General features: G+C 31.9%; 7 protein-coding genes and 1 pseudogene across 25 annotated transcripts in view; 5 read left to right on the forward strand and 3 right to left on the reverse strand.

The window, feature by feature from the left end:
* Nucleotides 1-1,267: 1,267 nt before the first annotated feature.
* LOC110622369 (probable protein kinase At2g41970) lies at nucleotides 1,268-4,197 on the reverse strand. Its single transcript, XM_021766853.2, has 8 exons — nucleotides 3,823-4,197; nucleotides 3,611-3,739; nucleotides 3,227-3,483; nucleotides 3,022-3,148; nucleotides 2,664-2,937; nucleotides 2,199-2,331; nucleotides 1,725-1,811; nucleotides 1,268-1,644 (listed from the first exon to the last, which is right to left on the reverse strand). The coding sequence occupies exons 2-8, from the start codon at nucleotides 3,702-3,704 to the stop codon at nucleotides 1,531-1,533; spliced, it is 1,086 nt and encodes a 361-aa protein (XP_021622545.1). The 5' UTR covers nucleotides 3,705-3,739; nucleotides 3,823-4,197; the 3' UTR covers nucleotides 1,268-1,530.
* Nucleotides 4,198-6,244: 2,047 nt separating this feature from the next.
* On the reverse strand, nucleotides 6,245-10,936 carry LOC110623040 (E3 ubiquitin-protein ligase SINAT2). 9 transcript variants are annotated; one of them, XM_021767871.2, is made up of 5 exons: nucleotides 10,782-10,935; nucleotides 10,100-10,214; nucleotides 9,270-9,572; nucleotides 8,130-8,516; nucleotides 6,245-7,001 (listed from the first exon to the last, which is right to left on the reverse strand). In XM_021767871.2, exons 2-5 carry the CDS (start codon nucleotides 10,106-10,108, stop codon nucleotides 6,681-6,683), a joined length of 1,020 nt encoding a protein of 339 aa, XP_021623563.1. In that variant the 5' UTR covers nucleotides 10,109-10,214; nucleotides 10,782-10,935; the 3' UTR covers nucleotides 6,245-6,680. The 9 variants fall into 9 exon arrangements, with proteins under 9 accessions (XP_021623563.1, XP_043816147.1, XP_021623562.1 ...); XM_043960212.1 differs by having other exon boundaries at nucleotides 9,270-9,594; XM_021767870.2 differs by having other exon boundaries at nucleotides 10,620-10,934.
* Nucleotides 10,937-22,981: 12,045 nt separating this feature from the next.
* On the forward strand, nucleotides 22,982-27,565 carry LOC110622859 (gamma-tubulin complex component 3). 5 transcript variants are annotated; one of them, XM_043960034.1, is made up of 6 exons: nucleotides 22,982-25,414; nucleotides 25,526-25,965; nucleotides 26,059-26,112; nucleotides 26,203-26,260; nucleotides 26,351-26,415; nucleotides 26,552-27,565. In XM_043960034.1, exons 1-2 carry the CDS (start codon nucleotides 23,130-23,132, stop codon nucleotides 25,818-25,820), a joined length of 2,580 nt encoding a protein of 859 aa, XP_043815969.1. In that variant the 5' UTR covers nucleotides 22,982-23,129; the 3' UTR covers nucleotides 25,821-25,965; nucleotides 26,059-26,112; nucleotides 26,203-26,260; nucleotides 26,351-26,415; nucleotides 26,552-27,565. The 5 variants fall into 5 exon arrangements, with proteins under 5 accessions (XP_043815969.1, XP_043815967.1, XP_043815970.1 ...); XM_043960032.1 differs by having other exon boundaries at nucleotides 26,059-26,260; XM_043960035.1 differs by lacking the exons at nucleotides 26,203-26,260; nucleotides 26,351-26,415.
* A 2,399-nt stretch (nucleotides 27,566-29,964) lies between these two features.
* LOC110623399 (activator of 90 kDa heat shock protein ATPase homolog 1) lies at nucleotides 29,965-32,321 on the forward strand. Its single transcript, XM_021768330.2, has 3 exons — nucleotides 29,965-31,155; nucleotides 31,281-31,360; nucleotides 31,459-32,321. The coding sequence occupies exons 1-3, from the start codon at nucleotides 30,283-30,285 to the stop codon at nucleotides 31,550-31,552; spliced, it is 1,047 nt and encodes a 348-aa protein (XP_021624022.1). The 5' UTR covers nucleotides 29,965-30,282; the 3' UTR covers nucleotides 31,553-32,321.
* A 4,771-nt stretch (nucleotides 32,322-37,092) lies between these two features.
* On the forward strand, nucleotides 37,093-46,652 carry LOC110622088. 4 transcript variants are annotated; one of them, XM_021766468.2, is made up of 9 exons: nucleotides 37,093-37,638; nucleotides 38,443-38,811; nucleotides 38,889-39,148; nucleotides 42,184-42,325; nucleotides 42,505-42,885; nucleotides 42,996-43,127; nucleotides 43,811-43,939; nucleotides 44,053-46,372; nucleotides 46,541-46,652. In XM_021766468.2, the coding sequence occupies exons 1-8, from the start codon at nucleotides 37,516-37,518 to the stop codon at nucleotides 46,351-46,353; spliced, it is 3,837 nt and encodes a 1,278-aa protein (XP_021622160.1). In that variant the 5' UTR covers nucleotides 37,093-37,515; the 3' UTR covers nucleotides 46,354-46,372; nucleotides 46,541-46,652. The 4 variants fall into 4 exon arrangements, with proteins under 4 accessions (XP_021622160.1, XP_021622162.1, XP_021622159.1 ...); XM_021766470.2 differs by having other exon boundaries at nucleotides 37,093-37,455; nucleotides 37,523-37,638; nucleotides 38,381-38,811; nucleotides 44,053-46,652; XM_021766467.2 differs by having other exon boundaries at nucleotides 44,053-46,652.
* A 2,729-nt stretch (nucleotides 46,653-49,381) lies between these two features.
* LOC110622089 lies at nucleotides 49,382-54,936 on the reverse strand (annotated as a pseudogene).
* Nucleotides 54,937-57,923: 2,987 nt separating this feature from the next.
* LOC110623746 (calcium load-activated calcium channel-like) lies at nucleotides 57,924-58,884 on the forward strand. The gene has a single exon (XM_043959980.1). It carries the CDS (start codon nucleotides 58,064-58,066, stop codon nucleotides 58,640-58,642), a length of 579 nt encoding a protein of 192 aa, XP_043815915.1. The 5' UTR covers nucleotides 57,924-58,063; the 3' UTR covers nucleotides 58,643-58,884.
* A 3,490-nt stretch (nucleotides 58,885-62,374) lies between these two features.
* Nucleotides 62,375-69,851, forward strand: part of LOC110622188 (putative DNA (cytosine-5)-methyltransferase CMT1) — an 8,988-nt gene continuing 1,511 nt past the window's right edge. For 2 of the 4 annotated variants that reach the window (XM_021766609.2, XM_043959978.1), the window contains exons 1-17: nucleotides 62,376-62,791; nucleotides 62,915-62,955; nucleotides 63,045-63,147; nucleotides 64,662-64,769; nucleotides 64,850-64,969; nucleotides 65,047-65,146; nucleotides 65,271-65,488; nucleotides 65,615-65,680; nucleotides 65,770-66,036; nucleotides 67,990-68,048; nucleotides 68,136-68,202; nucleotides 68,332-68,661; nucleotides 68,747-68,815; nucleotides 68,884-68,970; nucleotides 69,072-69,159; nucleotides 69,483-69,607; nucleotides 69,705-69,809. In XM_021766609.2, the coding sequence (XP_021622301.1) occupies nucleotides 62,591-62,791; nucleotides 62,915-62,955; nucleotides 63,045-63,147; nucleotides 64,662-64,769; nucleotides 64,850-64,969; nucleotides 65,047-65,146; nucleotides 65,271-65,488; nucleotides 65,615-65,680; nucleotides 65,770-66,036; nucleotides 67,990-68,048; nucleotides 68,136-68,202; nucleotides 68,332-68,661; nucleotides 68,747-68,815; nucleotides 68,884-68,970; nucleotides 69,072-69,159; nucleotides 69,483-69,607; nucleotides 69,705-69,809 (2,154 nt within the window). In that variant the 5' untranslated portion in view covers nucleotides 62,376-62,590. Of the gene's footprint in view, nucleotides 62,792-62,914; nucleotides 62,956-63,044; nucleotides 63,148-64,661; nucleotides 64,770-64,849; nucleotides 64,970-65,046; nucleotides 65,147-65,270; nucleotides 65,489-65,614; nucleotides 65,681-65,769; nucleotides 66,037-67,989; nucleotides 68,049-68,135; nucleotides 68,203-68,331; nucleotides 68,662-68,746; nucleotides 68,816-68,883; nucleotides 68,971-69,071; nucleotides 69,160-69,482; nucleotides 69,608-69,704; nucleotides 69,810-69,851 lie in introns of all 4 variants that reach the window. The other 2 variants (XM_043959979.1, XM_021766610.2) reach the window with 2 other exon arrangements.

The following is a 69,851-nucleotide window of genomic DNA, read 5'->3' on the forward strand; positions in this document are numbered from 1 at the left end:
AGCTCAAAGATCGGGCTCCAGTCGGATTCTTCAATCAGGCCGGCCCAGCTCTTTCGGCCTAATGAACAAATCCTCTCTGGACCTAGTCTAATCTTATCTTCCGGCCCAACTTGGAACCAGGAAGGAATTCAGCCCATTCGCCTTGAGGCTCTATTTCACTTTAATGTGAAAACGTAATAATGAATTTATTGTCTTAATAATATTGACCATCCGCATGCATGCCCGGAGAGAATCAGAGGCCGTTACACATGGGGCAGCGATCTGATTCCTTTACGTCCATATCAACGTGACAGGGACAGGTGGTCCAATGACACACATTCTGTTACACGTCACTAGCGGACAAAAGGAAACATATAAAAGGAGAAATATTCTCCTCTAGGTCTAAACTTTTTTCAGTTTTACAAAACCCATTGTAAAACCCTATTTTCTGGATTTTAGATCATCAGTGCCTAATCAAATAGAAATAGAATTCCAAAAGCAGCAACCTTAATAACAAAGTGCAATATTCACATTAATAGCAACTCAAATCTCACAAGGCAACTCAATCAATCGATTCAAATAATTATACCGTCAATTATTTTTTGTGAGTAATCATAGGATAAAATTATAGGCGAGGATTTTGGAGAGTAATCGAAACAAGCTAAGTTAAACTCTTTGGTTTTATATTGAATAACTCAAAATAAGTCTAATTAATTCGTTGTTTATATAAAATTTTATCATTTTAATTCTTGTAATTTATTTAAATTAACTATTTAGTCTTCTATTTATAAAAACATAATAATTACTCCGCTTCTTTTGAAATTATTAACTATTTAGTCCATATTTTTTCAAATCACTAATTTTTTATTTAAACCGTTAGTAATATATGAAAGGACTATAATGCATCTGTTCCTAATTATTGTATATAATAATGTTAACACATAACTAGTTAGTCCATACAAGCTAAGAATTCAGCTATTCACCAATTTGATTCAGTAATACTTTCTGGAAATTACATGTCCAAAATTTAGTAAAAAGAGGAAACATATTCTATTCTATGTCCCACAGGTACTTCAAATTCAATTGGTGGTGTGGCTTTATATTAATGTGAATTAACAAAGTCCAGTTTCTGATAATGACTCTTGTAGAAAATTTACAATGAAAAGTTCACATTCAAGTGCTACTTCCTGTGTTTTCATCAAGCAGAACAAGGATGAAATAGGAGGAAGAAGAAACTCTGTAAACATTCCTACAACATTTTTCTCACATGGTCAGAGACAATAACAAATTTCTCACTACAGTTCTGTTATTTTTTTGTTTTCCAAACAACTAAAATACAAGCTATGGAGAACGCTAACAATGTAACTCCAGAGCAGCATGTCAGAATCAGACAAAAAATTATACTCCCTCCCCCAGTAATCTGTAAGCTTGACAATGTCATGAGGATAAAAAAAATAACTAAAAATAATTACAAGAGTCTAAAAAAGCCTTCTAATTTCTGAGATCAGTTGGGAATTTTTTTTTTTGTTTTTTTTTGGGTTATGCTTGAGACTATGGTCCTGCTGGTTTTGAGTTGAGAAGTGGCTGCAGAGCCTTCACAACAATTGTCATGTTTGGCCTGAAATCTGCCTCATACTGAACACAGAGTGCTGCAACTGCTGCCAACTGATACACACAAACATTTCATTTCAAGTGCAAGAAAATAGAATCAAGATTTGATTAACAACAAGGATTATATCAAGAACCTTTGCAATTGCCTTTGGTGGGTACTCATAGTTTAGCTTGGGATCCACGCATTGTTTCACTTTATCCTCACTCAATCTTGGAGTTGCCTGTGGGTAGTTATTAGCATTAAGTAATCCATAAAATAAAGGGTTTATTATCTTAATTGCTATTTTTTTGAAAAAAATATTAAAACGTCTTTGATATTTTAAAAAAATTTACTAATTAATTTTTTATTAGTTTTAATCGTTGAGTATTTTACTAGTTAATCTCTGTAATGTGAAAAAATTTATTAGTTAGTCCTCAATTTTATAAAAATATTCACTTACTTAATTCTTTCATGTTCAGAGGATTTTAAATTTTCATAATTAAAATAAATGGAGTCAACTTCTTAGAATCTAAAGATATTTTAATGTATTTTTTAAAAACTAAAAGTCTAACTAATGATTCCTAAAATGAAGGGTTAGTTAAGGACAAAGTTGAAAAAGGACACCTACCCAGGTAACGAGACTCTGTTGTCCCTTAGGCATTGTGTGGTCTACTGGTTTTCTTCCTGTCAAGAGCTCTAGAAGAACAACTCCAAAACTGTATACATCACTTTTCTGAGTTATCTGTCCTGTCATGGCATACCTGCAAAAAAGAAAGCAACGAATCCAAAAGTGACTTCCAGGAGGTTCAAATTTGAAACGGCTCAATACCCACTAAGCTAAAAAAGGTTGAGTAAATATGGAGGATATAAAAAAAATTGTATTTTTCCCTGCTATTATGTGAGATTTCAGAAAACAAACTATATTGAGTTTTTGGGAGCTCCGAGAGATTGTATAACTCCTTTTTGTTGTAGTGTATAACTTAATCTTTGTCTTGGCTGTAAAAGTAGATTATAGGATCCTACACCTTTCTTGTGTCTTTCCTTTTTTGCTGGTATTGAGATTGATAGTGCATTTGTTTCAAAGAAGGCTTACTCTGGAGCGTGGTAACCAAATGTTCCCAAGACTCTAGTTGAATGCAGCCGAGCTGCAGTATCAGAAGCGCCACTTGACAGGTTGAAATCAGCAATTTTAGACATGAAATCATCAAAAAGGAGGACATTGCTTGATCTGACATCGCGATGAACTATAGGAGGCTGAACTTTTTCATGCAGATACTCAAGCCCTTTAGCTGCTCCAAAAGCGATTTTAACTCTTTGGTTCCAGTTAAGTGCAGGACCTGGTTCAGCCCCTTGTACGCCTTTTCTTCCTGCAACACAAAAATCAATCATGTCTGGAATCAAATTCCCATCAAAAACAGCAAAAGAATGAAACTTGTAGAAATTTGATTTACCATGTAACACGTCGTGTAAAGAACCCATTGTAGCAAACTGATAAACCAAGATTCTATTATTTTGCTCCAAACAATATCCCATTAACTCCACAAAGTGATCATTCTTAAGCCTTGAAACTAGTGATAGCTGCAGACAACACAGTAACAATGACAAAAATTCCCAGATTGGATTGGATTTGTGAGAGAAAACATTCAATTGACAAACCTGTGCTGCAAAATCAGAATCTGGTTCCTGGGAAGTGCTGGTATCTAGCTTCTTTATTGCAACATCTACATCATCATTTAACTTGGCGAAGAAAACTCGCCCATAAGAACCTTCTCCAATCAATGCATCGTTCCCAAAATTATCGGTTATTCTGTTTAACTCATCCAATGATACAGATGGAATTTCGATGGGTAAGATCTTTTGTGGAGTTCCACTTTTGGCCGTATTATCCTTCCTTGGCTCTCCTCTCTCGCTGCCTACAATACCCAAATGGAGACTTAATAATATATGATTATTGTAACAAAATCCATGGAAACCGAGATGGGTTTTTGCAGAATTTCAATAAAATTATGACAAGGAAAGAGATGATGGAGTAAAATCTACCACCAGGATATGGGTTCCCTCCTTTTGGTGGTGCTGTGGATTGATTAGCAGGGGGACCGTCTTGTTCCTCTTCTCCACCTCCGCAACACAACATATCACCTCTTCGATTAATGCACTAGGAAAAATCTACTGTAGGAGCAAAGAAATCAACATTTCGTCAAGCAACAACAGTGAAAATTACAGAGAAATTGAATTGGCAGATGGGTATTGACCTAAAGGCTTGAGATCTGACGAACCCAATAGCGGAAATTACAGAAAGAATGAATTTGGCAGATAAAGAGGGGCCTGATGATGATGATGATGATGATAATGGAGAAACAGAGGAAGAAGAGGAGGGTGGTGGTTGATGATAATGGTGATGATTTTTTTGTTTTGTTTTGTTCTTCTCTCTGTTCTCTAATTCCATCTATGGATTCTCTGATTTTAGAAAGTAGGTATCTAAAGCGGGAAATTCGGATTAGTTTGAGTTTTAACGGCTAAAATTGATGAACCTACTTCTACGTGCTTTCACGTTTGCTTCGGACGTCTCATGCACTAATTAATTTTATTATGCTCATCTTCATCACGATCGTCTCCGTGCCGTGAGCTCCTTGGCGAGATCAACGTTTGAAGTAGGACGTAAACGAAGTAAGTCACGCTGGATTCTCAAGAGTTCATACCTGGTTCGTTAAATTTTGTGAGCGTAAATTGAATTTAAATCAGTTTTTCAGTTTAAAATCTATTAATTAATTTATATTGACGTGGATAGAAGGTATTATTTTAACATAAAATTAACCATAATTATTAAAATAAAAAAATTTAATTATATAATAATTTTTTATTTTTTTAAAATATTAAAAAATATTAATTAACAATTATATTTCACAAATTATTATTATTTATTAATCATTATTATTTGTTAGCCATGCGATATCACGTAATATTATTTTAATATAAATTAAATTAAAATTAAAATAAATAACACTATATAATATTTTTTTTAAATTTAATTCATTCGAATTCAAATTGAATATCACTTAACCCTTTAAAAAATAAATTAAAATACTAAATCTTAAATATTTTACAAACCATTAATTCACGATTTTAATAAATTTTATTTTAAAAATAATAAATTTAAAATTAAATAATTTTAATTAAACGAATATATTTATAAACTAACTTAAGTAAACAAGCTTTTTAATTTAAGGAATTGAATATTTATAAATTAAAATTTATCTTATCTATTACATAAAATTAAAATTAGACTCGAATTTTATTTATTTAAAAAATTAATTGAGTTAAAGTTGAGATTTTATTGAATTTAGGTATTTGGTTAATTCATAACCCCCGATGGAGTAAAGGCTTTCTAAATTTATTTATTTTGTAATTATATTCTAATCTATTATCATATAAACAGATTAAGTGGGAGATAATATTTCTTGTAAATTTTATATCATTGATTTTTTTTTCTTTTATTTTATAAAATATATTAAAATTTTTAATTTGAATCTTAATTCTTTATAATAAATAGATATATTCGTAATTTTAAAATAGAATTCAAAAGAACCAAATAAGAAATTATATTATGAATTTATAAAATTATAATGAAATATATATTGGTTCATCATGTTATATTATAGTATTTTTATAAAATATTAATAGCTAAACAGATTAAAACAGATAATGAAATTAAATATTCTGGACTTCTTAATTTAATTTTTTTAATTTAAAAAATTTTTATTTTAAGAAAGTTAAAATCTTTCATGATTTTAAAAAAATTTATCTAAAATGGGGATAAATGATACCTAAAAGATCAACTATCTTGTACTATCTCTAAAATTAATCCATTGAGCATTTAAATTATAATATTTACTTATCAAAATAATAACAATTCAATATAAACTTGGGATCAAGATGAGCGATTCGGTTTAAAATCAAATTAAACTAAATAAATTAAAAATTAAAATTTAAATATTTTTAAAAATTAAATCGAATTAATTTTGATTATAAATCAAATCAGATCAAACCAGTTTGATTCAGTTCAATTCGATTCAATTTGATCTGGTTTTATTTTTAATAAATTTTTTTATTTTTTACACTTTATTTTTAATATTTTAAAATTTAATTAAAATATTTTAATCTTAATATGATCTAATCTTTTTATATTATTAAAAATAATATATTATTATCACTTATCGATTTCGTTTTATTTTTTTAATTTTTTTGAACAAAATTAAATAGAAACCGAATCAAAATAAATAAAAAATCGAACTGAATTTTTAAATTAATTCAATTTCAGTCAGTTTAAAATTTTAAAATTAAAAACCAAACCGAATCAAAATAAATAAAAAATCGAACCGAATTTTCAAATTAATTCAGTTTCAGTCAATTTTGTTTTTTCGATTTCAATCGAATACTGACCGACTCCTATATAAACTAGTCAAAATAATCATCCAAAAATCCATTGATAGAGAGATGTGCCATATAAGGAGGAGAATCTGAAGATAAGAGAAGCAATCGTCAACAACTCTCATACATGCAAGCATTTGCATATTAAAGCAGAATCAAAATGTGAAGAAAACCTTCAAATAGTCTTCAGAAATGAAAATTTGAGGAAAGGAGGAAAAAAGAAATGATGCACAATTGCCAAGTATGTGAATGAAGTGTCAATGATTGATATATTAGTAGAGATGGGTACAAGAAAAGTGACTTGGATCTTTATTTTTTCTCCTCTCAATCAGGGAATATGATACAAAAAACACAAGAAAACAAAATAACTGCAGGTTCACTAAGATGCTTAATGTGCAAAGCGCCCATGCATTTTGCTGCATGGATCTGCTAGACACTGAAATTCCATTTCCTATACTCCATAATTGACTGGTGAGCTTACAGTTGGGAATCTTCTCCATGGAAAGTTGTGCTGATAATAGACTGTAGAATTAATTCCTCAATCATAAAAGACCATGTAAAGTGAATTGAAAACCCAAACAGAATAGCTAAAGCTTCATCCTTTTGCCACATGGAGAAAACCTTGCATCTCATAATTTTTGTGAACTGTACAATTTAACAAAATATTCAGTCTTTCCATTTCTCATTCTTCTTTCCATATGCGGCCAGTAACTCTTAACTTCAGCTCTTGCCTATCCCCACCAGAAAAATAAAGCGCCAAACTCCGCTGAATAATGAGTCCGTCCTGGCTATCTCGAACTTTCCTGTGACTGTCACGGATGCTCCTGGGAATTCCCTGCCATATTAGCTTGCGGCCATTGCCCCCAACTTCTAAGCTATAGCTAAATTTCTTTGCTTCATTATCATCACCCATAAAACGTAAAAAGGCCATGTATACTGGTGCCATACCCAGCTGAAATGCCTCAAAATGCAAGCAGAACTGTCTTCCAAAACAATTGAAGACCTTGACAAAATTCACAAGTCGATTAAAGTTTTGGACAATAAGTATGAAGTAAATAAAATTGTCCACAAGAACAGTAAAAACATAAATTTTGGTTCATTACATTTAGGAAACCACTTTCCAGAAATAATGGCTTTCTTACTGCAATCGAACATTATCATGCAATTATTTGAAATAGTGGTATCAGCAGTTCTTAACGACATGTAATAACTCAAGCAACCATAGCACCAAAATTCTAACAGTATAAACAGAAAGCATAGGACCACAAAGCACTTTGAAAATTTGCATTGAAAATCCAGTTCCAATTATTTTTCCACGCTGTTGAAGCAATTTTTCATAACCCAAGTTGAGTCAACTTCTAACCCCAGTACCCAGGCTAAATAAGCCCTTAGAGGAGGGAATATTAACTAGCATGTCTGATCATAGATTGCAATTAAATTAGTTCAGCATATACATGTGTTTTTACGTATATAAGGGTGCATTTGGTACAAGGTTAATAAAGGGTAATTATTAGGCTTGTAACTTTTTAACCTCTTATTAATGTTGTTTGGATGCTAATAAGAGGATATATTAATTTTTGAACTCCTTAATATTTACCCCTTGTTTAGGGGCAAATGTCTAACAGTGCTATGACAGCTTTTATTTCTTTGAAATTTTAGTGATGTCATCAATTTTATATTGTGAAATTTTCAAATTATACCTTGCATTAAGCTATATTTTGCACATTTATCAATTTTTCTTTTCAAGTTGCTCATATATAAGTTGGAAAGCTTATTATAGAATGTAAAAATGTAACAATCTATAATGAAAATGGAGTTAATATATTTTTTTAAATTACATTATTTGTAGACATAAAATAATTTTAACATTTGGGATTAAAAATACAATAATAATAATGAATGTTTATATATTTTAGCTAAATTTTCTTATTAACCTCGTAGCAGATACCATCAAGTGTTATACCATAATTATCTTTTACTCCTTTAGTAGTTACTCCTTTAAAACTTGTAGAAGTAATGCTTCAAATTTTAAACCTTGTACCAAATGCATCCTATGCGTAATAACACCTGATATGCTAAAATAATTAACCAATTATATTTTTATCATTAATCGTATCACAGGAGAACTTACAGTCAGCATCCATGTGGCATTTTCAACTTCATGTGGATTTGATTTGACATATCGATGATTGAAGGTACAACCATCATGCATGTCAACCTTGTGATCATCCTTGAGATGTGCAACAAGGGATGGTATGTCACCTGTGACAGAGCACTCTGACCCAGCATAAGGACAATTATATGGACGAAATCGACAGTGTTGCTCATGCTTGAGCTTGCTGTAGTATGGAAAAATATCATGACATCCCAAATCCTGGTACTTGCAGGGTAGTTCTAGTGATTCTGCAACTTTCTCCAGAGCTAAACACCTTATATTTCCAAGATCATAGCGACATGTAGGACAACAGTTGTGAACCCTTATCTTGCAGTTCGAGCATAAAGTGTGTCCATTTGGGCACTGTAATACACAGTGTTCAACAAATAAAGAAAGGTCGAGTCAGACCTTTGATCACTATATTCAATAAATTTTAAAAGATGAAAAAAATAAATAAAGAAGGCCTTAGTTTCAAGATTTTAAACAGTAAAACGATTGTTAAATCCAATTAACTAAAGTAAAAAACTTGCAATCTTTTTACTGTCAACTAATTGAGAGGTTGTACTACCCTGATTTCCTATATGACTTCAATAATACAGTGAAACATACTACTCAATCTAACCTCATTCATTAGTCTACAACTAGCATTAAAATAGTTAATCTTATTTCCTTTACAATTCTGGACGCTATCTTATGTGTTTCCAGACTCCTATCATATGCATCACCCTACACTCTTAGTGAAACTCTTGAAGGAATCTATCATCACACTATTATTTTCTCTCTCTCTCTCTCTCTCTCTCTCTCTCTTTCCTTTTATGCGTGTGTGTGTGTGTGTGTGTGTATGATGCATTCACATATGTATTAAATGGTTATAGAGGCATCATAAGCAAAGAATTCCTTTTTATAACTTTTGGGAAGAGGAGAAAAGAAGAGGTTCCAACTCCCGACTACTGTTGTTCAAAGCATTACATAAAACATGACATTTTTTTGAATTTGAAGGGGGCAGAACCAACTCATCCCAAAGCTAAATCATGTTAGAATTTTCCCTCAAAAAATGGAGGGAGTCAAAGGTGGCTTAAGTAAGTGACAGGAAAATAGATGAAATTGAGAATAGACCTGATGAATTGGAGGGTACATCAAATTTGAGCAGACAGGACACTCCAGGAGCTCATGCACACCATTGTTGGAATAAAGTCCATGCTTTCCACCCGCACCAAGAGTGCCTTTAGTTGTTGTACCATTATTCTCTGCTTTTGCTGTTCCAATCTCATAGTCTGCAACCGTTGGGTGAGATTCAAGAACCTCTTTGCAAGTGCTGCCCCCAGGAGCCATTTGTGTTCCAAATTGGGCAGTATTTCTAGTTGGATGACTGAATTTGACACTGTTGTATATTTTCAAAAGATTTGATGATTTATACACCTGTAAATACAACGGGCTTTAACTGTTTGAAAAAAAAAATTAAATAAATTAAACATAATAAGCAGTTAAGAACAACATACACATATTTTCTAAAATGAAAAAAAAAAAAAAAAAAAAGCTGAATGCAAATGCAATTTTCTAAAAGAGAGTAACATTGATCACTTAAAACAAAAGGAAAAGTAGACTAACAGCATGAAGAATATACAAAGCAGCATAGGGAAGATAGAGAAATAGTTTTTGGTGCTTGATCGCTTGCAGTTTCATTTTAATGACAACATATATCTAAACATATAAAGGTCCAAAAATGGCCTGCAAAAATGATCAGGAAGCAATTTGGCCGTTGACAATGAAAAGACCAAAAGGAAAGGAAACACATAGAATAATATATGCAGCAACTAAATAATTCAAAAGTGTGTACGGCAATAATCCAGCTGAGAACATTAGACAGAGTTGAAAGCAGAAATCAAACAAAAATTGGGCCAAACAAAGAGCTTTATGTTAATTCCTCTCCAACACCAGAAAATCACCTTTCTCATAAAGAAGATTTCTAGAGAAAACTCATTTCAAATTTCCAAAGGAGTTGCCACTCTCAATCAAATATAAACCTGAACTATTCCTAGAAAGATCCTTTCCATCTGTATTCTGTACCAACCAACAAAAGAATCAAAATATGAGACAAGAATACCAAAACAAAACAAAACCCTTTGAAAATTTCAACTAAGCAACCATTTATTACACAAAATCCAAACATGGATTGTGTCAAAAAATAAGTTTTAACATTTCTAATGTCCAACAAAGCAACCACAAAATGAGACAAAAGAAACAGTGCAAAAAAAAAAAAAAAAAAACCTTTTCCCGTTTTAATCCAAGTTCTCGCTGCTCAAAGTTATCTTATTCTAAATTTCAACATTTTCCCCAACTGACTCAAATCAACCAAGCAATCCAATCAACCACACGCAACAAAGTAAAATGAAAAAGGAAAACCTACGTCCAAGTCTCCCAAGGATAAAACAAAATTAAAAAAAATAAAGCAAAAACAAAAGATACCCAGTTCGAGATTTTCCACGTTGGGGTTGTGTCTTCACGTGCAATCAATCAATTTACATAAAATCAAATGGGGAAACAACAGTGAACCGGAAAAAAAATTAAACAATCGAAGAACACGGCAGAGAAAATTTATAAAAACAAGAATAGTAAAAAAGCACGAACACCAGCTCCGCATAACCCGGAGAAGGAAACCGAGGACGGAAAATATGGTGTCCGGTTTGCTTCGGTGGAGGAAGCCGTGAACGGTTTTGGTTTGCTGTCTCTATATGCACCCTGCTGGGCTGCTCACGCTCTCTCTCTCTCTCTCTGATTTTTGTTTTTAGTATGTTTTGAATTCCTTTTTTATTTTGTCTTTTCTTAAAAAAAATAAATAATAGCAATAATTGTGGGTTTTGTTTGTCTGCATAGTGGACCACAGCCTCCGCCCACACGCAACGTTTTGAATTTTTGTTGATCATTGGTTGACGTTATCTTTCCACTTAGAGGAACATCATCATAAGACGTTGCTTTTTAAGTTTCAATTTTTAGTAATTTTTATTTTTAAAATAAAATATTCGCTTTCACAAATATAAATTTATTTTTAATTTATCATTCACTTGTATTAAAATTAAATTATTTATACTATTAATTTATTTTTTAAATTAATGAAAGGTGTTTTTTTAATAGACATTAATATTATATAATACTCATTATTTTTTCGTTTTATAATTTCTATTTATTTTTTTATTATTTTTTTATTATTTTTTATTTTTATTTTTTATAATAATATATAAATTTATTATTATAATTTTATTTGATTTTATAAATTTAAAAATTTTGTTTAAAATATTTTTTATATTTAATAAAATTTAATATTTTTAAAATAAATATAATTAAAAAATTAATAAAAATTTATTTTTTTTAATATGTGTGAAAAAATAAAGTAAAAAAATTATAAAATGAAGGAATTAATAAATTAATAATTGATGTAAAATTAAAAATAAGTATTTTTTATAAAAAAATAATAATTCATATTCTTGTTATATTTATGTAATTAGTTATTTTACTAATAACATTTTGAAAAAGTAATTACTTAATTTTTTATATTTAGTGAAAATTAATTAGTACATTATTTAAAAATTTATTAAAATTTCCTTGAAATTTTCTACTAGTAGTTTGTTAACTTTAGATATCAAGTGATCTACTATTTAGTTTTTATAATATTAATAAAATTTATTAGTTGATTTTTTAATTTTATAAAAAATAAAATTAAGTAATATAATATTTTAGATTTTTTTTGATATCAAATAAATTAATTAATAAATTTTTTAATATTTTAAAATATTTTAATATTTTTTGAAAAAAAATAAGAGATTAATCGATGAAATTTTCTATATCACAGTCACTAAATAATAATTTTTCCTAACATTTTAGTAATTTAAGAGGGTAATATTTTTTTGTTTTATCAAATTAAGATATGTTTTTTATTTTTAAAATTTATTATTTAATCATTGTATTTTGATTTTATTAATTAAAAGTCATTACACCATATTTAAAATAATGTATTTTTTCCATTGAATCAAACGCTAAAAGCAGAGTTTACATTAATATCTTCTTCCCAAATTTTTAATAAATTCATAAAGCCAAAATAAAATTATTAAACCATTAATTTTCGAAAGTTTGGGAGACACGTGTACTAATATTAACATAATCTTAAGTTCAAAAGGTATTTGATTAAGTATATGGTTTTGATAATTTTTCGTACAATCGATATAAATTAAATGAAGAATTCTCTAATTTTATGAAATTAAAATACAGATATTGATGTGATTGAAAATAAAATTAAAATGTAATTAATTAATTAATTAAATTTATTTATTTTATATCTATTTATATTTAATTTTTTCTCACTTTTCGATTCAAATGCATTTCGGATTAAGACACATGCAAACTTATTTTGGAAATAATATTATTCTCATAAAAAATTAAATAATAAAAAATATATTGTTGAAAGAAAGAGCCCTAAGACATGAAAGGTTAATTTTCTTTAAACAGTAAAATGGATATAAAAAATATATATGTGAAAATTTTTAATAATATGAGAATGAAATAAATATAATTGTAAGAAATGATGGATATGAAGCAAGAGCATTAAATAAAAGCTACTGTCATGATTAAATAGAGTGAGACGGTTGGTCGAGATGTTGGGACACGGCCACCATGACGACACGGCCACCATGAGGCCACGACCGTGCAGAGGTGCTGGTGGTCCTCTTCTGAAGGTGAAGGGATGCAGCAGTGGTTTTTTCATTTTAATTTGATTAAACTTTATTGATATGATCCAATCTATTTTATTATTTTTTCGTTTTATAATTTTTTATTTTAATAATTATTATATATGAATTTTATCAAATTTAATTTTTTTTTAATATTTTAAGATAAAAAAAATAAAATTTACAGTAGTCGAATCAATTTGGTCCGAGGAGGGTCCTCCTCTCTTTTTATTCACTTTCTCTTGCTTGCTATTGACGCCCAACAGTTTTTCCACTACAATGATGTTCATTTCTATCAGATAGGTCCATACGTGCAGAAGTATCAGTTTTCTTATTTATGTCAAATGGCCATTTAATTTTTTTTCGGTGGACATAAAAAAATGCCGAAAAAAACTGGATCGATTTATTTATTAGTATCTAGACTCAAAGGCGACCCGACCTGCTGAATATTTGATAGTCCACGTCAAGGCTGACGGGCAACCTTATCTAAAGTCATCTTGAGATTTAGATCTGATTTATTTTTGTGGGTCTGACTCGGCTCAGGAAAAGATAAGAGAGCGAACAGTTATTACTTTCTATAATTATTTTAAAAAAAAAAACCTTTCTTCCGATAATAAATGTGAAATTTTAAAATGAGTTTTTTTTTATTATTTAATTTTTAAAGAAAATTATTATTTTGAAATGGCTTAAAATTTTTATTTTAATTAAAAATATTTTTATTAATTAAATTTTTTAAATATCTTAAATATTAAAAAATATAAAAATATATTTTTTCCATAAAAAGGACGGTGCCTAAATCGCACCATTTGTGGATTGTAAAATGGAAGTTCCCCATTGCAAATCAGAGGTGAATGATTTATGGTATTTGATGAAATAAATTAATAAATTTATTTTTTTCAATTTTCATTATATATTATTAATTTGTTTTTTTAAAATCATATATTTTGAATTTGTTAATTTGACCACACTGACATTACCACGTTAGTATAGATCCCCTGAGTTAATGAATTTGTCCCGAAGTGCTAACCAAGTGAATTTCAAAATATCAAAATTTGAATACATATTTCAAATTTACATGATATTTTTTGTTATATGTAGTTTTGAAATTAATTCATTAAATATTTAAAATAAAATTATAATATATTTAATATTTAAAATTTAAAAAAAATTATTATAATTAAATACAAATTAAAATAATCATCGCTTTTATAGTTTAAATTTCATTAATTGCACTTTAAATTTATATAAAATAATAAAATTATTTTCATTTAACTCTATCAAATTTTAAAAATTTAGAGTTGTATGATAATTTTTTAATAAATTATCAATAATATGATTAATTTATAAATAATTATTATAATTTTATAAATTTAATGTTTATATTATAATTTTGGTTTAAGTATTAAATGAATTAATTTTAATTAATATAACATTATAAATATATATCCAGTCTTATACTTTCCTCGTTTTATAATTTTTTTCTATTTTTTATTTTTTAATTGTTTATTTTTTTACATATAATAATATATAAATTGATTCTTATTATTTTATTATTTTAAAAAATCTCTTAAAATATTTTTTATATTTAATAAAATTTAATATATTTAAAAGTTAATAAAAAAGTATATTTTTTAATATATATAAAAAATTAAAATAAAGAAAAATTATGGGATGAGGAATATATTTTATTTTATCTATTTTTGTTGTAAAGAATCCCATAATAAATTTTTTTTACTTTATTAATAATACTTAAATTAGCATAGTATGATGTTTTTCATATGAATTCAAATACCAACTAATTAAGTAGAATTTGAATTTTTTTAATTAAAAATATCAATTTTATGCTTCACATAAAATAAATAATAGGGATTAAATTTATTAATAAAAAAATTACTAAGATTTCTCCATTCCGGTCTGGGTCAGACCAACGACGACAGCCTATTACTTGGAAGCCCTCGAGTCTCTCGCATAAATGAAGTCCAGTCCACTCAGCCTTAAGACTGGGGTCCACTTAGATTTTTCAATCAGACCGATCCAGCCTTTTCAGCCCAATGATCAGATCTTCTATGGGCTCAGTCTTGATCTCCTCTACCAGTCCAGCCCAGAGGAAGGAAGGTGGCCAGCCCGTCCGCCTGGTGGGTCCGTCCGCATGCACACCAACAGAGAATTAAATGGCCGTTATGCATAAAGCAGAGATATGATATTCTTGTACGTCCATATCAACATGGCAGAAACAGGTGGCCCAATGATAAGAAGTTTGTTACACGTCACTAACAGATAAAATAAACGAATAAAAGGGAGAGGGGTATCCTCCTCTAGAACTAAGTTTTTCTAAACTTACAGAACCCTTTGTAAACCATATTTTCTGAATCTTAGATTATCGACTAATATAAAAATTAATTTAAAATAGTGATCGAAAATCAATATCTTACCTATTTAAACTATAGTCATAGTGGACAACAATAATTTAAAATCTGTTATATTTATTTTCATTATTTTTTTAATAACGGCAAGCTGTTTATATTTTTTTCAATATTAAAAAATACTGAAAAAATTATAATTTTAAATATAAAATAAATTATTTATTAATATATTATATATAATAAAAATTAAATTTTATGTATAAATAATTTTAAAATATTATTTTAACTGTGTTAAGATACTAATTTTTTTTTTAAATGAAAATTGTGAATTGGGTGAGTATAACACTTACTTACCTAGCACCAGGCTAAAGTATCAAGTGAAGGTGGATGGTTGAATGCAATTGAACCAACCTTAATGCTTTGGACAAACTTTGAAATAATTAGGTTTAAATCCAATTGCTAAAAAAAATATAATCAATAATTAATTTCATAATCTATTAAATAAAATAAATAATGGTTGTTGTGAATATGGCCAAGTAATAGTAGTTTGTAAGTCACCCAATTGATAATCATAGAATAGAATCAACCAAATTATATATGCTAAACAACTAATCACATTATTCTTAAAATACATATCTTTCATACCTAATGAATCTCAACCCAATTCAAAAAATGACATTAATACTATTGATTTAATTTATTAGATTAATAAATTAATAATTGAGAGACTATTATATAAGTTTAATTAATAATCTATAAAATTATATAAAAAAATATTACATAATTTTATCAATTTTTCAATTGTATATAGTATTTCAAGAATGGGTGCAGCTGCAGTTGGTATCTGAATAATTCCTTCTCAATGCTCATAGGAAGAGTAATATTATATTTAGGGGAGAGCATAAATCAGTCTGAACCGAAAAATTGAATCGAACCGATTAATTTCGGTTTAATGGTTTGGTTAATCGAAAGGTTCGGTTCGGTTCGATTAATATTTTTCAATTTATTCGGTTTTCAGTTCGGTTCGGTTTAAATATATTAAATAACTGAAAAACCGAAAAATTGATTTTATACATAGAAATACTGATTTTATATATATTTTTAAATTTTATATGGATTTTTATGGATTTTTTAAGTATTATTATTATGTATTCAAACAATATTTATTGATAAATTTATGTGAAATATTTATTAAATTATTCTACTGAAATTACAAGTAGAAAATTAAAAAAAATTACAGATTTCAGTTTGAATCGAATCGAACCGAATCTATTTTTATCGGTTCGGTTATATTTTTATAATCGATTTTTTCGATTTTTAATATTTTTATACTTCGGTCTTCTGTTTTTTCGGTTCGGTTCGGTTCGGAACCGAACCGACCGATTGCACAGCCCTAATTATATTTATTTCCTAAATTTGAAATTTCTCATAGTACAAACAGCAACATATTGTCTCATCCTAAAATCTTTAGAGCATGGGATGCAGCTGCAGTTGGTATATTGGAAAAATTAAATTAATTAAATGATAGGCACAACTTACCAAATGGGTAGGGGTTTGGATTTTGATCATGTTATACATTATTTATTTTTTTAATTAAAATGATAATATTAATTACTTAAAAGTTGCATATTCTGCTTAAATGATTAAATACATAGTTTGAGCGTACTCTTTCTCTAATTTCTACTAAAGTATAAAAAAAAAATTCATTTTATCAATTTTTTATCATTTTCATTTTTTTTATAAATCATTCAAATTATAGTGTGTAGTTTAAAATTAAAAATTAAATGGTAACTTTTTCTTTTTTTAAAAGGGCCAACAAACTCGGTAGTAATATATTTTTTTAAAATAATAAAAAAATCTAATGTGATCAAAAATGAAATAAGAATGATTGATCACTAAAAGAAAAAAAGCAAGGTGATTGGCACCTAAAGGTAATTACTCCGACACTAAAGTTAGAAAATTAGAGAGAGTGAGTGTAAATAGATTATTTTAAACTTAAAAAAAAGTGTGTAAAAATACATATTTTGAACTTTGTTTATATTTTGCTTTTGTATATAAAAGATTTTACTTTGAACTTAAAAAAAAGTGTAAAAATGCATATCTTGAACTTTGTATATACTCTGCCGTAAAAAATGAAGTTAGTTGTTGAATTTTCTAAAAATCTGACTGATACTGACTAGTGGATAAAATTTTTTACAATTATAAGCATAATGAATATCTATTAAATACTATCTTTTAACAATTACTTATATATCATGAAAGGTTTGACCAGTTCATGATAGGGCAAATGTTATATTGTTCGGAGTAATCACTATCATGATCACCAAGTCTTTTTTTTTTTTGTGAGACACACGTGACACTTAATCATGGTTTATTAGGATTTTGCCATATAATCCTATTAGATGATAACTCAAAACATTATTTGGATGAATATTTATATCATATTAATAATAATAATATTATTATTAAATTAATTATATAGAAATAACATTATTATGATTTTAACTTATACTTCAATTTTGTCTCTAACTAATGTATTTTTATTATTAAAAAAATTTAAAGATGAATTATAAAAATAAGTTTGAAACAAAGCTTCAACGATGTCACTTTTGAGTGTTGTATGAAAAAGCAATTTTTACCTTTTTTTTATTGTCGATAAACTTTATTTATTACAATGTGTAGATGTTTATTTTTTTTTTTCTTAAGTGAAGTTGATGGTTTAATTTTCATATATAAAGTAAATATTTATCGGAGTACTTTACCTTTTAATGAGCTGACTAGATATGAATATAATTTAATTCCATTCTAATGGATGTAAGGATATTTGTGGTTATAAAAAAATTGTAATTTGTAAATTAAAAAATCGATGGTAATCTTATCATTTAATATATATAATATTTTTATTTTTAAAAATATGAAATATGCTAAAAAAAATTTATATATAATTGGATAAAATAAAATAAAATTTATTATTTAGTCTCAATGATATAGAAAAATTTATTAGTCGATCTCTTGGTTTTGCAAAATATATTAAAATATCCCTAACGTTTTAAAAAATTTGCTAGTTAGTTTCTCTGTTAATTTTAACCGTTAAGTATTGCAAAAAAATTTAGAATACCCCTGATATGGAAAGACCATGGCTAACTCTGATCCTACAAACCTGGAGTTAGGGGAAAGAGATAAGTTATAAGAGTCTAGTGAGTAGAACATAAAAAAAAAAAAAAATTCAACAAAACATATGATCATATGAATGCATCACAACACAAACAATTTACATCAAGATGGACTTGTCATCAATAATCCTCTACAGATTCCAACAATGCCCGGCTCACGATGGGTACTTCTTAGAACTTCCTCTTAATCATAACATAACATATCCAAAGTATCAATAGTATAGAATGGGCAGCTCTAATATTTCCTTACATAATCCCATGGGCATAGAATGGGCAGCCATAGTATTTCCATATCCGTCATAACATATCATAACATACTCGAGAGCTAGTGGGTCTGTTTAAAAACAACCTAATCCAAAACAACAATAATCCACAACAACAATAATTTATGCAATGCATCATATTCGTAAACTCTAATGCAAAACAACCTAATTGTATATAATGATATTCGTGATGTATGGACATGTTTAAAAAGTTTGATTTCTTTAAAATAATAGATCAGTTCAGTTCTAGTCACCTTTGGCTGACGCTCGCCTAATACTGAAGTAGTTACCTCACTGCAAACCTCTACGGTCTTCAAAGTCCGATCCTACACAGATGGACTTAAATGAGGAACCAAACATAACTTTTACAACACTTAAAATAACCCCCAAGAAACCACTATAAACATACAAGGACACACGTAGGAAACGAGCTAGAAAAGGCTGGGTCAAAACCTTCAGGGGCACGTTAAGTTACCAAATGGCTGCCTCCACAGGCAGGTTCGGCGGCCGAACCTGAGTTCTCTAGTAAGGCAGAACCCGATTCTACCCCATGCTCACAGCCAAGAAACAAGTCCAAACTTACATGCAACAGCCTAAAGACTATCATACACACTTAACACGCATAAGGAACCTCAAAAACTTGTTTTAAACTCAACATGCATCAACAAAATCCCAAGAGAAAATCATCCGTCATTAAAACTAACTCAAACTTAAAACTTTAGAATAATCAATCATGCATGCCCTAACTACTTGTAATACTGGTTTAAAACTTTCAGAAAACATAAGAAAAGCAAGAATTGAACTTTCCTCTTGAAGAACATGGAAAATCACAGCAACCAAGACCTGGAGAAGAGGAAAATCGATTTCTGGAGGTCTCCAAAGATTAAAATTTGAAATTCAAACTCAAATATTAAAAAACGAAGTAAAAACTCATGAATTCTTTAAGGGATTTCCGTCATCAAGACTGACTCAAACTTAAAACTTTAGAATAATCAATCTGCATGCCCTAACGACTTGTAATACTAGTTTAAAACTTTCAAAAAACATAAGAAAAGCAAGGATTGAATTTACCTCTTGAAAAACACAGAAAATCGCAGCAACCAAGATCGGAGAAGAGGGAAATCGATTTCCGGAGGTATCCAAAGATTAAAGTTTGGAATCCAAACTCAAATCTTCAAAAACGAAGTAAAAACTCATGAATTCTTTAAGAGATTTGAAGAAATTTTAGCAAAAACATCTGGGAAAAGGCATGGACTTACCTCTGCCCAAAAATAGAGAAAGAGTTCTCATATTTTTGGGCTGAAAGCCTTTTATAGGTGACTAGAGGAGCCACCTTCGGCGGCCGAACCTTAAAATTCTTCTAAAACTTTTTTTTTAACACGATTCAAAAAACTTCAAATTCATTTTATAAAAGTCATATTTTACCCTTCTAAAGATTCCAGCTTCGAGATCTCGGATTCCAACAGAGATTCCATTGGAAATTTGAAATTCTGATGCCGGAGTTTAGCCGGGTATTACACTGAGTGTCTATCAGATACTTCAGCGGTGGGTTAGGGAGAACGATACACTCATTAGGCAGGGGAGCCTAATTTTAAAGATTGAGGTATTAGCAAGACCGCGAGAGAAAAAATGGGAAAAGAAATAAAGAGTAACAAAAGAGACCAGATCGACTAGCTCAGGAATCATAATAGAAGTCATGAGAGGAGCAGAACATACCTCGGATTGGAAAATCGAGATTGTAGAGAAGAAAAATGGTAAGATAGCAGAAGTAACGCAAGAGACAGAGACAGAGACAGAGCAACGAGCAAAAGCAAAAATTTAAAATGGGGAAAGGCAAAGAAAGGACGTTTTCATAGAACTCTCCTAGAGTCGCGTCGTAATAATTGGGATTTCGAAATTTATCCTCTCATAAATCATGTAATAATTAATGAGCGGGTAAAGAGGCACTTGATGACTGCCGGACTCCAGATGCATGGGCCTGAGGCAGCCCAAACTAGAAGAGCCAAGCCTAAACTCAATAAGGACCTAATATGCAGCTCTAAGTCTCATGCTGGTTTAGGGTCTGTCCACAAGCCGAGTTGGATGTGAACCTGATCATGGGACTCTAGCCTCGAATACCCATTAGCTCTTATAGAAAAACAGAATCCATAATGTCTAGAATCGTGTTCAAGTAGCGCCGGATGAAATTAAATTACTGTCTGATGAAAGAAAAAAAAATAGTACATCCGTGCGCATTGTGAGCGTGAATGTAAGCAGAAGATATAAGTTCAAAACGATAGTTATACGTCACAAAAAAGATAAAAAAAGAAATAAAAGAAAATGAGAGTAAAATGAAAACAAAGCTTATAAAAAAACGAATCTCGGTTAATAAACTAATTTATTTTTTCAAATGTCATATTTATTATATCTAAAATATACTAGATATCAATTTTTCAAAATAATTATGCGAAAATATCTATACAGTGTTATAAATGTATTCTGCATGTGTATTTAAAATTTATAGGCCCATTAAATATATACGATTATGTTAAAATATATTCAAAGTTAAGATAATAATTAATTTTTTAATATTGTCTTGAAAAAATTAATAAATTACAAAAGATTTATATATATTTGTACAACACTATGCTCTGATCATGTTTTTTTTAAATCCTCAATCATTCTAATTTTTATAAAACGGAGTTTTATAATATAATAAAATATAAAGAAAAACAGTAATCAAGTAAACTTTCCTTTAATTTTTTTTTTTATTTGGTCGTGGGGTGGACGGTTTTGGGCATGCAACTTTTTCTTCTCCGGCTGTGGCTGTGGAGGATTGGAGGCGACTATTGTGCTTCTGGTGAGAATTTCTAGTTTGAGTGGTGCAGTTGATGTCTAAGTTGTGATTTAGGCTGATTTGTAAACCATTTTCTTCTCCGGCTGTGGCTGTAGAGGATTGGAGGCGATTATTATTCTTCTGGTGAGAATTTCTACTTTGAGCGATGAACTTGATGTCTAAATTGTGATTTAGGCTGATTTGTAGGTTTGGACAGGGTGAGCATTCAATCAGTTCGGTTCAAAATCGAATCGAACTGTATAAATCGAAAATTAAAATTTTAGTATTTATGAAAATCGAATCGAATCGAATCGAATTGAATAAATCAAAAATCAATCCGATTCAGTTTGATTTGGTTCGATTTGATCGATTTCAATTTTTAATAAATTTTTTATTTTTTATTTTTAGTATTTTAAAATTTAATTAAAATATTTTAATTTTAATATGATTTAATTTCTCAATATTATTAAAAATAATATATTATTATCACTAATCGGTGCGGTTTGGTATTTTCAATTTTTTTAATCAAAATCGAATCGAACCGAAATAACTGAAATTTTTAAAATTAAGAATTAAATCAAATCGAACTGAATTGAATAAAAAATCAAATTAAAATTTTAAATTAATTTAATTTAATTAATTTTTTAAATTTAAACCGAATACTGTTAAATGCTAATTGTATTGAATGTGAGAGGTTGACCTTTTCCATACTAGTCTAATGAGGTGTAGTGTAAATAAATATGTTTTATGGGTCCTACTAATATTTTATTATATGGATTAATATAAACTCGATTTGGACAAATTTTTTCTTATTTTATATGCAAACTATATTTTTAATGTAAAATATAACATTTAGATTTTATGAATATAAAATTTAAATGAAAGAAGTGCACATTTAGTTATTTTTAGTTAAATTGAATTTAGATAAAGACAATTTATTAATAACATAAAATTTTTAAAAAAATATTATAAATTGATAGATTCAATTTTTGTAATTTAATTTTTTAAAAATTATCCCTCAATTAAAAAAAATGTTTGTAAAGTCTCAAAAATATATTAATTAATAATTTATATATTAGTTTTATAGTTAAGTATTTTTTAATCGATCGTAAAAAATATTATAAAATTTTAATAAATTTTTAAAAAATTTAATAATTAATTATTTCATATTAAAATTTTTTAAAATTTTATCACATATTTAATATTTAAAATTAATAAAAAAATTAATTAGTAAAATGTATAAAAGCTTATAAATATTTTAATAAATTTTTAAAATTAAGAGATTAATTAATTATTTTTTCTTATTAATAATTAAATATTAATTTTTTAAAAATAATTTATAATTTTTAACATATTTATTTTTTTTAAAAATAACATGTTTTAGAATTTAAAATAACTTTATTCTAAAAAAATAAAATGAATTTATTATTTACCCTTTAAATAATATAAAACTTCCCATTTCCCCGCCCATGTAAAATCAAAAAGTTCCTCTCTCTCTCTCTCTCTTACTCACTCACTCACTCACTCACTCACTAACTCAAACTAATCGAATCCCTCGCTCGCTTTCTTCTTCTCCTTTTCTTTTTCGCCTCTTCGTCTCTTTCTCTGAGAAAAGGGAGAGACAAAAAAAAAAAAAAAAGAGGAATGGAGGAAGAAGACCAGCAGAAGATCTTAGATCTAGTCAAGGAGCTAGTCCATCGCTTACTCTCTCAAAACCCAAATCCTAAAACCCCTAATTCAAACCCTAACCACAACCCTAATTCATCCGATTTCCAGAATGCTCTTCGTTACGCTATCCGTATCCTCTCCAGCAGATTAACTCCCTCCATTGCACCTGATGCCGCTGCTATCGCCGAGTCCATAAAGCGCCGCCTTGCCACTCAAGGTAAGTCCTCGCAGGCTCTTAATTTCGCCGATCTTTTTAACAAATTTTCGTTGAAAACTGGGCCTGGTAGCATTAATAACAAGTGGGCTGTCCTTTATTTGCTCAAAATCATATCCGAGGATAGGAAAACTGCAAAAAATGCACCCAATACGGTGTCTTTATTGCCTAATTTAGCTCTAAACGACCCTGATTTGAACAATGATTCGCGGGTTCTTCATAATTTAAAGAGAGGAGACAGGGATTGGGATAATGGTGTTCTATTGGTAGCGAAAGACCCAGAAAATTTACGTGAGATTGCATTTAGGGAGTATGTGAATTTGGTTAGAGAAGAAAATGAGGTGTCGGAGGAGGTTTTGGTGAGGGATGTATTATATGCTTGTCAAGGTATTGATGGGAAGTATGTGAAATTTGATGTGAATGCTGATGGATATGTCTTGTTAGATACTGTCAAGGTCCCTAGAACTACTAGGCTTATTGTCAGGAAGCTATGTGAGTTGGGGTGGTTGTTCAGGAAAGTTAAAGGGTACATTTCAGAGAGTATGGATCGCTTTCCAGCTGAAGATGTAGGCACAGTAGGGCAGGCATTTTGTGCAGCATTACAAGATGAGCTCTCAGAGTACTATAAGTTGCTGGCTGTGCTTGAAGCACAGGCAATGAATCCTATCCCATTGGTTTCTGAGCCAGCTAGTTCAGGGAATTATTTGTCATTGAGGAGACTCTCAGTTTGGTTTGCTGAACCAACAGTGAAAATGAGGTTAATGGCTGTTTTGGTTGATAAGTGTAGAGTTTTGAGGGGTGGTGCAATGGCTGGGGCTATACATTTGCATGCCCAGCATGGTGATCCACTTGTTCATGAGTTTATGAGGAGTCTTCTTCAGCATGTGTGTTCTCCACTGTTCGAAATGGTTAGGAGTTGGGTTTTGGAAGGTGAATTGGAGGATATTTTTGCTGAATTCTTTGTTGTGGGTCAGCCTGTCAAAGCAGAGTCACTTTGGAGGGAAGGTTACCGGCTCCATGCTGGGATGCTTCCTGCATTTATTTCACAATCTCTTGCTCAGCGGATCTTGAGGACTGGGAAATCAATAAATTTTCTTCGTGTTTGTTGCGATGATCGTGGCTGGGCTGATGCTGCAACTGAGGCAGCTGCCGCTGCTGGGACCACAACTAGAAGAGGAAGTCTTGGGTATGGAGAAACCGATGCACTTGAAACTCTGGTTTTTGAAGCAGCAAAGAGAATAGATAAGCATCTTTTGGATGTTATGCATACAAGGTATAAGTTCAAAGAGCATTGTCTTGCAATCAAACGGTATTTACTATTAGGCCAAGGTGATTTTGTTCAGTATCTAATGGATATTGTTGGGCCAGAGCTTTCCGAGCCTGCTAATACCATTAGCTCATTCAAGCTAGCGGGATTACTGGAAAGTGCAATTCGATCTTCTAATGCTCAGTATGATGACCGTGATATTTTAGATAGACTGAGGGTCAAGATGATGCCACATGGCACCGGTGATAGGGGCTGGGATGTATTTTCATTGGAATATGATGCTAGAGTTCCACTAGATACAGTATTCACAGAGTCTGTAATGGGAAGGTATTTAAGAATTTTTAATTTTTTGTGGAAACTGAGACGAGTAGAGCATGTGCTTATTGGTGCTTGGAAGATGATGAAACCAAATTGTATTACATCTAATTCTTTCACTAAGCTGCAGGGCACAGTTAAGTTGCAGTTACTTTCAACATTGAGGCGATGTCAAGTTCTTTGGAATGAGATGAATCATTTCGTAACAAATTTGCAATATTACATCATGTTTGAAGTATTGGAGGTGTCTTGGTCTAACTTTTCAAATGAGATGGAAGTAGCAAGAGATCTTGATGATCTACTTGCAGCCCATGAGCATTATCTCCATTCCATTGTGGAGAAATCTCTTCTTGGCGAACGTTCTCAGCACCTTTACAAGTCTCTCTTTGTCTTGTTTGACCTCATATTACGTTTCAGAAGTCACGCAGATCGCTTGTATGAAGGCATTCATGAATTGCAAGCGAGGTAAGATTTCATAACTGTTGACAGGGCTGCTATTCTTTTATATGTTGTAAATTGTTTACTTGACTGAGCATATTTTGAATTAAACCTGCTTCACACCCCCCCCCCCTGCAGAACCGTGGCGTGCTCCTTACCTTCACAAGACAAGAAGAAATCACGAAGGCAGACCTCAGATAAATCTTCAGAACCTGGATCATGGGTTAGTGATGGGAGGAAGGCCTTAACACAACGTGCTGGGGAATTCCTTCGTAATATGGCGCAGGAACTGGATGCTGTATCAAAGGAATATACAACATTGCTAGAAGGATTCTTATCTCAGTTGCCTATGCAGCAACATGTTGATTTGAAATTTCTCCTGTTCCGGCTTGACTTCACCAAATTTTATAGTCAACTTCATCCTGTTAAATAGAAGTTAGTAATCAAACTGAATTTTATATTCAAGGCATGAAAAGACTGCTTCAGTTTGACTCATTGCTCATTGCCATGAGAGAAAAATTTGCAGTTCATTGCTGACATCTGGATGTTCCTGTTTGTATTTCATTGCTTGATTTTAGGTACTTGCAGATTCTCAACTTCTCTGTTACATTTCATCCTTTTGCTTTACTTCCTTGATCAAAGGCACTGACATCTGTATTTTACCTTTTCAGATGGTTTGTACTCCTTTCTGATGGCCTACATGAAAGTTTGCAATCATGTTGAAGGTATTTTTGTATCACTAAATGAGGGTGTTTAAAGTAGTGTAGACGGATTGAATATTTTAGCCCAATTCCTTGCTGGCGATTTTCTTGCAGTTGCAAGCTTTACAACTTTGCTTGTACATTTGTATCATAGTTGTGTAATGGCTAAATGGTGAGCATAAGGTATCTTAACGATTTTGCTTTTGCATGTTTCTATTTTCCACTGCTGCCACTTGAAACTATACTAGTGTTGTTGCTGTAGGACTTCTCATAATTTTTTAGCTTGTTGGTAAGCTTGTCTTGCAAAGTTGCAACGGAAAAGAAATTGTAAGGGAAGATAAGTACCTGCAGTGTTCTAATTTTCCTTGTCATATAGATTATGGTAACTTTTTTAAGCTCATAGATAGATTTGGTCTTTTAAATGAATATACTTACGGGGAAGGGCTCTATGCATTTTCTGTAGATGGCTTGTCTTCCTGGAGAAAATGAAAATTAGGTGAAGGCAAGTACCCAATTGAAGAAAAAGCAAGAGGAACTTTCGTCAGCGATGAGAACTGGAGAAATTTTGAGTTTAAACTCAGCAAACTGCAGTGTGCTCTAAGCCAAGTAGGGGATGGGCTTCCAATTTGGAGATGTTTGTTTTGATCCTACGTTATTGATAATAGTTATGGCAATTCCATTTATTCCAATCATAGGCGTTAACCATCATTACCAAACAGTGATATTTGGATTAAAGGTAATGATTTGTTTGGATGATGTCATCTTGGATGGATGTTATGGAAGGTAGGTAACCCAAAGTAATGAATTTGGCAATTGGAGGATCAATTTCTGATGTTTTGCCGGAAGCTCATCACTGACGTGTGCTTGTCATATCATGGGAAATGCACTTAAAATTCTCTGTTCACAATAGGGGTTTAAGAGTGATACTGAGGATTGGATGTATGTAAAACTATAAGAGTTTGAACAACTGGTGAAACTTGCTTGGCAAATGGAATTTAAGGGAGAACCAGTGGCTAAACAAATTGTATGAAAACGAGAAACATGGGTTCTAGTATACTTTCGTGATGAATTCGGTGTTGCCATGAATAACAGGCAATGAAGTGCAAGTATCAATAGAAGTACTTGAGAAGAAATATGAGTCTGTGAACCCTGGTGGCTTGAGTGGATGATAAAAGTGATAATGATCTTGGCTTTTAGCTCACTAGTCCTATTTCAAGATTTGGAATGAACAGTGAACAAGAGGATATACACAGTAGACATCTTTAGTGCTTTTGTTTCATTAATGCCTTGCTGGTTTCTCTACTCATTGTGAAAAGGTTTCATATGTAATTTTATCAAACCTTTTTGGTGTTGAAGAAAGAAAAACAAGCATATGGGATTGTTACTTTCGGTCCTTCTAGTCAACAAGTTCAGTTTAGTTGCCAGTTGTATCATTTATAGAGGAAATGAGAGGCGAGAAAGCACCGTGAGGGATCCACTCATGTTATCATGTATGATTTAGGAGCCATCTATTATTGGACAGCAAACCAAGCCGAAAGGCTAAAAGCTACTGAGATTTGCAAAAACAGGAAAAAAAATATTGGCAGTATTGTTTTTTTTATTATTCCTACTCTATCATAATTTTTATCCACTATTCTTTCACACGTATTAAAAAATATATTTTTTTATTAATTTTTTAATTATACACATTTTAAATATATTAAATTTTATTAAAATATTTTCAGAGATTTTTTAAAAATAAAATTAAATAAAATTATAGTAGTAAATTTATATATTACTATAAACTTAAAAAACAATGATTTTAAAATAATTAATAAATAAAATATAAATAAAAATTATAGTACCAAAAAAAGTAATATTACACAACTTTTTTAATCGCTACTTGCACTGTAAACAAGTTAACGATCTGCTTTAACGTGATTAATATTTTAAGCAAACTGAGCTTAAATTTATTAACATTCAGCTTATTTAAAAAATAATCAATTTATTTATTTATTTTCAAAAATGGAAAGAGTGATTTTCTGGTAGATGAAAGTGCAACTGTGTTTTATTTGTGAAAATAAAATTGACAATTTTTTTTCTTTTTAAAATATAAATATATATAGTTAATTTAACATTTATATGTGTATAAACTATTCAGTAAAAGAAATAAGAAGTTCAAAAGAGATCGTTTGCTTTTTTCTTCCCGAGAGTCAAAATGAACATTGGATATTTGTTTTAAGGATTAAAATACCTTTTTTTTTACCTCATTAAAATTTGTTAATAATTTTAAGTCGAATAATAAAATATCAAACTGACATGGGCCTTGAGAGCCCAACCCAATTGGCTCCTAAAACCGGGAGAACGCAAGAGGAGATAGAGGCAATCTCCCACAACATCAACTAAAACCTTGGCCATTAAGATGCCACTGATGATTGGAGGAAGAATCCACGACCAAAAACCTAAATCTTTCACTCAAGAGGGACCAACACTATGAAGCAGAAAAAGCTACATGCACACCTCAACCGCAACAGATCACCAATGCCTGAATCAAAGGAAATTGCTCTAGAGTCAATGTTTCAGGCAAGAGTCGGTAAAGATGCGTTCTTTGGCAATTCTTTTGCACATTTAAAGATTCAACTTACGAGTTACTGTTTTTTTCTTTTTCCAAGATGCAACCATGGAAAAAGTAGATCTATGGATGGCTTCAATTTGCATAAACAAGCAAAGAAAAATAATAACCACAAATAGCAACCACAAAAGGCACATCCTTATAAAAAAATTCGACAGCTAAAAAAAACAAATTATTTACACTCAAATCATATGGTGGAAAGGGCAAATCCATGATCAGGTTAGGAGGAGTGCTCTCCTTGCTTGGAGTGATGGAGGGGAATCAACATCGCCAATGGAACAAAAACAATGAAAGGATTCTCTTTTAACCTTTTTAAGGAGAGATAAATTCGTTTTTTAATGGAGTATTAGACAAAAGAAATTAAATGTTTGCAATAATTTATATTTATATTTAATATTTTAAATTTTAAATAACAAAATTAAATTTTTTTAATTTACTATAATTATAATAAAAAATATTAAATTGAGTTTAAAAAATTAATGATAAATTATAATATAATTTTTAAAATTTTATATTATCAATAAAACATATAATTTTCTAATTTAAATTTTATATTAATTAAATATATTTTATATTTATTATATATAATATTAAATATATTATAAATATTGACTACAAATAAATTCATATTATATAAACTATCACATATAAATAATATATATTAAAATATTTTATTAAATACTTATATTTAATATTATAAATTATGTGTATATTTTTTATATTTAAAAAATTTTATTTTATTAATAATATTTTAAATAAAATAAAATATTATATATTTTAAATTGTAAAATTTTATTTTTTATATTTTAATTTTTTTAATAATTTATTATATTATATAAAAATAAATATAAAATAAATAATAAAATTAATAAAAAATAATATTATTGGAATAAAAATATACTTTAAGAACCGTTAAATAAAATTTTAATTTTATTACATTGAATTTAAATGTGAATTATTATAAATATTTTAATTTTTTATTAATAATATTTTTAAAATATTATTAAATGGTTAGTATTTTCTATAAACAGATGATTCATTATTCATTAATTAATTTTTTTAAAAAAATCGAGATTATAGAGTAAATGTATTTATTATAAATTAAGTTAATAAATATATTAATTAATTAATTATAAAATTTATTTTTATTCATATATTTGTGATAAATTATTTTTAATACAATATTGGTAATAAATTACTACTGCCATATATAATTTCTCATTTTTGCGGACAAAAAAAGAAAAGAAACAAATGTAGTGGTGGCCTTCATCATGGGTGCCAGGTTATGACTTAACCAGAAAACCCTAATCAAACACACTGTTCTAGATCCTTCCAACGACCTCCTGCCCTTTTCCGCCAATAACTTGAAAGCAAAATATGAAGGAAAGGAAGAAAGAAGAAAAAGCAAATTTCTAGAGCCTTCTGTCTTTGGCAGAACTCTCCAGACTATCTCTCAGCTTCTTCCCCCTACTTATTTCCCTTTCTCCTCTGCTTTCACGCAATCTCTGCTCAACTCTCTCGATCCGAAGCTTCAATCTTTATCTCTTAATCTAACACTTCAAACTTCTAGATTTCGTTCGCCCATGGCCAAGTACGGAGAAGGGGACAAGCGCTGGATCGTTGAGGATAGACCAGATGGTACCAATGTCCACAATTGGCATTGGGCGGAGACCAATTGCTTGGAATGGTCGCGGAACCTCCTCTCCAATCTTCTCACTGATCTTGTTATTCTTGATGGCGATGGAAACCTTTTCATCAAGATCAAGAAAGTCGAAAAGGTCGACGGAGAGGCATACGTCAATGTTCGAAAGGGTAAAATCATTCCTGGGTATGAGCTTAATGTCTCTCTTTCGTGGGAAGGTGAAGCTAAGGATTCAGATGGGAAATCTTTGCTTGAGGTTGATGGATCCGTTGAGATTCCGTATATTTCTGACGAGAATGCTGACGAGGATCCGGAAATTAAGGTGACTATTAAGGATGACGGCCCAATTGGAAAGAGGTTGAAGGAAGCAATGGTGGCTAAAGGAAAACCGGTGATTGAAGAGAAAGTTAGGTTTTATGTTCAAACTATGGCTAAGGGTGGACCTGCTAAGGATGAATTGGAAGCGAAGAAGGTCGCGCCCAAGGGGCAATGGACGGCAGAAAATAAGGCAGCTTCAGCGACGCCTGCAGCCGGGGAGAAGAAGGAGGTGAAGAAGGAATCAAAAAAAGGGTTTAAGACTATAAGTTTGACGGAGAAGTTTAGTTGCAGAGCTAGGGATATGTATGAGATATTGATGGATGAGAATAGATGGAAAGGCTTTACTCAGAGTAATGCTAGAATTAGTAAAGAAGTAGGAGGAGAGTTTAGTATTTTTGATGGTTCGGTGACGGGAACCAATGTGGAGTTGCAGGAAGGAAAACTAATAGTACAAAAGTGGAGGTTCGGGAGCTGGCCTGATGGAATTGTTTCAACGGTAAGATATTCTTGTGTTAACGCATTGCTTATATGAGTTGGGTTTTTTTTAATTGACTTTTATCCATGTTTCATTTGATGCCTTTGCTGATGCTTATCTGAATGGATTTTGAATGATGGTTGCAGGTAAGACTTACTTTGGATGAGCCTGAACCTGGGCTTACTATTATCAAGCTTTTGCATACTGACATTCCTGAGGAAGACAGGTTGGTTTTATTTAAAAAATAGTTAATATTTAGCAACTCTAGTGGTTTTGTTGTTGATTAGACTGAATCTTCCTGTCTTTGTTTTGTTGCCTGTGCAGATATGGGAATGCAACTGTGGCGGAGAACACAGAGAGAGGGTGGCGGGATCTTATTTTCCACAAGATACGGGCAGTTTTTGGTTTTGGCATATGAATTGTTTTGATATTTTCTATTAAGTGTAGAATTTGTTCTTTTACCGGTTGTCTTTCTCTCAACAATGAAATTTGAATTAATGAATGATGGGGTTATATTAACTGGTTTGGACTGTCCATGCAGTTGTTTTCTCTGGTGAAACATATTGTCTTGCCATTCATGTTTTCTAATAACCGAAGTGCGATGTTCAATTTGAAAGTTCAGTACAAATCACAGACAATGTGTGTCCTATCAAACAAGATTAGGAACACTCCACCTTCTCTGGTCCATGCAGAATTGGCCTGCCTTTTATATCTCCATCATTTTATTGCCCTTCCCAATTCCTCTAGTTTTAAGATATATCTGGGTTATAATCAGAATGCCTGCTATATTCATGATTCCATATTACTATCAGCAAAATCTATCATGTATAAATTTTGTTGTCTGACTATGATACTACTGTTATAGATTGGTTGGCTAATATATGATTTGATCACAGAACAATGCTATGAAATTAGGCAGTCATTTTCTCTGAAATGGCCTGTTGGAGTTATTAGGTTGTTAATATTAAGAAGTGTTCTCTACTTCTCTTGTCTTTGTAGGTAGTGGCAGTGCAATTTCTGTAGAGGTTTTCTGGTCTCTCTCTTGCCCTTGTTGACTGGATGTAGTTTCTGGCACGAGTTTTGGTAGGGGAAAATCTCAGGTTATTATGGGATTTGGCTGGTTAAAATGTTGTAGAACGCTGGTTTTGTTGGTCCAATCTTATTTAGTTTTAAAACTTCATTTCATACATTATTTGCCATTTCTTTTCAGCAATTTTTATGATAAACATGTCTGATATATATCAACTAATTATTCTATCCATACTAATAAATTTAGAAATATGCTGATAATATACCAATAAATTTAGAAATTTATTAGTAAACTTAGAATTCAATTTCATTTTTTGAAATTACCAATCAATTTTAAGCTTCGTTGGTAAATTTTATAATTACTTAGTTGGTAAACTCAAGAGTATTTCTATGGCATATAGATATTGTACATGTAATTAATTCACTTCTCTGTATTGGGGGAAAACATTAATTCAAGAAACAGTTACATGTATTCGATTTATTTTATCAAAATGTAGAGCATTTTTATGGCATTATTAATTCACTTTATTCCTCTGTACTAATATATCTAAATTTTAATCTAATATTTAGTTATGTAATCAAATAATCCCAAAGCAAATGTGATGAAAAAAGGTGTGAACAAACTACACAGCCGATAAAAGTAATAAGCAAAGCCAAAATTCTCTAAACAGTTAAAAGGCTCTGCATATACATACATAGCTAAACCTAAAAAAATTGAGCTGAAGCCTAACCAAAGAAGTCCAAAATAAGCCCTTCAAAAGTGCTATTAGGCTTTACAAAAAAGAAAAAAAAAAAAAAAGCAAAATGTATAACATAGTGGAAACTCTAATCCAAATTATCATCAACTAAATTAGAAACGAAAGCCTTGATAAGTTTCAGCTGCATAGTCTTCTTTGCCTTGTTAAATTTACAAGACAGGAAGCAAAGGAACTTTGCAAAGTCTGAACTTGATTCTGGTACTCGGTGTATTTAATTTGTAAGTCTTCTTTGCCTTGTTAAATTTAGAAGACAGGAAGCAAAGGAACTTTGCAATTGTAAGTCCGTAAAAATTTGTCCATAACTATCCTTCAAAGCAATCAAGTCCCAGTAATTGTAATTCAAGATTTCAAAACTATAGACCGCCTTTAAAGCATCTATGGTAGAAACTACAGCAACAAACTTAGCCTCTTCGAAGCTAACTGAACTAAAAACCAGTACTATCAGCAATACACTTGCTCCCATCAGTCATAATAAAAAAAATAACTTTAGCATAAAAATGTCCCTCCTCTGTATTCTCTAACTGGCAGCAAGGAGATAGCAAGCCCAATTATATCAAGATCTTATCCGATTTTAAAAAATTAAGTTATTTGTTCATATTCAAAAATATGTTCCCTGTTTAAGTAATAATTTACTCATAATGTTTGAAAAAAATCAAAATTTATCATGTAATGGATAGAGTTTTAAATGAGAGGCACTTTCAATTCCTTTTATTTTCTTTAAAATCAGCAAATTACTCATTTTAAAGTTTATACTTTATTTATCCACCAAATCGAAAAATAAAAAATAGTAAGATTCAACTTTAAATGGTAAAAAATCCTACATATAATAGGCAAAGCTTCCAAATGGATTAAACAAAAGAAGCAAAGTACGTATGAATAAAAAACAAAAAACCTAGTGTTTTAAAGCTCGGGATGAACTCCTTTTTACAAAAAGAAATTTCGTTAATGAACAAATAATCAATAATAATTAAAACCGTGAGAAAACACAAAGCATAAATAAAATATTACCTTTGCTATAAATGAGGTAAGAAAAGGAATGAGTGAAAACTGAAAACCTAAAGCTGAGAAAGGAAGATAAGTGAATAAACACATTTACTATCAACTTAAATATGGTTAAAAGAAAGATTATGGAGAGATTGTGAAGGATGTTAGAAGATAGTGTCTCCAAAAAGCAAACCACATAAGATTTCACACAGTGAATAAGCAAAAAATGCTGGTTGAAGAAAGAGAATCCTTAGAAATGGAAGAAAAAATAGTATCTCCTTAGAAATGGAAGATTTCATTCTTCATAGATCATGTTGCTAAGCAGAAATGGTAGGAAAATAGTATCTCCTTGTGTGGCAATATAAAATTGGAAACGACGCTGTTTAAATTGAAGAACAAAAAGAGACAAAAAGACTAAGAAGGAACACAGAGAAGAAGCAAAGAAAAAGAAGTTAACAGCAAAGTTTTAAAATGACGCCGTTTTAAAGGAAGGATAAAAGGATGCAAAAAGATTTAAAGAAAAAAAGCATGGAGATGTGGTGAAGGAGGCCAAATAGAGCTCAAATAAGTAAAAGATCATTCTCCAAAATCAATTGAAATTCATATTGATAAGTAAATACTAAAAAACATGAGATAATCAAAATAGTCAATCAATTAAATTAATTCAAAATTTCGGTTTAATTTTCATAGAAAATTTAAGTCAAACCTATATAAAGCAGACATAATAGATTTTTCTTAGGGTTTTTGGAGAAATAATCAAGTGAATCATTAAATGCAATTTCCTATCGGGTTAAAAGATTACCGATTTAAATCAACTTTCGCCCGAGAGTTCCAGGCCGCCCCAATGTGATTGTTTCGCCGTGAGAATTCCATGAGGCGGTATCTAGTTTAATAGATAACTTGTGAAATTATCACATTTCCTTTATTTGAAATACATTTATAATAAAAAAAGAATTAAATCCTATTAATGAAATTTAATTCATTTTATCATAAAAACACTCTTTTATTTGAAATAATTTGAAAGTAACTAAATTCAATTGTATTTTTTATTTTTAAATGAATTAATAATAAATTTAAATTAATTTATTTTTTATATTATTCTTATTATTTATAAATTAAACATAAATATTTATTTTATAAATGAAATAATTTTTATCATTTAAAAAATATTTTTTAAATGCCATTATTAATATTTTCACATATCTAAAATTTAAACTTTATATAATTTTTTACCATTAAAATATATAAATTACGATGGACTCTATTTTTTCAAAAATTAACAAAATAATATAATAAATTTTTTAAAATCAATTGTAAATTATTAAATATCAATATTTAATATTAAATTAAATTTTTAAAAAATTATTAATTAAAAAATACAAATAAATTTAAAATTAAAATAAATAAGAAAACATAAAGGAAAAAAATTGGAGTGCTTAATGGTTAATTAAGTAATTTTAAAACAAATAACATTAGATAAAATTATTTCATGTAAAATCTTGATAATTTTGACATAATTTATTTTTAATTCAAAAATTTTCATTAACGAGTTTGGATTCATATTCCTCTTCGTATAGTTTCTTTGATGGCTTTGAATTAATAATAATTTTCTCAATTTAAAAAAAATAAATTTTTTTTATAAAAATTTTATTTTAAGAATTTAAAATTTTTTAAATAAAAATTTAAATTTTTTTAACTTAAAAAATTTGCATAAGAATTTAAATTTTTTAATTTAAAAAATTTATATAATGTATGAAAATGAAATGATGAATGATTTTACAATAATTCATTTGAATTTCTCTTTTATAAAATCATCAATACCAAACGAGAGAATAAAAATTCAAAAGAATTAAATTCATACATTCATAATTTTACCACACACAAAAATAGAAAATTTTTTTTAATTCATTTAACTTCTTTTAAAATTAAATATTTCAATAAAGGATAAATTTTCAATTTTAACTCACTAAATTAATGTGTTGGGAATATTTTTTTATTGAAAATTTTAAAATACTTTAAAGACAACTTTTTTTTTTTTAAATAAAAAATAAATTTAAAAATCTTATTTTATAAAATTATATTTTAAAAAACTTTATATTTCTCTACATTCTTTAAACATGATTCCATGAAATGCATTTATTGTTGAGTTAAACCCGTGAGACCATGGAGAGCAAATATATAAATATACATGGATTTGCGTCTCTCAAAGTCTATTAAAAAAATTAATCTCTCTCAAAATAGTTCTGTCAAAATGAAATATTAGATTCGATCTGATTCGTGCGAATTCGATTATTTTACTAAAATGAAATACTCAATTTGATCTGATCCGTGCAGATTCGATTTTAAAATGATTTGAGTAAAAAAAAATCCGTTAAAAATGAGCTTTTAATATTTAATTTTAATTTAATTCACATAAAAATACAGACGGTTCTTTTTAAAAAAATAATTAAAATTAAATAAAATTAATTAAATTTATACTATTAACTAACATTACATATTACACTGACCACAATCAATAAATAAAGAAAATATTATAATTAATAAATAAGTTTTAACTCTATATATTTTTTAATATTTAAATAAAATTTATTAAAATTATTTAAATAATAAAATAAACGTATTAAAATTTATATAAAATAAGAAAATACCAATCAATATAATTTTTCTCCAAATCAATAAGATTTAAATCTTATTTTTGATATATATATTCTATATACTATTTTTATTAACATTCAATCTTTATGTATAAAAAAATAAATTGATGAATAAAATAATATTATTTTAATATTTTAAAATAGGTAGTTTACAGAATATGTTCCATCAATCCGTGCAGAATTAATCTCAAAATAAACCGAATTAAAAAAACCGTTTTAAAAATAAATCACAAACCTCACATTTAAATTAAAAAAAAATACATATGATTTTAAATTATTCATAAATTTAAATCCATTTTGATCATACTATTCATTAATTTTAAAAATATTCCATACTAAGACTTCAAGTTCAAGAAATTTGGTCAAGGGAGAATGTATTTGTTTCATTCCACCGACGGTATATAAATTTTTTAATATAACTAAAAAAAATCAAATTATTTTAAAAAGGAAATAATAATCAAGCCAAGCCCAAAGTTTAACCTAAGTAATGCAAGAGTGGTAGTATCCATCTCTTTCTCCCATTTTAACCGTTTGTCAGACTGTCACAAACAGCTCTAGCCCGTTACAACCAGCCTCCTCTGAAAGGCCTCAATCTCTCTCTCTCTCTCTCTCTCTTCCTCCATATATAAAAGTAAAAACGCAGCTCCAAATCTCATCTTCATCAACCAAAAACCCCTCTCACCATTTCTTTCCTCTCTCCCTACGATCTCTTTCTTTCCCTCCAATTCAATTCGTTCTCATGAATACTTATACACCCATAACTCATCGATCCATGTATTGTCTTCCATTTGAATCATCTTTTATTGACTCTGTGATTCGATGGTTTCTGTTTCTTTGAATCGATCGCTGTTTGGATCCGTTTTTAGCTAGAAATGAGGCTGTAGAACTGGAAAAAGGTTAGCTGATGGGTGAATCTATTCTAGTGTGAATTTCTAATTTCTAACATAAAAAATAAGATGCCAGGAATAGCGCAGAGAAATGAGCAATTCAGTAATGCATCATCGGGCGTTTACTCGCTTTCAGCCAATGGATTCTGGTCAAAGCACAGCGGAGATGTTAGCTACAATCAGCTGCAGAAGGTACTAGATTCTTTCTCTCTGTCTATATTTATCTTAGGATTAAATGGGATTACTGTTTCTTTTTATCCAATTTGTATTTTTTATCTTGGACATGGAATCTGTTGAGATTAATAGAAAATTTTATTGCATTACATTACATTGCAGTATACCAAATTGGATCTTTGCTGCCAAATTTATTCAGTGATGTTGGTTTTATTTTTTGTTTGGATTTTGATGTTTGGGTTTTCTCTAGCATTTCTCTGTATGTTTGGATTATCAGTGTTGTTTCCACCAGATTCACTCAAACACCTTGTTTATGTATTTATATTTGCAGTTAAGTGATATTAGAGATTATGATTCTGGGGCAGTTACAATGTGTACACAGTATCAGCTTTTCTGTTTTGGATTTAGTTACTGGATAGTGTCAACTTTTTTTTTTTTTTTTTTGGGGGGGGGGGGGAGCGGGGCGGGGGAGGGGTTGGGGTTGGGGTGTTAATAGAATACACGTTGAGGCAATGGCTTTCCAGTGCTCTGCCTGGTTGAATAGAAGACAAGCATTAGTTTTTTTATTATTATGTTCGGTCATTGTAATGATAACCTGATGGAAATATAGTTGCAAAAGTCTGCCAATGAGAATTATTGGTGTTAATATGGGTACCTTTTTTTTCCTTTGGGTTCCATCATCAAATTAAGTCATTTCTCTCTATTATGCATGAATTTTGGTCCATAAGTATGCATTTACAAGTTAGAGCAATTTTTCCAGGACTGTTAAATGCATTGAGTTGTGATAGGTCAATAACAAAGTTTTATGCATTGGTGGCATAGTTCTGGAGTGAGCTTTCACCACAAGCCCGACAGAAGCTACTGCAGATTGACAAGCAAACCTTGTTTGAGCAAGCTCGTAAGAACATGTACTGTTCTAGATGCAATGGACTATTACTTGAAGGTTTCTTGCAGATTGTTATGTATGGCAAGTCTCTGCAGCAGGAAGGGGTAGGTGGTCACCTTTCTTCCAACAGACCAGGAGCCTCAGAAAATCAGAATGATGGAGAATCAAATATAATGAATGGGTGCCAAGATGAAATTCAAGATCCATCTGTCCATCCCTGGGGGGGTCTGACCACTACACGCGATGGCTCTTTGACACTTTTGACTTGCTATATAAATTTGAAGTCTCTTAAGGGTCTCCAGAATGTGAGTATTAAATAAATTTAATTGTCCAGTTACACCTTTATTTTCTGTGATAGTAGCTCTTATTCTGCTTGAATCAGGTTTTTGACAGTGCACGAGCAAGAGAACGGGAGAGGGAATTGCTCTATCCTGATGCCTGTGGTGGAGGAGGTCGGGGTTGGATAAGCCAAGGAATGGCAAGCTATGGTAGAGGACATGGAATAAGAGAAACATGTGCATTACATACTGCCAGGCTTTCTTGTGACACATTAGTGGATTTCTGGTCAGCACTAGGAGAAGAGACTCGACAGTCTCTTTTAAGGATGAAGGAAGAGGATTTTATTGAAAGGCTCATGTACAGGTGTGTGTGTGTGTGCACACTTAGCCAAATGCTTATTTTTTTATGTACGTCATTCATTTTGAAATTGGTGGAACAGAGAATGAGAACTCAAAGCTTGTCAGCTGATGTGCATTAACTGGAGCTTGAAGCTCATTACTAATACTGGAGATGGTCATCATAGTGACCCTGGAAAATAAGAGAACCTGTTATTGACAGCGTGAAAGACCTAAAATTTTTAGCTTGCTGCAGATATGTGCCATCTTCTTTTGAGAATTATTGATGTCTTCTATTTGATTAGTCTTAGAATGTGAATTAGTTATTGCTTATTTGGTCTTCCAGCCTAGCAATTGCCCTCGTAGATAACATCAATAGAACATAAATATCTGGATGGCATGCTGTTAGGAAGTTTGTGAACAAATGCTTCATATTGAACTGAAAAGATGGAGAGCTACATGCCAGCAGCCCAATAGATACAGTTTCCTTGCTCGGTGGTATCTTAGTTGTTGAATCCCATATCGGTCTGGGATAGGGTAATGTGTCCTCCCCTCGAGTTAGCTTTTGGGCTGAGTTAGGTCTGACGTAAATTTAATATGGTATCAGAGCCTCCCATCGATATTGGGTCTCCTGTATTTCACGTTTAGTATAGTCCTAGTATAGTCCTGAGCGTGAAGGGTGTGTTGAATCACGTATCAATTTGGATTAGAGTAATATGTCTCTTATAAGTGCCTTATAAATGTCTCCCTTGATCTAGCTTTTTTAGGTGAGTTAGATCTAGTCTAAATTTAACATTGGTCTTTGTGCACTTATGCACTGAATGTGGTATTGCAGCATTAAGAAACAGAACTAGAGGTCTGAAATAACTAAGAAAATTTGCAACATTGTAATGGATAGGGACAGTCATCCATCTCTTAAAGGCTATTTTCCAACATGGTTAAAATGGTTGTCGGAGAAGACTGAAGGAACAACCTCCAATAAAGACTGAAGGAGCAGACTCCCAATTTTCTTTATTGTAGGACAGGTGTAAGACAAACATTACTCTTTTATCGCTATGACAACACAGCGTCACTTGATTAATTATGAAGCAGCAGTCTGTTTCCATCTCTTTCAAAAATAAAGAAAAGGAAAGAGCGATGATCCTTCCTATGAATTTTATATCATATAATACAGCTAACTTTGTCATGCTTGTAGTCTATATTATGTCAAATACGTTATGTCTTTGCTTTGGGAAAAGCAACTTCAGAATCCATAAAAAGGCTGTATTCCCTTGACCTGATGAGTATATGTGGCTTGTGGTTGACTTAGACATCCATATATATTAGCCTATAATTCAAATTCAGGCCATTTTGGCATAGCTTAGAAGGAAAAGTTAAAACAGAATTGAAAAGATGGAAAAATCAGAAGTGGTCAGAGTATTAAATGTCATTCCAAGTGTTGAAATTGAAGAAATTCCAAGGATTGCTTGTTTGTACCTGAATGAGAGGACAGCTTGTTGGTTTCATAGCTGGATTAAGGATGGTAAATTCAAATCTTGGAAGAATGTGAAGCTGCCTTGTCTAATAGATTTGGAGACCAAGAAGTTGAGGATATTGTGGAGGAAAATCAAGATAGGTTTGAAGATCATAGGGGAAAGATAGAAGAGGAAACTTCAGAACCTTTTGAGTATTTCAATAGTGAATTAGATGGTAAATTCAATTTGGAATTAAAGATGACATGGGTATCAATAGTGTGGTTAAGTATATGGATGTCTTAGACAATGAATATATCTTCCTTGCTCCTAGACTTCTTAAAATTTCTGGGAACAGTAAGGATGTGCTTCTTGCTAAGACTGATTTGATTGAGGAAGAGGGGATGGAGTTTTATGAAGGAGGATGTAGGAAAAACTATTGGAATTCTGGTGGTAGTATATTTGGATTGACATCATATTTTCATAAGATACTCGAGGAGAATGAGTTTGAAATTAGTAGCAGACAAAGGAAGAAAAGATATTTGAAATTAGTAGCAGACAAAGGAAGAAAAGATATGCCTTTTTTTATGGACGATTTGGATATTGGAAATAATTGTGAAAATGTTGATTGCTTGCTATGCAAGGTCACTGTGACGCTTGATAAGATCTTGCAAACTACTGTATCAGAAATAGTCAGCTAGTGATCCAACATCTCCATGAACATAAGTTCTGTCAAGCCCTTGCTTCAGCTATTTTTTTTATCAAATAAATCTCCAAGATGCCAGGAACATGTGTGATTTCTTTGTCTAGAATTGCTACACCTAATGAACACCGGCAAGTTTCCCAAATGCTCATTCAGTGGCTAATTTGCCACTGGAGGACACTACATGGGAGGATAGAGCTGTTGTGCTGGAACAATTTCCTGCATTCCAACATTCTTGGGGTCAAGAATGTTTTCCACCAAAAAATGCCGTGATGATGTAGCATATATTGGACATACATGAAGGATTAAAGAATTTTAGCGGGTCACATAGATGATAAAACAATGGCTTGGTTCAATATTTAATTTTGATATACTAGTACTACAGATAGTTGTTGCAATTAAGTTGGGGATTTCAAAAGGAAGTAGGTGGGACAAAGGGAAATTCACTCTTGGCCCAATGTTAAGATTCATTTTTCTTAGTTTTTTGCTCCCAAAGATGGGTTTCGTCATTGAATCCTTGTCACATTGTTAGGATTGTTATTGTTATTCATCATATACTTTGTCATTCATGAGGCTATTCTTGTTTCAAGATGTAGAAATCTATAGAAAATTTTTAAGAAAATTGCTACAAAAAATTTCATTTGTGCTTGTTGTTAGTCCTTATTTGTTTTCTTTTTTCTACAATTTTTGCATTGTGGTTGATAATTGTGCACTTTTCTTCATTCCTATTGTATGAAAAATAAAAAGAAAGAAGTTATGAAGGTTTGGAAATCATACAGTGTAACTAGTTACACCTGCATTCTTTACTGCTAATTATGTGTTGATACCTCTTATGCCACATATTTTCCTATCAGTATTTTGTGTTTGATTATTACTTCACTTATTCAATAAAATGTCTTGATGTCACAGGTTTGACAGCAAAAGATTTTGTAGAGATTGTAGAAGGAATGTTATTCGTGAATTCAAGGAGCTAAAGGAGCTCAAGCGCATGCGGCGAGAACCTCGCTGCACCAGTTGGTTTTGTGTTGCAGATACAGCTTTCCAATATGAGGTGCTTCTTTCATTTTCTAAATCTGTGTGGTTTTATGGTTCTAAAGAGTGCAAAGAATTAAAAATCACCAGAAAAGTGGTGCTACTGATTTTATTACTAGTTTCATGTATTAATGAGTTTGATGAAAATTCATACTGATATGACTGGCATGAAATTTTTTTTCTTTTCTCTTTCATCAGGTGTCTGATGACAAAATCCAGGCTGATTGGCACCAAACTTTTGCCGATACTGTTGGATCATATCATCACTTTGAATGGGCAGTTGGAACTGGAGAAGGAAAATCTGACATTCTAGAATTTGAAAATGTAGGCATGAATGGGAGTGTTCAAGTTAATGGCCTAGATCTTGGTGGTTTAACTGCATGTTTTATCACTTTGAGGGCTTGGAAACTAGATGGCCGCTGTACTGAGCTTTCTGTAAAGGCTCATGCATTAAGGGGTCAACAATGCGTCCACTGCAGGCTTGTTGTAGGTGATGGTTTTGTTACTATTACTAGGGGGGAAAGCATCAGAAGTTTTTTTGAACACGCCGAAGAGGCTGAGGAAGAAGAGGTAGTTCAGGTTTAATTATACCTATTTTTCCCTTGTGCTTTACAATCTCATAAAATATTTTCCCAAATTTTTTGTTAAATTGTAGCCAATTATATCTTTCTGTTTTTCTGTACTTCTAGGATGATGACTCCATGGACAAGGATGGGAATGAGCTGGATGGAGAATGCTCCCGTCCCCAAAAGCATGCGAAGAGTCCTGAACTTGCTCGAGAATTTCTTCTAGATGCTGCAACAGTTATTTTCAAGGAGCAGGCATGTTTATATTTGCAATATTCTTCTGTTCTTTCTGTTCATTAGTTAACAAAATGAATGATGAATTTTTCAGAGCTGTCATTTCCACTATGGAGCTTTTGAATCCTAAATGTGCATATGATGACTTATAGTATTAGGAGGTACAAAGTAGGATGCATAAGGGGAAGAGTTACCAGTTAAAAATGTTGATCAGGAGTTTTATGGATGAAATAAAGAGTGTGATTGATAGGCTTTGTATCTGTAATTCCTTTTTAAATTGGGGGAAACTGTTTCTTTCTTAAGTTATTGAAAGGTTAGGCATGTAGTGGGGCCATTCTTTTAATGACAATTATGGGCCATTCTTTGCAGCTGCTCTCTGTATCTGCATTCCCTCTGGCCTTCACTAACTGGTTTCCTATTAAAGAAGTCTGATTTCTGGCAAACTCACATGCACTTGTTCCCATAATCTTCCCCTCCATCCATCCCTTTTCTTTCTGTCCCTCATCATCTTCCTCCTTACTCCTTAGTACACGTAGATCATTTGTGCAACAAATTCTTCACTATTTTGGATTTACTAAATGATTATGTATAGTTGGCACCATAATGTAGATTCTGTTGTCTTGTGTAAAAGAAAAATGCAGTTGTCTCTGAACATTTGAATTTTTAAATTTCTGAAACTTATTCCATTGATACATTTTTTTCAGGTTGAAAAGGCTTTCAGAGAAGGAACTGCACGTCAAAATGCTCATAGTATCTTTGTTTGCCTTGCACTTAAACTGCTGGAGGAGCGAGTTCATGTGGCATGCAAAGAAATTATTACATTGGAAAAGCAGGTATACTGCATGAGATTTGGAATGAGATTTCATTTTTAGTTACAAATCAGAACTTGGAAAGTCTATTCTTTGCTAGGAGAAATATATGAACTGATTGCAATTCTTCCCCACAGATGAAACTTCTTGAAGAAGAGGAAAAGGAAAAGCGTGAAGAAGAAGAACGCAAAGAGAGAAGAAGAACTAAAGAGAGAGAGAAAAAGCTTCGAAGAAAGGAGAGATTAAAAGGGAAGGAAAGGGATAAAGAAAAGAAGTGCTCTGAATCAAATAATTCTCTTGAAGTCTCAAAGGATGAAACATCAGCAAGCATTGATGAGGAAGCTAATAATGATGTCAGCTGTAGGGATTCAGTTAGTGAAACTGGTGACATTTGTCTATCCAGGCCTGAATCTCCTGATGTTCAAGAAAAATGCTCAAATGGGTATGCCAGTTCGGAAATGCAAAACAACTCCTGTGGTAGTCCTGATGGAGGAGTCACTAATGTGAAAGATGGGACTGGCTCTTTTATGATTGAACAATCAAAATTTTCTTATCGAAGATTGAAATTTCGGAAAGAAGTCCCCATTGAGCCCTCTTTGAAGCGGTCTGATAGGCGTCGATTTGCAATTGTTTCAGAAAATGGGGCTACGGTTAATAGATCTGAGTCGAGACACTATGGTGACAATTTTGAGACTCCTCCAAGGGGTGTCACCGGATTGAATAGGCAGTCGAGGATAAACAGACAGAAGTCTAATGGTCGAAATTGTGGCCTTAAGTTTAATGAGAAGTTTCATTGTCTTAACAACAGGATGGATGACAGATATGACTTTCATTCTTGCAGCTGTCATCAAAACAATGAATACAGGGTGAAAGTTGAACCACATGTTTCTGCAGTAAGAATTGGCCGAGATAGCAAATTTGGTAAGTCAGCATCTACAATGGAAGCGTCCAAGAAATTTTATTGTGGGAACAAGTATGGGCAAATAAATTACATGCGTGAAGGTTGTGTAAGAGCCAAAAGCAAAAGCTTCACAGCAAACAATTCTTCTAGCAGAGATTTGCTTCATCCTAAGAAAGTTTGGGAACCTACAGAATCACACAAAAAGTATGCTTGGAGCAACTCAGACAGTGATGTTACCTTGAGGTCAGCTACTTTAAAGGTTGAAGAATTAGAATCTGATAATAGCTTATTCAAAACGCCTGATGATGAGTGTTCTGGTGAAGTTACTGGAAATTTTGGTGAAATTGATGAGGAGGAGCATAATATGGGGGAATCAGGAAGATCTAACCTCAGAATCAATAAAGGCTGCCTGAATGGACACAGCGTGGAAGTAAAGGCGCCTTGCTACTCAACAAAAACTTCTTATGAGGAAATCAGTTCTTGCCGTCCACAGAACTCTGGCTCAAGTGGGACTTCTGATCCTAGCATAGGTAGCATTTCAAATTCAGATAACTGTTCATCATGCCTCAGTGAGGTAGATAGCAATACAGCCTCTTCGAACCAAGGAAATCTGGAATCTTCGTCCACTTCAGATTCAGAAGATACGTGTCAACAATCAGAAGTAAGAGAATCCTCACTATGTCAAAATGGTTTCCCCAATTCTCATAAGGTGGCCATGGAGAAAAAACAAATTATGAATGGAGGGGGGGAATTTGGAAGCAGGGAATTGTTTGGGCTTCCAGCAGATGGTCTGAGAATGAATGCGTTGGGAAATCTGCCCACAAAAACCGTGCAACTGCAAAATACTGATACTAGAATAGGCTTGCAACATCAAGGCATGTTTCCACCTATGCAAAACCATAATTTACAATTTCCAGTCTTTCAATCTCCTTCAATGAATTACTACCATCAAAATCCTGTTGCTTGGCCGGCTGCTCCACCAAATGGATTAATGCCCTTTCCCCACGCTAACCACTACCTATATGCTGGCCCTCTTAGCTATGGTTTAAACAGAAACTCACAGTTACATATGCAGTATAGTCCTGTGCAGCATTTGGCGACACCCATTTTTCATCCTGGGCCAGTGCCAGTTTATCAGCCAGTTGGCAAAACAAATGGCTTGAACTCAGAAGAGCAAACGAAGATGTATGCAGGGCAGGAAACTTTAACTGAAGCCAGGACAGACAAGAAGGAATCAGCCAGATCATGTTCAACAGAAGTTCTGCCAAGTGGAGCAGTTGGAAAAGTTGATAATTCTTCTAAGTTGCATGTCAGTAACACCAGCTTTTCCTTGTTCCATTTTGATGGGCCTGTAGCTCTATCAACAGGATGTAAACCAGATCATGAGCCTTCAAAAGATGAAATTGTTGGAGATCTTTCTTCGAAATTTTCGACAGATCAAGTTGATAATGATCCTGGTTGCAATAAGAAAGACACTACTATGGAAGAATACAATTTGTTTGCAGCAAGCAATGGCATAAGATTTTCGTTCTTCTAGTATAGTAGTGAGATTTGAGGTGAGGTGGCTGTTTGGAAGTCCAGTCCCTGTGTTCTTGTTTGCTCTTGGAAGTTTTGATTACTTTGAAGTCCGTACACAATAATCTTCCTCAGAGAAATTGAAATTTTAGCTATAGTTTTTTCAGTTGATTGATAACTAATTTCTCCCCTTTTTTTGTTCATTGTAGAGAGAGAGGGAGAGATTGGAAGAGTGGTATAATGCCTGAGTTTTTCTGTATGAGGTCAGCCTTTTTTTGGTTTTTCAATTTCTTTTTATTAATGAATCATTTGTTGGTATGAGATTTTTCTTCTCGTGAGCGTGTTGGAGCAGAAAACCATTTAATTTTGGGAATCTTCCATGTCCAAAAGTGATCATCCACATTGAGAAATGCCTTTTGTCATGATCAAAATTGAAAATCCAAATTTTAAGTGGGACTCTCAAATATAAATATAAAAAATATATATACTTGTTATCCTGGTAATTGATGGTTAGAGTCAACAAATATTTCTCTGGTACTCGGACTGAAGTCTTGAACTCTGAGTCCCAATTCTCTTTTCCAACTCATTTGCCAAATCTATTCATTTAAGTCGAACAAGACATTTTCTCTAATTCATGCTTCTCCGTCTACTTAGAGAATGCAGAGCTTTATCAGGCAATTCAGAAATCCTGGTATTGTTTCCTTTGCTGTTTTTATACACCCAATGAGCAGGCTGTAACAAACACCCCAGACTGGTATTTGAACTTTTTTATTGATATTTGAAACAAACAATTCCATGCACCATAATTGATAAAGATTTTTAAACTAGAAAAAAAAAAAATTCTGATTTCAAAATAGAGCAACTTTAATATAGGAATATTAATGTTTTAAACAGAGCTTTGAATCTCTTGGTGTTTGAGGTTCTTCATTTTTTTGTCCTCTGAAGTTCTAGTTAACTGAAACAAGAATGAGCCAAATCAGAAGGCTTTCTCATACCTTTCTCTGAATTTTGATGGGAGCCAATACTGGTCTACAAATTCTTCTGAACCAATTGAGGCCTAAACCTTCCAATCCCTACTGCAGAAATCATCTGGTCAATCTTTTGTTTATGCTGTTCTTTGTTGCAAGTTGTTTGAATCTGATACGTGTCTAATGTTGATTGATGTGGTCGTTAAGAGTAGTTGCAGAGTCGTTAGAGCAGGTATATACATTGTATTCTCTATGTAATAGGCATACCATGATTGAATGATCACTGTTTGTTCTTCTTGAGTTCCTATGATTCTTCTGATCTTCTTCCTACTTATTCTGTTATGCTTTCTGCTGAATTTCTTATTCTGTTAAGGAATGACCATTCTTTACCCATTACAGATGCTGGTCCCTCATTGAAATGTATACATTAAGTTCTATCACTGTAACCAGTACATGTTTTTTTTTCTCAATTGAACTCTGACCAAGTTTGAATTCGAGAACTCAAAGCCTTATAAATGACTCCAATACTATGAAGTTGAAACTAATTGGTCTGGTTCTTTCATTAAGTAGCCAATAAGATCTGCAGCAGGTACTACTAAATATAATGTGCCTCGTCCTCATTTCATTTTCATTTTCTAAGAACTTGTTGATCATCTACCTGGTCTCTAGAGGAATGTCGATTGTCGTGCTTTCATTCTGCTCAAAGTAGAGTAATTTACAGTTCCAAACTTGAAGAAATTGAGGTCTCAGGAGGCAGAAAGAGCAATCAGACTCCAAACAAAACCAACAACGCAACCTTTCTCAATTCTAATCTCTCTTAATTCGAACTATCTTCCTTTGTATTTTCACTCCAACTCACATCCTCTAATACCTACACACGGGCTAGGATCGAACTCTCATGGATTCTTAGTTGCATTAGTTAGGGGTGAGCACTGTTCGGTCAGAACCGAAATAACTGACCGAACCGATTTGATTTAATAATTTGGTTCGGTTTTAAAATAAAATCGGTTCGGTTCGGTTTTAATTTTTGAAAATTTCGGGTTGATCGGTTCGGTTCGGTTTTAGAGACAAAATAATTCGGTCGAACCGAACCGACCGAATCAGCCTTAAACGTTGCGTTTTATGATAGGGTTATATCACTTAACTTCGTCACTTTCCCAAGTTCCCATCCCGCTCCCGCATATAGGCAGCCACCTACCTACCTCCCTCTCTCTCAAACCTCAATCTCAGTTGAAGCACGCTGACGGCAGCGAGAGTCTCCTCACCTTTCTCGTCCCTTCTCCGTTCTCGTCCTTCAGTCCCGCAGCCACGGCCACCCACCCACCCAGTCGCCAGTCCCGCAGCCACCCACCCACGGACTCACCCACTCGCGAAAGCTAGCCAGAGTCTTTCTCTCCATCCTTCGCGTCTTCAGTCCCGCAGCCACGGCCATCCACCCACCCAGTGGGATATTCACTTTCGCACTGCAGATTTTAAGATGAACAAGCCCTTTACATTGTCATTGATTGTCGTTTTATCTTTGGTTCTGTTATTTGGAGAGGCGAAAACTATTGATCCTTACAAGGTAAATTCAATTGATTCCATTCTTTTGTTTTTCTAATGGTTTTAAAGAAAATTTGTTGCTGGTGTGGATTCTCATTGTTCACCATTCTCCTTTTGATGTATGTTTAAATCAATTTCTTCGCCTCCTAAATTTCCTCTACATTTGGGGGAAATTTTGAACTTTATATTTCCTGAGTAAAATTGTTGGCTTTTGATGTTCAGTTAAAGCTGATTGAATCTCATCTCGGCTTTTGCTCTGAAATTTGAACCTTGTATATGAAGCAGATGATCTGTTAGTTTCAAATTTGTGAACAAAAGAATTTGCTTCGAAATTAAGCTAACTGAAAAGATCAAAAACCGATTTCGAACCGAACCGAACCGAACCAATTCGGTTCGGTTCGATTCGGTTTTATATCTTATTTGGTTCGGTTCGGTTTACAATTTAAAAGAATTCGGTTAAATCGGTTTTTGCCGATTCAATTCGGTACCGAACCGAACCGACCGATGCACACCCCTAGCATTAGTTATAGTTTCCTTATTCGTAGACAAAGCAGATGAAAAAAGTATTGTGTTTCACAGATTACAGGAAGATATACTATGCGGAAACTTCAAAATCAGTCAAGGTTATTGGGGAGCCTGTTAAGAACAGAGTGCTCTGGTTTATGATCACACTCAAAATCAAGATGAACAAATGCCCTTTCTACTTCCGGAAGTTCTTCGATCTTTATCTGCAACGACTCGCCAATAGCATGAGCTTCCTTGAGCGGCAAATCCTCCGGCAGTTCTGTATCAACCTGCAGTACAATACAAAAGGAAATGCAAGTTCAAGCACTGAAAGTTTTTACCGCCATTAGTACAGCATTCTGCAAACCAGTAGCTGAGCTTAATCTCAACCAACCTCAACAAAGTAAAGAGCTCCGAAAGTATATGCTCGAACCGTATCGACTCGTTTGATTTGAGGATGGTGCATAAGGACTAGATATGTGAGTTTCTGCAGAACCTCAGGGGGAGCTGACTGTCCAATCAAGGAAACTACAGGGAAAAGCAACGGTTGAATTTCACTTTTCTCGAGCACGAAAAAGAAACAAGCAAAGCTTCAATGAAACGAACCTGCATTTTCAAGTACAGTTCCAGACCAATTTGAAATTGTATAAACTGCAAGGAGGAGAGCACCAACTGGATCAATCCACCAATAAAATTTATCTCCAAGAACAGCAGCTATTAACCCAATTACATTGGTTACCACATCGAAATAATGATCCTGATGAAGAACAAAACACAGCAGCACAAGCATTAGAACCGAACGAATGTGAGATTAAAGATTGCTTTTAGAATCAAACCTTTGCGTACGCTCGAACAATCTCATTCCCAGAACTTCTACAGTAAAACCATAACACGAGTTTAACTCCAGTAGTCGTCAGCATAATTGCATACAACCATATCAATTGCTCTCAACTCATCTTTTCAGAAGGTTCATTTTGCCTGGATTAGCACTTGGAAACCTGCATTGCACATTTGCTTGAAGAATTTTGGGAAGAATTTTTAATTCTATTCCAATGGAATTGATCTTTACAAGGTTTGAGTATTTATATACAAATAATCAACTTAAAATATAAATTTTTACAATAAAAATAAAATCACTATAATCAAGTCTAATTATGATTCCAAAGATCTAAACCCTCTTAATTAGGAACCTTCTATATTAGTCAACACTTCCCCTCAAGTTCGTGTATAGATATTATACATGCCCAACTTGCAAATTAAAGTATGATAAGTCTTATTGCTGAGCCCTTTGCTAAACACATCAGCTAGTTATTCATCGAAAGTCACATGATCTAATCTCAAGACACTATCTATTAACTTCTCTTTAATGAAGTGTCGATCAATCTCTATTTGTTTTGTTCGGTTATGTTGAACTGGATTGTGAGCTATACTGATGGTAACTTTATTGTTATAGTATAAGAAAAGTTTGTTCCTCTCTGACAGTTTCAATTCCTCCAACAATCTCTACAACCATTGGAGTTCACAAACACCTTGTGCCATAACTTTATATTCCACCTCAGCACTTGATCGAATAACAATACTTTGCTTTTTGCTTCTCCAAGTGACAAGATTTTCTCCCACAAGTGTGCAGTAACCATTAGTCGATCTTCTACCATCAAAGGATCCAGTCCAATCTGCATCTGTGAATGTATGTATGCGAAGATGACCGTGTTTAGAGAATATGAGACTTTTTCCAGGAGCAGACTTCAAATATTGCAAAATGCAAAAAACAGTTTGCATGTAAAATTCACGAGGATCATGCATAATATGACTAACTAAGTTGACTGCATATGTTATGTCTGGTCGAGTATGCAAATGATAAATCAGTCTGCCTACCAACCTCTAATATCTACCAAAATCCACTGATTTACCAATCCTTACTTGTAGCTTGTGATTGCTCAATGGGGGTTTCTGTTGGTTTGCAGCCTAACATACTAGTTTCTTCCAAAAGATCTAGAATATATTTTCTCTTGAGACATAAACTCCCAAGTCTCATTTTTAGTTAAAACTTTCATTTCTTCAATCATTACTCCCTTCTAATTAGAATCTTTGAGAGTTTCCTTTTAATCATGTGGGATAGACACAAAGAAAATAGATAAGACAAAAACTCTATAAGAGAGAAAATTAGAAATAGAGTGGTTTATCCTTTTCTTTGAGCAATTGGTTTATTTAAATTCTCAATGGGTTCAAGATTTAGGGATGACTCACCAGACGGAGAAGAAGAATATTCATGACACTGAGTAGGCTGCACAATAGCTTTTTTTTTTTCTTCTATTGTGTCTCTTCTTGAATATCTCCTTAAATCTGGTTTATCTAAACGCCCAATTATCTTTTTCCGATCACCAATAGTCTTCCCCTATATAGTAGTCTCTTCTAGAGTAAAACGCTCTAGAGTTATAGGATTAGGAATCATCTCTTCTCTCTCGTTGTTCTCCCCCTGAAGAGGTGATGGAGTAGTACTGAAGTAAGGTTCAGACTCTCTAAATGTAATATCCATACTGACAAAATATTTTCTAGATGGAGGGTGGTAACACTTGTAATCTTTCTGTATAGGAGAGTACTCAACAAATACACATTTAAGAGCCATCGTCTGTCCTAGTATGAACAAAACATGTGCATCCAAATACCTTTGGTGGAACAGTATGAGCATTTTTCCCTTATAGTACTTCTAAAGGGCTTTTAAAGGCAAGAGTTTTGAGATGCATTCTATTAATGAGATAAACTGCGACTAAGACTGCATCTCCCCAATAGGTTCTTGGAAGGTTCATGGTGAAAAAGGAGAGATCATGCTACTTTCAATAGGTACCTATTTTTTCTTTCAGCAATACTATTTTGGGCACTAGTATAAGGACAATTAGTTTGATGCAGTATCACATTAGACTCCAGATAAGCTGAAAAATGGCCATCCATGTACTCTGTACCATTATCAGTTATTAAAACTTTTATCTTAGCATCAAATTGAGTACAAATCATCTTGTGAAAAGATAGAAAGCAAGAAACCACATTACCCTGTGCCTTTATCAAATAAACCCAAATCATGCGAGTACAGTAATTAATAAAAGTAACAAACCAATGATTACCAGATAGTGAGACCGTTTAAGTAGATTTCAAATATCAGAATTGATGATCACAAAAGGGATCGTACTCCTATTGTTACTAGAGGAATAAGAGGTTCTTATATGCTTAGCATACTCACAAGTATCACAAACTAAAGAATCACATTGAGCCTTGAAAAATAAATTAGGATAATGCTTCTCTAAAATAAAGAAAGATGTGTGTCCTAACCATCAATGCCACTGTATGGTTTTCTAATTGACGTTCTGATTTCTTCGAAAAAGAGCCTGAGGAGAATTCAAATCCAGATTCCCTTCCAACATATATAAGACATCGTGCAATCTACTATAGACAGTTCTCTTCTCAGTTTGAAGGTCTTGAATAACACAATGATTAGGAAAAAACTCAACTTTACAGTTAAAAGTTTTAATAAGAGCACTAACAGATAAAAGATTAACAGAAAAATGAGGAACATAGAGAATAGAGGATAGCTTAATATTAGAAGTACAAATAATCGATTCAAATCCAAAGACAAGAATAAGAGAACCATTGGCTATTCTAACTGTGTCCTTTTATAGACACGAAAGGTAATTAAGGAGACTTTTAGAGGAACTCGTCATATGTCTATTTGTATCAGAATCAATAATCTATGAAGCAGTATAAAAAATACATACATCACCTCCACTAGTGCCTTTCTTATCTAATATTTTAAAGCTAAAAAGGGGCCAATAATACAATGAGGCAGAAACGATCAAGTTAGTGTTAGAACACCTTGAAAACCCAAAGGAGAATCCAGTCACGGAACAGAGCCGGTCAAAGGTGCGATATGCCAGAAAGAGGGCAAAAAAGGAGCATCGATGGAAAAAGACACCGTAGAAAGGCTCACGCTCCGGCGCGTGGAAGAAGACACAAAATACTGTAGTGGCGCGTGAGGACACGCACGTGCTTGGAGCGGAGTCGCGTCATCGGGGATCGGTCGAAAATTTGATGGGCTTTCTTCTAATATAGTTGATGTCGAACAACTCGCCTACAAACTTGATATATTAGTTAACCCTAATTTTTTGTAACAGATTTGAAACTTATACCAATTAAAGTGGCAAGACTACGAGACTATGAAAAATTTTGGGAAGAATTTTTAATTTTATTCCAATTGAATTAATTTTTACAAGGTTTGAATGTTTATACACAAAAAATCAACCTAAAATAGAAATATTTACAGTAAGAATAAAATTTCTATAATTAAGCCCTATAGTCAAGTCTAATTAGGATCCCATATATGTGAACCCTCCAAAAAACTTTATACGTTGATCAACATTGCTAAACCATATTCATATTCCTTTTTTTATCTTATACAAACAGAATTTAGTTTGTTTAATTCTGAATCAAATAATAAATTCAATCCCATGTTGTCTGAGCTAATACAAAGTTAAATCCTGTCAGAAAAATTAGCCATATGCAGAAAATCGGAGATGATTATAAACTGATACGAGTTTAGACAAGTAGAGAGCAGAGAATAACAATATATCATACCAAGAGTAGCCATCACGGCAGCAAAGATGATGATTCCTACTGGCTGCACTCTCAATTTTCCAATGGGATACTTATAGATATTAATGGTTTTCATTGACAAGTGTGTGAACCATAGAATACCACCAGCCATGAGATCCAGCAAAGAATCTAGTGTTGATGCTGCTATAGCTAAAGATCCACTCTTTATAGTTGCATATATCTGCAAAATATTCATTTCCTATGTGCATTTAAATGTTCAAGTTTCACCCTATACGAAGAAAAGAAAAAATTATTATTTAGCTCCTGTATTATAGAAAAATTTATTAATTTGTTTTTTAATTTTATAAAATATATTAAAATGTTTTTCACGTTATATAATACGATATATAAAAATTAATTAGTAAATTTTTATAAAATTAAAAAATCAATTAATAATTTTTTTCAAAATATGAAAATTTAAATATTAAAAAACTTGATGCTTAAAATTAACGGAATTACTCGTTAATAGATTTTTAAAAAATTTTAAGAATGTTTTAATTTATTTTTTAAAACTGTTAAACTAACTAATGAATTTAATTGGAATATGAGATTAAATAGTAAATTTTTCTAAAGAAAAGCATAAAGGTAGAAGAAGAGAAGATGGATGACCTTGAAAGCCAGCAAAAAGATATTTGCCCAATTAGAAATGTTCATTGCTCTCTCTTGTTGGAGTTGTTCTTGATTTTCTTGCTCTTCATTAATGTCATGGAAGTGTAAGCAATCAACTTCCTCAAAAGATTTTAATGTTGCAAATTGTTTTTTATAGTATTCCTTCTCTCCTAATACCCATAAAACAAAAACAAAGGATTAGAACTAGCCATGGCTGATCATTCTTCTCTCTTGAAGCTCAGAATCTTCTCATATTGAAGCAAGCCCTTGGTTTTTGAAAGGTCGAGATTGAAAGGGGTCTCAGGATCAAGACCAGCTCGAACCTTATCAGGCAAATTGGAGATGAAAATTTTAATATTAAATATAAAAAAATTAATATCATTTTAAAAATTCACGTTTTTAGTAGAACCTAAAATCACTTATCACTAGACTAGTATGTAAATGCAAAAATAAAAAAATTCACGTTTTATATTGACTTATTTTGTCAAAGAATAATTTTTATTTGTTGCATCTAATTTTATTTTACTCAGATTATTCTAATTCCAATAACTTATATCTCAATTACTTCAAAGTTTTGATGTTTTATTAAAAATTATTTCAAATTATACTAAAAAAAATATTTCAAAAAATATTTTATTAAAAATTTTCATTTTAAATTAGATGAATATAATTGTTTTAATTAATTGAATTGAAATAATATATAACTTTAGTTTAGTAAAATATAACTTTTAATCTAACTCATGTTATCTGCCATTACCCACTCATCTTTAATAATGAATTTGAATATAACTGGGTTCACATGTAAATTATTTTTCCATCAAGACTAAATAAAAATTTACAATTTTATCATTAAATATAAAATCTTACGAAAAATAATTTTTCATAAAATGAAAATGCAATATAATGCATTTAGAGTTTATAACTGATAAATAATTTAAAAATTTATATTTATCATAATTATATTTTTTGTTAATTTACTATTTAATGTAATCCAATGAAAAATTATTATCAGATTACTGAATTCTTAAAAAATTTATAGTTGATTTATATTTTAAAATTATTCAACTAAAACCTTTATATATTTTATAAAATCGAATTCTTTAATTTTTTATTAAAAATATTTTTAATTAATTTATTTTAATTTTTAATTAAATACTATAAATACCTAAAATTATACAGACCAAATAATATATATAATTTAAATTATACAAAATAAATAATATAAAAATTTAATATAATAACAATTTTTTAATCAAACAACTGGAAATTTGACTTTTACAAATGTAATAAAGTTTTTAATTGACCTACTCAATAAGAGAGAAGAAAGAAGAAAGAAGAGAGAAAAAAGAGCAAAAACGGTAGGGAAAGTGAAAGGTTGTGGAAGTCCAGATTTGGTTTTTTGGTCACGGTTTTGATTGCCGTTGTGAGGGTCTTCTTTATCTGTAAAGGCAGATGAATAGTAGTTTTTGTCTAAAAGAGGTGCTTTCCCTCCAGCCCTTTTTATTCCGGATTGTAAGATGACGTGTCCGATATGTGCATATCAATGTGGAGGGTTTTTGTTTTTTCTCTATTGGAGTGTTTTCTTTTTTGCTTTTATTGTTTTTGGAGTTCATGTCCAATTGGTTCTTTCTCATTAGAGGAGAGTATTTTTCTTATGTATATTTTTTTTAGAGTTGTTGTCCTACAATCACTAGTAAGATTGAGTAATATTCGGTTCAAATTGAAAAACAAGTAGAACTGAATTAATTTAAAAATTTAATTCGATTTTTTTATTTTTTCAGTTTGATTTTTATCTTTATAAATTTCAATTATTTTAGATCGGTTTGATTTTAATTAAAAACATTAATAAAATTGAACTGAATCGATTAGTGTGCAATAGTATATTATTTTTTTTTAATATAGAAATTATACCATAACCAAAACTAAGATATTTTAATTAAATTTTAGAATACTAAAATTAAGGTGTAAAAAATAAAAAGTTTATGAAAATGTCAAATCCATCAAATTGAATAAAATCGAACTGAATAATATCGATTCATTTGAATTATGTATAAAATCGATTCGTTTCGATTTCTGAATAAATACTAAAATTTTAATTTTTAATTTATTTAATTTAATTCGATTTTAAATCAAATCAACCGAATACTTATCCTTGATCTCTAGTGTTGCATTGGAAGAGAATTCTTTCGGTGAACCTTGCTGAGAGGACTTATGCTATATTTTTTTGCTAACTAGGGGAGGGTGATTGGTTCTCATTGGCAACTTAGACTGCACTAGTGGATTTGATGGTAACGCTCCCGTATATTATTTTTAGCAAGTTTTGCGGAGACTTTCTTCGGTTGGTATTGTGATCGTAATTTTAGTGTTGTTCTAAGGTTATATGTTCCTATATATAAATTTTTTTTTCTTTCTTGTTCCATTTGTTTTTGCTTTGTGCTTGCTCTGTTTTTAGCCAAGCATGCTTTGCTTGTCTCCTATGCTCTTTGTGGATCGTGGAGTCGGTTCATATATTTTTTGGTGTTTGGATTTGTATCTTGTAGAATTATGTGTTCGAGTATTTTAGTTTAATTTGTTGGTTTTTATTTTATTATGCTCTTAATTTAGATGGTGTATTTTGATTAGTTTATATTATTAATTTGGTTTGATTTATTTTTTTGGGCTTAAAAGCCTTGTAACTCTCTTTATGCCTTATTTCTACATTGATTTTTTTTTTCATTTTTATTTTTATCAAAGATATAATTTCATTAAAGAGAAAAAGACCTAAAGCCTACAAGAAACTTATATACTAAAAATTAAAGTTTAAGATCAACAATATATAAATGAAAAGTTCAAACTTGAGCCCAATAACAACTCTCAAGATTTTAAGGCCCAAAAATTCTAAGACCCAAGAAAAAAACTTGATTCAAATCTCTAATCCGGTATCAACAAGCAAAGGTGCCGCTCTCCTCTCTATGAAGGCTCTAGTATCCATTGAGAAAAAACCCCAAAGAAAAGCTAAAAGCCATACACCACAAATGAAGTACAAGGGAATATTTTCTAGACAAGTGAAAATATCCACCAAGCTTCCACATCTTCAAAGAAAATTGGGCCATACAGAAAACACACATGCAATATTGGAGGGATAGTTAATAAGTGAGATTCAGACGATAGCAAAAGAGAAAAGATATTTTTCAATATACTCTCTCTTCCGATGAAGAGAGAGAAGTAGTTAGTGCGTTTTGGCGTTGTTTAAATGCTAATCCTCGACCATTAGTCTTTGTTTTTTTTAACAAAAAAGATAAGGTTGATATTAATTTTTATCTTACAAAATTTATTTATATTAAAAAATATAAATTCTCACTCTGCTTTCAAAATTCTAAGGTCCAATCTTCCAAAAGTCATGCCGCAGCTAAACATCCATCTCAGCTGAGACCTCTGTCCCATCGAGGGATAACCTCGCCGACAAGCTCTCTCAAACGTCGCATCTCGATGGCCACACCCCAATTCCTCTCTTCCTTCAAGTACTCCGACAGCCTCACGGTGGTGGCCATCTCCATCTGTACCGCCGTAGTCTGCGAGGCCATCTCCTGGATCTTAATTTACCGCACCAACTCTTACAAATCCCTCAAATCCTCCATCGACAAAGCATCTAAGAAGCTCGAGACTATGAAAACCGAAACCGCTAAAGTCACCATCAAGAAATCCAAGACGAAGAAAATAGACCGCGTGGAGACCTCCTTGAAAGAGTCCAGTCGCGATCTCTCCCTCTTCAAGTTTAAATCCGGCGCCGTTGTCGCCTTAGTTCTCTTCATCGTTTTTGGACTGTTGAATTCTCTCTTCGAAGGGAAAGTTGTCGCCAAATTGCCGTTTAAGCCCATAGGGATCGTGATGAAGATGAGTCATAGAGGTTTGCAAGGTGATGACGCGACGGATTGCTCAATGGCTTTTTTATATTTCCTCTGTTCGATTAGTATCCGCACAAATCTTCAAAAGTTTCTTGGATTTTCGCCGCCGCGTGGAGCTGCTGGGGCCGGATTGTTCCCCATGCCTGATCCGAAAACGAATTGAATGGGTTTGCTGTTGTTCAATTATTAATACTTGTTATTTTATTAATTCTCGGTGTCATTAGGCCATAATTATCTGATTCTCTAGTGAGTAGTAGCATAAATCAGAATCATCATTTTTCAATATATGGGATAATGATTTGATAATTGATCTCTAGAACTGGGATGAATATCCACGGTTGTTTCAGTGATTGTTGTGTTTTATAACTGTAATTTTGGAAATATATGGAACAATTGTTGCTTTAATCATAAGTAGGATTGCTTGTATACTGATTTCATGAGCTGATAAGTTTAAGGTGGATAATTTTCTGGAATTTGCCTAAATCATGTGTTTTAATTACATGTAATTATAGCTTGTGATGTACTTTATAACTTGTCTAATTCGATGTTGTCAAAGAATCGTATTTTGATTTGATATATCTGTCAAAAATAACATATCAATACCTTTTATAGAATTGATTTTTTAAAGCCTTAACTTAGTGCCTTTATAATTTGATATAATATACTATTCCTGAAGGCCATGAAGCTCACTGTTGCCAAGTCAAAGATTGGACACGCCGTAGAGCATGTGTTAGTTTTTTTAAGCATGAGAGTTGTTAAATAACTGTGCTGTTCTTGTTATAGCTTGTCTAAAATGTTCAATGTTCATGGACTGTATATTTTTTTTTTTGGCTTTAACATATTCATAGAGGTTAGACCAGCAGCATAGTCTTCAAGAATTATGTACTTATGTCTCTATGATCAAAGATAAAATGGTCATCATGTGTCAATATTGATTTCATGGCTGAGGATCTTTGTACTGAAGCTAATATTGATTATTTCAACATAATTGGTTGAAGCCCCCCCCCCCCCCCCCCCCCTCTTTCTACATTCAGTGTCTTTTCCCCTGAGGATTCGGTCCTTATTTTCTAGCTGATTTTATCTTGTTTTTAAACTTATACTGGCTAAATTATATATTGACTTTTACAGACTTTTCTTCCAGAGAGAAGTCCAAGACAGTTTAGGTCATGATGGAAAAGCTTTAACAAAAACGTGATTCTCAAATATATAGTCACAGGAACTTAGGCATTGGAGTTGGAGGTCTCTTTTGAATGCCCTTTTCATGTATAATACTTGTTGCATTTCGGAGCTTTTTACTCTTGTAGAGATCAAAACATATTTTTTAGGTTATTCTTGCAATGCTAATCTTTTACCATCTGTGCAATGCATAATATTAGGTCACATGATAATTACTATGCATGCATTGCAAGGACAGTCCAAAATTGTGATTGTATAAACATTTGCACAACCATCCTTACTGGTGGTCAACCATTAGTTTGTTGGACAGAGTAGAACTCAACTAAATAAGGTACTCCTTTAGCTACTATCCTGATCAATAAATTGGACACATGATATAAATGTGAACCCAGTCTTGCTTTGTGCCCAATTTTATAATTAAATTGTTTATATATCCTGGTTTTGCAAAGGTTATAGCTATATTTCAGGAGAATTTCTATATTGTACAGATAATGTTGACTTCATATTTAGAAGTATCTGGTGGACTGATACTCCTGAGTTTTGATGTAAAAACAGTATTTTAGAACATGTTATTCTTCAATTCCGTGTTTTGGTTCCAATCCATGCAATAGATGGAGATTGGGTTGCTACTTCTTTTACTATATATTGTTAAGTCCTTGATGAGTCTGATGATATAGCCTCTTCCATCCATCAAGACCATGTAACATTTGTATGTTCACAGGATTCAGAAGTTTGCTGTGACAGTAAATTTGATAGCATTCACTCGGGAACATTTGTGAAGTGGATTAAAAGAACAAGGACTTGTCTATTAACCATTTTTTTTTTCAAATGGTTCTTAAATTTATACAATGATCTCAATCTTTATAGTTTGTATTGTCTTTTGTTACATCTAGGGATTGTTATAAGTTCAACCTATAAATTGTGCTTTGAGTCATATGATTTTATGTATTGAACCTGGCATTGCTTATTGTATATCATGATTACCATATTATAATCAGTAAGATGGAGGTGAAGTTGATGTTTCTCATTTGCCATTTCTTTTGCTCCAGTATGTTGGTTGTTGCATATTAACTGACTTTTTTTCTGCAAGTGATGAACCATGTTGGTCTTTTTTTTTTTTGGTTCACTCCCTTTTTTCACCTTCTTTTTAAAATGTCGAATGGAATGGGAGAAATTTGCATTTGAGTTGACCTTTGGATGAAGAGAAATGTTAGCAATAGTCACTTTTTCAATTGATTGTTTAATAATCTTCACCCTATTGATGAATAATATTTATTGTATTAGTTATTATATTCTCTCTCCTTAATTACTTAGTAATTATTATATTCCTCAACCGATAGAATGATAGGATGAAGAGTGTGTTGATAGTCATTTTGAAAAAGTGACCGTTGCTAGCATTTTTCTTCAATAATATATTTAGGTAGTTGAATAGTCAACTCTGTTGCAAGATTTTCTTTTTCCACTAGAAAGGGAAATTTTTCATTGGCATCAACAGACAAGTTGTATAGAATGATGTTCTAGGTTTTGATTTTTATAAGAGCCTATTAGCCGATAAACATTCAGGTGCACTATCCGTTTTTGGTTTTGTTGTATGTTTTTGTCTGGTTCAATGACACCGTGTATCCTAGTTAGTAAGCTCAAGCTTTTACCCTAGAGATCAACCTCTTGGGGTGGAGGTGAATATATAGTGGTAGTGATGATAAAAGAAATAATTTTTATCATTATATATAATGTTTATTACGGTAATCAAAATATAATGGATTATATGATGTTATTTTTTATATACGTTTAAGTCTTGAGTTTCATTCTATTTTGTACTAATATTGAAAGATTATGTTATGTACAGATGTCTTGTAAAACGTTTCTAAAATTTAGGGTGCTTTTGAGATTTTTCTGTTAAAGTTTACAGGTGCAAATCTCTATTTTACTATAGATTAATTGCACACTGTTTGTTTTATTATTATTATTATTTTTCATTTATATTGATGGACCCAACAGTTGAGGTACTCTCGTGAGATGGAATTATCCGAGTAAATATGCCAAGTTGAATAAGTCTCCTTTGCTATGTGATTCAATTTCTTGATGGTCAAAATTTGTTTTGATGTAATCAAATAAAATAATGAGACATGTATTGTCATTTCATTATTTTTCTTTTATCACTTCCAAATAATATATAGCCTTAAGAGTTCTGAAATTACAAATTCAAGTTGAGATGACATAATTAATTTAAAAAATTCAATTAAGAATAACTTTATTGATCTTTATTTCACTTTAAATTGCAGAGTATTTTATATTTTTCCTAAAAAAAATCTTATTTTTAAATAAATGAATAATTTTATTAACTCATAAAAAGTTTCCTTTTTATATATAGCATAAGAGATGAGATTTTCCTCATTCATGTTTCATTTGGAAAAAATGGTTTCTAAAAATTTAATTTATTTTTTTATTCAATCATATTATTTTTGGTTTGATTTCTATTTAATTAAAAGACTTAATTCCTCCTCTTAATAGTTTCTAAAAATGAAAATTAAAAAAATAAATAATTTTTTTTTACAAAATTTCAATTTTCAAACGCATTACCTCATTCAAAAAGTAATCAGAACAAAAAAAATTTCAAAAACTTCAGTTCAAGTATATTTTATTAATTTTTGTATTTAAAATTAAAGAATTTTAAAAAATATTTCTTAAAATATAAAGTTTATTCATAATTTTTGTACGAATTTGATTATTATTATTATTTATTACAACCAGCCACCTTATATAAACGCTTCATCAACGCGGGTAAAACGCAAAATACGGAAACTAGAAGTTCCCGCCCACGTCAACATTCAAATTCACTTCTCATTTCCTAGACCGTTGAGCAAAACATCAGTCTTTCTCGACTCTTCCTCTCCTCTCCCCCTCGGCTCTCTTTTCTTGCTTGGCCTCACTGAAGATGGGCAAAGCCAGAAAACGGGAGGGCCCAGCTCCCGCAGGCGACTCGTTTCCCACGCAGGAAGAGGACCCGATTACTCTTTTGTCCTCAAAAGCTAAAAAAACGAAAAAGGCTAAGCTCGATTCTGAGTTGTCCCTCGTCGGCGATCCCATTCCAGCTGCCGAAGCCCGCAAGAAATGGCCCCTTCGCTACAAGTCCCAGGTTTTTTTTTTCTCCCCTCAGTTACCCCAACTTTCTCTTTATTTATTTACGTTTTCAGGAACTCTATTGCATGTTTTGGTTTTAGCTCTCTGCTTATTTCAAATGCTTATTTCTCCGTCGTAGAATAAACTGAAGAAGGGGGGCGTTCCAGAGAGTGCTAATGGGTAAAAAAAAAAAACCTGAAAACAATATTTTATGGAATTTTTTTCTGGGTATTGTTTATTTATGATATGTTTTTTATTGGGTTTTGAAGGGAATCGGGAGAAGAGGAAGATGTACTGCAAGCAAAAAGTCACTATACACAAGCAATGGTTGATGGTGTTCTATATAAACTTGGAGATGATGCCTATGTCAAAGTATTATTTTCTATTTCTCTCTTTCATGGTCAATAAAGCCTTTCCTTTTTGTCTAATTTAAGTTTTCATGAGTATCTACATCATCATCTACAAAACTTGAGCATTGTTCATACATGCATTAACATTGTAAGATATCACAGATCACTATTAAGCATCCAAGTTTCAATTTTATTTTATATATTTTTTTTCCAAACAGTTTTTTCCCCTGCTAACTCTATTGTCTTACATAATTGCTTGTATATGGGTGTATATTTCAAAACTACTATCCTATGTATTATGTAAAGTTCTAGATAATTTGGGTGGTTACCTTTGTTTGAATTGAGGAGAAATGTTTATATATTTGATATATGAAAAGAAAAGAAAAGAAACTTGATTTCTTCAATTTCTCTTGTTTATATATTTCATAGATGAAGGCAAGAAGGAAAATAGAAGAGACATTCGATTTTTCAAATTCTTTTAATTGATTCAAAATATTATCTTTCAAGATGAAGTGAAATGAGGAAAATATGGGATTATGGAGGTTATTTATATTAAAAGCACTTTGTTGCCTTTAAATATATAAAAATTCTCCCTATTTCCTTCCATTTCTTACATAATTCAACAGAAAGTCTTGGGTAATAAGTAAATTTCGATAAATCAGATTTCTCCTCATTTCTCCCCCCCCCCCCCCCTTTTTTTATCTCCTCTATTTACTTTCCAAATTAAAGAAATTGTAGAAATTCAGATTTTTTTTTTATTTTTCATTCTTTTTTCTCTCAATTCAAACAAAGGGTTTGACTGCCTAATAAGAATTTAAAGAAATACGTGTTCCTTATTCTTTTAATTGTAGGAAGCCCATCTCCTTGATTTTTGTAAATACTTTGTCTTTCTTTCTTTATAATAGTCTCTAGGAAATTAGATTATTTCTGCATTAAAGATATAAATTACTTATGTTTTCTTGTTTTCAACCCCTCATGTCGTAACAAATCTGAAACTAGTAACGTAATGCAGTCATGGTCTGCTGTTTTTTAGTCCGAAAATTCTTACTTACATTAGGTATATATACACTGCTACTCACATAGGACAAATTACGCATTGAAGTTTTAATATATTCTATGTATTTCATTAACAAAGAAAGGGGATATTAATAAAGTAAGTATCCCACTTCTATTAGAGAGGGAATGAATAATTTTTTAAAGGATTTTTGCTGAAAAAAAATCCTAAAAAATGGATTTGGTAAAATATTTGATTTGTATTATACTATATAGGGACTTGATACATTTTTTGTTTTCCAATAATATTATATCATTAAAAAAGGAATTTATAACTTAAGGCCCCCTTCCCCATGGTCTTATTCAAAATATTTTAGTTGTGGTGTATGTGCACCTGATTTGGATTGGTTGTCTCTCTGCCATGGGAATCCGATAGCTAATGCTAAATTGCTTTTGCTTTGGTTAAAGGCCTCAATATTTCCTTATTTCCTTTATGTGATAAGTGTGCTCAAGCCTTGACTGCTTTGAGTTGTATGTTTTCAGGCTGATGATGGAAATCCCGATTATATTGCTAGAATTGTGGAGTTGTTTGAAACCACTGAAGGAGAACCATACTTTAACGCTCAATGGTTTTATAGAATTGAAGACACAGTGAGATGAATCTTTCACTTGTCCTCTAATTTGGTTTCTAATGTTCTCTTAACTAAGTCTGAACATTTGGGGGTTGTTAGGTTATTAAGGACTATGCACAATCTGCAGAGAGCAAAAGAGTGTTTCTTTCAGAAATTAAAGATGACAATCCATTGAATTGCATTGTCTCCAAAATAAAAATTGCCCTAGTTGCTCCAAATGTAAGATGATTACACACATTTTATTGTACTTGTTTAACTCACATACATCATGGTACTCACTTCACCTCTCACTGCAGATGGATTTAGCCGCTAAGGAGCAAAAAATTCCACCTTGTGACCTATATTATGATATGAAATTTACATTACCGTTTTTGACTTTTCAGACAATGAAGACTGGTAATTGAATGTGGTTTATATAAGTATGTGTGGTGACTGAGATTTGTTAGAATTACAGTTAACATGAGTATTATTGTTTCTCCACTTGGTTGATTAATTGCCATTGTTTTCTTGATAAACATAGATAATTCTGCAAGAGATAGTGGTTCATCATCAACTATATCAAGTGAGAGTGATTCAAACAATAGCACCATTGATGTTAATGATGCTGTTGCAAAACCTTCAAAAGCTCATAGGCGTGAGAAGTCAGAGTTGTACTTGTTGGACCTGTACTCTGGCTGTGGTGCCATGTCAACTGGCCTTTGTATGGGCGCTTCTTTGTCTGGTGTCAAATTAGTAACTGTAAGTGGGGTTTGCAATAATTTTCCTAATTAATCTTGTGAAATTAAAGTTATTTCGTCACTCCCATTATTCTTCTTGTTATATCTGTTTTTTGGATTTGGAATGTGTTTGTGTTCGGTGATATAGAGGTGGGCTGTTGACATCAATCCTAATGCATGCAAAAGTTTGAAAATAAACCACCCAGAAACTGAGGTAAAATAAGTATTCATCTTTCCAACAACTTGCATTATGCTTATATCTGAATCTGTTTATAGAATATTTTACTTCCAAATTATCATCAGGTGAGAAATGAGGCAGCAGAGGATTTTTTATTTCTATTAAAGGAATGGGAAAAGCTGTGTAGGAATTTCTCATTACTTGCATCAGAAGAACACCCAAAACAAAGTTCTAATTCTTCAAGTGATAATGAAGAAGATGAAGAAGACCAGGATAATGACTGTGCTAATGAAGGGTCTGAAATTCCATCAGAAGAATTTGAAGTGGAAAAGCTACTCACTATTTGTTATGGTGATCCTAATAAAACTAAGAAACGTGGAATATATTTTAAGGTATAATCCATATCTTTTTTTTTTTAAAAAAAAATTTTAGTTCTATAATCTAGTTTTTATTGTGCTTAGAATATGAGCATACTTGCAGAAAAGTATAATGGCTGCATTCTTTTAATTTATCGATGTTAGAAAGTCTCTAGAATGATATTATAGAAGAATTCAATCAAGTTGCCGGTGAGAGTATACTATTTTTGTAGGATCGATTGTAACCATTGGGTGCTTGGAAAGAAGGAAAGATGTTATGATGCTGTGTTATTTTTCAACTGTTAAGAGCATTCCCTATTAGTTTAAGGGGAAGCAAAGGTCATGGTGCTTCATCCCTGCTGCCTGAGGCCTAATGCCCATCTGTTTTTTGTTCTTGTAGAGGAATGGCATATTAAGTTACTATTATACTTTTGGCTTCATTATGGACTTTATCTGATTAGGGTTTTCTTTTCTATTTTTTTTCTCAATATTGTCTAGAGAAAATATCTTATTGATTACATATTTTGTTTGATCACTTTTCTCTATAAGAACACTTAGTGTGTGTCTCAAATTAATGCGATTTTATATGCGGATGTCTGAAAAGGAGCATGTGATATGGAAAGCAAATGTTACATTGGGCATATGCTTATATAGTTTGTGGCAATGTAAAATACTGGCAGAGATATTTGGAGTTAAAAAGTACCAAAGATGCTTTCTATATTTGTTGCGGAAATGCAAAAATGCATGCAAAAAGAATGCAAGAATAGGTTAGAGGAAAAGTTAGCGAGAGAATATATGATGGCTGACAGGTGTCTTAAATGCCTTGAATGCTTGGAATTGGTATGTGTGAGGATGAAACTACTTGCTTGTAGTGCCATGTTCTGTGGTAGCTAGTGTTGTTAATGGCGAAAGGTGAGGCGAGGTGCCATCCTCTCGCATCCTGATTGAGGCGAGGTGCCCTACACAAAGGCGATGCCTCAGTCCACTGAGGCGAGAGGTACTAGAGGCGACGCCTCACTTGAGTAAAGTTTTATTTTCCCGTAAAAAAATGCTTTTAAACAATAAAAGAGAAACCCTTTTCTCTCTCCATCTCTTTCAAACAACAAATAACACTTCCACAACAGCTAAAATGCAAATTTCTTCCTCTTTCTTGCTCCTAATACCATCAACCAAGTATGTCTCTCCTCCTTCCTCTCTTTTTCTCTTCTTCCTCCTCTTCCTCTCCCTACCGTATTGGCATAGCAATATGTCTTTTCTCTTTTTAATTTTTTTCCCCTTCTTTTTTCCTTTATCTTTCTTATCATCTCTTCTCTCTTTGCTGGACTTGGCAAAGCAGCATATCCTCTTTTTTGCTTTCCTTTTTTCTTAAAATTTTCTCCCTTTTCTATTGCTGCAAATAATATATTTATACACATATATTTCATTTGAGTATATATTTTTTTTTCTTTGAATATTGATATTCATTGAAGTGTTTATATGAATATATATATATTTAAAATATATAACAAAAGTTTAGCTTTTATCGCTTTTTTTTTAAAAAGGCGTCACTTCGCCTATTGCCCAAGGCAATGGGGACCCTATCTCCTTAGTGTCGCCTCTCGCCTTAATAACATTAGTTTGCATTATAGCGACAGAGGTCTTGGACCCATGTTTTTGCATGTTGGTGTATGGTTAGCATCGTAGCACTTTGCATTGTGAGATGTTATAGAAATCTCCAATATTGTACTTAATACAGAATATCTCAGTGCCTAACTAATTTGAGAGCAAAACAATTTCTCTTAAGTTTTGGTGTGAACTGAGAAAGGAGTTCAAAAGGAGGTCAAAGAGGCTAGAAGCAAGACAGCCGCTGTACATGTTTGATGCAAATGGTTAATTGGTTCTCTACTTTTGAGCATTTTTGGTTTGCACTGCCATCCAACAAGATTGATCACATTTTAATTTTCTTGGTTCTATTGATCTTCCTTGCTTGATACATCCGGAATTGTGTAGGTACGTTGGAAGGGTTATGGTCCTAGTGAAGACACTTGGGAGCCTATTGAGGGCTTGAGGTACTCTATTTCACTACAATTCTCTTTCAAATTTTTCCTGGTCCTCCATATGAATTTCTCTTTGTTATCGGTTCTATTTTAAACCAGTAAATGCAAGGAAAAACTTAAGGAGTTTGTGACAAAAGGTTATCGGTCAAACATCTTGCCTCTTCCCGTGAGTGTTTTCTTTTTCTTTTCTCCCTATTGGCTATCTTGCCATTCTGATTATGCCATTGATTCTTTTTAAAGTTTGGAACAACATTACCTTCACTAGTTGATTAATTTTACTTGCATGCTTACGTAGGGCAATGCTGATTTTATTTGTGGAGGCCCCCCTTGTCAAGGAATTAGTGGTTTTAACCGATTTAGAAACACGAAAGCTCCTTTGGATGATCCCAAGAACCATCAATTGGTGGTGTTCATGGACATTGTTGATTATTTGAAGCCAAAATATGTTCTCATGGAAAATGTTGTTGATATTTTGAAGTTTGCTGGTGGCTTCTTGGGGCGTTATGCCCTTGGTCGTCTTATTTCTATGAACTATCAAGCTCGGCTAGGAATGATGGCTGCTGGATCATATGGTCTGCCGCAATTTCGAATGCGAGTCTTCTTGTGGGGTTCCCATCCATCAGAGGCAAGTCTACTTCTGAATTTCATAATCAGACATCAAAGTGGAAGTCTTATATTGATTGTTTAGTTCCTTTTTATGTTCAATTTAGAGCTTGCCCCAGTATCCATTGCCAACGCATGAAGTTGTTGCAAGAGGGGGCATTCCAAATGAATTTGAGGTATGGATGATACTGGATTGAGCATTGCTCTGTAAAGTATTTGCTTGATGGTTTTATCTTAAATCCAGGAAATTGCTGTTGCCTATGACAAAAATCATCCTTGTAAATTGGAAAAGGCTCTCTGTCTTGGAGATGCAATATCAGATCTCCCATCAGTATGAGTGTTGCTTTCTTTTGATATAGATTCCTCTTTCTATGTTGAAAAATCTTTGTGAGGTGGGAATTCTTAATAGAATTATCCTCTTGGTCTTCATAGGTTACAAATGATGAGAGTCAGGATGAAAGGAGGTATGGAACAACTTGTCGAACAGACTTTCAAAGATATATCCGATTGAAAAGAAATGGTAAGCCTGATTTAGGTTTCCCTTTGTTTGTATAACGCAGTCTTACCAATTTAACTAGCTAAAACTTTATCCATCAGATAATTGGATGATTAGATCTACAATAATATTTGCATAAATACAAAAGTTGTCTATGCCTTTGTTGTTTATCTTCTATGACAAGACATGTTTACATGCTTTATCTTCTATGACATGACATGTTTAAATGCCATTCTATCAGGTTTTTACATGTTAAACCACCTCCATCAACTGAACACTTGCAGTCCCCCTAACTTATCTACTTTCTAATATCATAATGTGTATGATAAAATTATTTGGTTGTGCAGATGTAGTAGGTTATACAACTACAGCTGCTCAAAATGTGTCATCTCCTCGAATGTTGTATGATCACCGACCTCTGAAGTTGAACACTGATGATTATGAGCGTGTATGCCGCATTCCCAAGAAAAAGGTTTTGCTGATTTGGTTGTTCTGTGGCCACAGGAATGTTATCATACATGTGCTCTTATATTTTCATAATTTTTTGTTTTGCCTGCCTCTTTTCCCAGGGTGCAAATTTCAGGGATCTGCCTGGCGTGTCAGTTGGCCCAGATAACAAGGTAGAATGGGACCAATCAATGGAAAGAGTGATGCTTCCTTCTGGCAAACCATTGGTACTACTTCACGCTCACTTCACTTCTAGTTTTTTCCTTTTT

Source organism: Manihot esculenta, chromosome 9 (genome assembly GCF_001659605.2).
Source record: "Manihot esculenta cultivar AM560-2 chromosome 9, M.esculenta_v8, whole genome shotgun sequence".
Lineage (NCBI taxonomy): Eukaryota > Viridiplantae > Streptophyta > Magnoliopsida > Malpighiales > Euphorbiaceae > Manihot > Manihot esculenta.

Coding starts and splice junctions, on each gene's coding strand:
- LOC110622369 (XM_021766853.2), bottom strand. CDS start 3,704: ATGTTGTGTTGCGGAGGTGGAGAAGAGGAACAAGACGGTCCCCCTGCT. Junction 2,938..3,021: donor TTTACACGACGTGTTACATG/GTAAATCAAATT, acceptor TTTGTGTTGCAG/GAAGAAAAGGCGTACAAGGG. Junction 2,332..2,663: donor TTTGGTTACCACGCTCCAGA/GTAAGCCTTCTT, acceptor TCTTTTTTGCAG/GTATGCCATGACAGGACAGA.
- LOC110623746 (XM_043959980.1), top strand. CDS start 58,064: ATGGCCACACCCCAATTCCTCTCTTCCTTCAAGTACTCCGACAGCCTC.
- LOC110622859 (XM_043960032.1), top strand. CDS start 23,130: ATGGAGGAAGAAGACCAGCAGAAGATCTTAGATCTAGTCAAGGAGCTA. Junction 25,415..25,525: donor ATTCATGAATTGCAAGCGAG/GTAAGATTTCAT, acceptor CCCCCCCTGCAG/AACCGTGGCGTGCTCCTTAC.
- LOC110623040 (XM_021767871.2), bottom strand. Junction 8,517..9,269: donor TGTACCCTCCAATTCATCAG/GTCTATTCTCAA, acceptor TGTGTATTACAG/TGCCCAAATGGACACACTTT. Junction 7,002..8,129: donor ATGCCACATGGATGCTGACT/GTAAGTTCTCCT, acceptor AATTTTGTCAAG/GTCTTCAATTGTTTTGGAAG.
- LOC110622088 (XM_021766467.2), top strand. CDS start 37,516: ATGCCAGGAATAGCGCAGAGAAATGAGCAATTCAGTAATGCATCATCG. Junction 42,326..42,504: donor ATACAGCTTTCCAATATGAG/GTGCTTCTTTCA, acceptor CTCTTTCATCAG/GTGTCTGATGACAAAATCCA. Junction 43,940..44,052: donor TTATTACATTGGAAAAGCAG/GTATACTGCATG, acceptor TCTTCCCCACAG/ATGAAACTTCTTGAAGAAGA.
- LOC110623399 (XM_021768330.2), top strand. CDS start 30,283: ATGGCCAAGTACGGAGAAGGGGACAAGCGCTGGATCGTTGAGGATAGA. Junction 31,156..31,280: donor CTGATGGAATTGTTTCAACG/GTAAGATATTCT, acceptor TGATGGTTGCAG/GTAAGACTTACTTTGGATGA. Junction 31,361..31,458: donor GACATTCCTGAGGAAGACAG/GTTGGTTTTATT, acceptor TTGCCTGTGCAG/ATATGGGAATGCAACTGTGG.